This window comes from Zootoca vivipara, chromosome 11 (assembly GCF_965207765.1).
Source record: "Zootoca vivipara chromosome 11, rZooViv2.hap1.1, whole genome shotgun sequence".
NCBI lineage: Eukaryota > Metazoa > Chordata > Lepidosauria > Squamata > Lacertidae > Zootoca > Zootoca vivipara.
Genome location: NC_142594.1, coordinates 23,954,506 through 24,015,453, shown reverse-complemented (window position 1 = coordinate 24,015,453; position 60,948 = coordinate 23,954,506). Strand labels below are relative to the sequence as shown.

The window sequence follows — 60,948 nt, the reverse complement described above, 5'->3', positions numbered from 1 at the left end:
AGCAAGCCCTAGGCTCAGTGGTTTAACCACAGCGCCACCTGGGTCGCCACCTGGGTGAAAGAGGAGAGCGCAAAATATGGTCTGAAGCTCAACATCAAAAAAACCAAGATCATGGCCACTGGTCCCATCACCTCCTGGCAAATGGAAGGGGAAGAAATGGAGGCAGTGAGAGATTTTACTTTCTTGGGCTCCTTGATCACTGCAGATGGTGACAGCAGTCACGAAATTAAAAGACGCCTGCTTCTTGGGAGAAAAGCAATGACAAACCTAGACAGCATCTTAAAAAGCAGAGACATCACCTTGCCTACAAAGGTCCGTATAGTTAAAGCTATGGTTTTCCCAGTAGTGATGTATGGAAGTGAGAGCTGGACCATAAAGAAGGCTGATCGCCGAAGAATTGATGCTTTTGAATTATGGTTCTGGAGGAAACTCTTGAGAGTCCCATGGACTGCAAGAAGATCAAACCTATCCATTCTTAAGGAAATCAGCCCTGAGCGCTCACTGGAAGGACAGATCGTGAAGCTGAGGCTCCAATACTTTGGCCACCTCATGAGAAGAGAAGAATCCTTGGAAAAGACCTTGATGTTGGGAAAGATGGAGGGCACTAGGAGAAGGGGACGACAGAGGACGAGATGATTGGACAGTGTTCTCAAAGCTATGAACATGAGTTTGACCAAACTGCGGGAGGCAGTGGAAGACAGGAGTGCCTGGCGTGCTATGGTCCATGGGGTCACGAAGAGTCGGACACGACTAAACAACAACAACAACAACAACAACAACAACATGGCCCAACCAAGTGTTAGGCTTTGATTATTTCAGAAGCTCTTGTTCAGAGAGAAACTACACAGTCCATGCATACTGGATGGGAAGAAAGGTGGTTTTGCTACTTGCCCTTTCAAGGAAAGCAAGTCACCTTAGGAGGAAAACAGCTTGAAAAGAGCAAGTGAACAGCTTCAAGGCGACCTCCCAGTAAACAGGCACAAGAAAGATCGGGTTCCAAACCCTTAGATTCTGCGAGCGCATAGTTCAACTGCATGTCTCCCTAAAGACGCCATGTACTTTCAGCTTTGATGGTGCGCCCTGTAATCTTTCCACTCACCGTGGGGATCCTTCGCCCCCTTCAGGTGTCAGATATCTGCCAATGCCTGCGGTTTGAGGGGATGGTCGGGCTTAGCAGCTCCTCCCCGGGTCCTCCATTGGACCGCGTTTTATTCCCCCCCCCATCGCGCCCAGCTGCAGATACAAATACCGGTAGGAGCATGTTAGGTTTCAGGCCGACTCACCCTGGGATTTGTTTGAACGACGTGAGTAGCATCGCTGTTTGAAATCAAATATTGAGTCAAGAGGCTTGTCCGCGCCTAACTCCGCATGGGGATCCGGCTCTCAACTAAGACTAAGAAAGTCTAAAAAATGGTTTCTGAATTAGCACGCTTAGGAATTCAACATTTATTGCACCAGCGATGCCCCCCCCCCCCCGGAAACGTCAGTGTTATTTATTCAAGTTATATATACCGCCTTCCATTCTTGGCTCCCAGGGCGGTTCACAACATAAAATAAAGTCACTTTAAGTGCCTAGGATCGCAGCTAGATCATACACATATTTGTTTCTCCAAAGTCTCTGCGTTCAATACTGCTCCTCCTTTCCTTGCGCAAACTTAAACCTGGGGGTGTAAGTCCCATTGAAACCAGCGGGGTTCAATGCCGTCCAGCAGCACCGTCGAGCGCCCCTGAGACTTTTAAATTATTACTATTACCGGTATTTCTTTTGCGTCTCAACGTGCCTATGCGTCAACAGGAGGCGCAGCGGGGCCTATTAAAGCGCGCAAGTCCTACGAAGTCCGCGCGGGTCCATCCTCCCAATCACCGTCGGCCGCCGCGTGCAAGTCTGCGCTTGCTGGTGGGCGCGCTTGCTGGTGTCTTGTGTGTGTGTCTTTCCGCGACTTTTCCGCCGACTCCGCTTCCACCTCAAGGTTCTGTGCCATTCATAAGGGTTGGCGCGTCCCTGGACGGACAGAGGGAGGGAAAGGACGGAGGAGGCGGCGGCTGAGGACGACGCGTAAGTGGCGTCGACCCTTAGCAAAATGGCGCGGCGTCTTCTTCTAAGGGCCAGGTTGTGGAAAGGCTTCCTCTGAGGGAAAAACAGGCCTGTTATCGTGTGTTTCTGCTTTCCTTTGAATCTTAAGTGTGTGTGCGCGTGCGTTGAGGCAGGTGGACGGCACAGGTTTTTTATTGCATTTATATAGCGCTTTATATAACTCCCCCCCCCAAGTACTTATCTCTGCAAACCTGAGGGCTCTCCTGAAAGAGAGGCCAGCCAACATCCTCGGGTTTCAGGGGCGGAGGAGGCTAAAAGCCTTCTGTAGTGTATTCACACACATGTGGTAAAACCTCGGTGTGGCGACCACCCTGCTAACTCACATTTTTACACACACTGTCCTTGCTGTATGTTGTAGGCTTAGGAATAGATTTAGGACATAGAAATTAGGTAATAAAATTCTAGGATTATTATTTGGGGTGGGAAGGGAGAAATATAAGATGCAAAGGAATTATTGGGTAGCCGGGCAAAGTAAAGGCCATTAAGGGAAGAATAGGGAGCCATTAAGGGTCATTAACAAGACAAGGGCCCTAGGTATGACCAGAAACTGGTGATTTGGAAGGTTGCCCTGGTAACTGCTCTGGGGGACGGCAAGGGGTTTCTGGGAAGAAGAAGGGTGGGTGGGAAGGCTGGGATACGTCTTTGAGGGAAGCTGCCTCTGGAAATGTGGATGCTGAAGGTGCAAATAGGTGAACAAACCCTATCTAGGGTTGCCATATTTCAGAAAGTGAAAATCCAGACCACAAAAGTTGTTGAGTTGCTTTATTGCCCCGGGGGGGGGGGAGGCGGTGACAAAGTTGAGCTCAATCAGGAAAGAGATATTTGGTTCATGGTAGATAATCCATTGAAAGTGTCAATGCAGTCTGCTGGCAGCTGCAAAGAATACAAATTCCATGCTAGGGATTATTGGGAAATTCCATGTTATTCGCTGAAAATAGAACTGGCTGCATTGAAATGCCCTATATATGTCTGTCTCTGGAATATTGTGTACAGTTGCCATATACTGAAAGGATATTGTAAGGCTGGAAAATGGCAACCAAATTTATAGTGGGATTGGAACACCTTGCCTATGAGGAGGAATAATAATAATAATAATAATAATAATAATAATAATAATAATAATATTATTTATACCCCGCCCATCTGGCTGGGCCTCCCCAGCCACTCTGGGCGGCTTCCAGAAGGATATTAAAATACAATACTCTATTAAACATTAAAAGCTCCCCTAAACAGGGCTGCCTTTAGATGTCTTCTAAAAGTCTGGTAGTTGTTTTTTTCTTTGACATCTGGTGGGAGGGTGTTCCACAGGGCGGGTGCCACTACTGAGAAGGCCCTCTGCCTGGTTCCCTGTAACTTGGCTTCTCGCAGCGAGGGAACCACCAGAATGCCTCGGCACTGGACCTCAGTGTCCGGGCAGAATGATGGGGGAGGAAATGCTCCTTCAGGTACACTGGACCGAGGCCGTTTAGGAAAGGCCAAAGCAGTTGGCACTTTTTAGTTCAGAAGGTAAGGTGGGTCATGATGTGAGGCTTGTAACGTTTAAGTACGGTGTGGAAAAAGTTGGTAGAACATAAGAACCTTGTTGGATCAGGCCGAAGGCTCATTTAGTCCAGCATCCTGTCTCACAGTGACTGACCAGATGCCTATGGGAAGCCTTGCAGGCAGGACTTGAGTGTAATGCTTTATTTATGTAGTCACAGTGGTTAGTAGCCATTGGTAGCCTTATTTAATATTCTAGATTTATGTTATTATGTAAGATGTGCATTTTTAAGGCTCTGGAAATGTGCTGAAGTTGGCTTGTGGTTCCACTTGGTTGCCGCTGCATGGTGATGTGCAAGTCCGCACTCCTTGAAGCCAAGAAGGCGAGGCACACTGACAGTTACTCATTCTATGAGCTGGTTTGTCAGTAATGCATGAACTAGGCTTGTGCACTACTCTTCCTCCTCTCAACCTCTTTCAGCTGTGGGGAGGGCTTTACTAGCATTTGTTACACACGAACCAAAGATTGTGGCTTAAAACAAACTCTAGACAGTTAAACAGTTCAGCTTCATAACCAGTGATTCAAAGTGGGTTTGTTTAGAAAATGCATTGAGCCTTGTTTAAACCACATACAGTATTTGATTTGCATGCAACAACAAGCCAGAATTCTTAGAAACCAAAAGTAAGCATTGAGAAAGGCCTCCCTACCACACAGAAAGAGAAGGAAGGGGGCAGGTATGAGGCTGAGGCTTTGCTTGGGCTCCCCTGCAGCTTGTGCACTTAGTACTAAACCATGGTGTTATGTACTGAGCTGAATCCTAGAACAATAGGATTCAGAATCAGCGGGAGCTACCCAATCCACATGGTTTAGTATTAAATGCAAACTTCCCTTTTCCTCCTATGCAGTTTATGGTTTTTCCACCTGCAGTAGTGGTGCAAAAATGTTCTTTTCATATAATCACACTTAGCACTGGTCTTCTTGACATCTGGCTGCTATACTGGACTTCTTTCATTTTTAGGTTAAGGCCTAATTTGCTTTGTAGTGCAAGAGCTACCAACAAATTAAATTATTTAGCAGCAGGAGGAGAAGGGGGTATTGCTGGTGCTTAAAAATACCAGATGCTTAGGATTTTGAGAAATCTTGTGAAAACACTAAATCTCCCTGCAGTTCTGATTGCACTGCTCTTACAATGTTCTGTGTATATGTGATTCTACCCAGCTGATATATCTTGTAGCACCATGAGAGAGACTAATTTATATTAACATTGAACCTGCAGAAGTTCAGACTAATGGATCCAATATATTGTCAAGAATGCCAAATAAGACTTTGGGTGTTGGTTGTTTATAAAGAATTTACATGAGGCATCCCCAAACTTTGCTCTCCAGATGTTTTGTACAATTCCCATCATCCCTGGCCACTGGTCCTGTTACCTAGGGATGATTGAAGTTGTAGTCCCAAAACATCTGGAGGGCCAAGTTTGAGGATGCCTCATATTATAAATCACTAGCACTCACTCATTAAAGAGATATCTTTTGATACAACTATAGTGTGTTAAAACCATTTCAGCTTTTTATTTTATTTTAAAGGTAGTATTGTAAACATAGTTATGACTTGTTTTAAGGTGACTGGTCATAGCAGTTTGAGCCTTTAAAGGAGTAGTGTGTTGTGTATTATTATTATATATATATAGGCTTTGTTTTTACTTGGATCTGCTCAAACGAGAGGGTTTGTTTGTTTTAGTAAGCCTAGTGTTGTGTACATGTGGAAATCCTTCTTTTCTGCTTGGCAACAGACCTTCAAGATAGGTTGCTAGTAAAAGAAAATCAATACAGAATGTTAAGTTTCTTTAAAAGAAACAAAAAGGGTAATGGGGATTGCTGAAAGTAGTGGGAGGAAGAGAAGGATGTAAAAACTTCACCCTATAGTCTTTATAAGTTACTTCCAGCTGCTCTCTATAGGTTCTGCCATGGCCATGGGGAAACCTGCCCCCCAACAGGTCAGGCCAGGTAGCACCAGAATCTCTTCATCCCCAGGTAGGCAGTTGGACTGTGTGGCACCTAGATCTTCCTGGAGGCAATCGTATGGTATCTGATGAAGGTCCTGGGAAAGAAGGAGACGGAACAGTGATGTAAAATTTACACTTCAGAGTCTATAAGGGTTACTAAGCTGTGTATCTCATGTTTAATCAACATGACACTCCGCTTTTGACTATCGTTACATAAACATTTTTCTCATGGCTCATGCTTTGTTTTAGGTTCTGCTGATATGGAAGAGGATTCAGGATATAATAAAGGTACACATACTAATATTGTTTTACTTCTTTAATGCTGAAATCATGAGCTGACTTCTAATTCTTTCTGTCCACAGTTGTTAGCTGCCATGTTGAAGATGCTATAACATTTTGGGCACAGGTAAGGTTAAGATGGTGGGAAGTGATGAATGACTAACTGAATAAAGTGGGATCAGGGCAACTAACTAATTATTCAATTTGGCAAAAGCAAGTCTTTGCCCATATTTTTATGAGCACACCTTAAAACTGTACCCCTTTATGTTAGTAGTGTAGAAGGCCTTTCATATAAATGTTGACTTCGAGTTTATTTGTGCTGTTCAGGATATTCATAGACATAGCGACATATTGAAGACTAGCCGTTCTCTAGCTGAAATCTGTCCTCTAGCCAGCCCAGTCTTTGGCAATCCTGATCTCACCAGGGTAAGTTGTACATATTGTTTCTTGGTTCCTGTAAGAACATCTAGTAGGCATCCTGTGTATGCAAATTTGAAAAGTTCAGTTGTGTTTTTTGACATAGCTGCCAAGTTATCCCTTTTTTAAAGGAATTTTCCCTTATGCTGAATAGGCTTCCTCGTGAGAAAAGGGAAAACTTGGCAGCTATGGTTTTTTGACTTGGGAAGTGGGCTTAGAGTGGTAAAGATGAATTCTATCAGCTATTCAGTTGCTCATTTGGTAAACTTGGCATTTTTGGTTGAATTTGCAGGTTTTAGTTGTGATTGTTATCTTTATTACAATGGTAACACTTTTGGAATGCAGAGTTAAATTTTCTACTGTGTGTAAGCTTGGTTGACAGTATATTTAAGTGACTTCCTTAAGAACTAGTGTTATACTGCATACTTCTGCATAAGTGGTTGTGTTTGAACGTTTAAGCATCTTCAAAAGGCAGCTATATATCTGTATTCATGAGAAGGTTGACTGCCACCTAAACACTACCACTGAATTAAAAACATCTGAAGAAAACAGATTACAAGTACATGGAGGCTTATTATGAAGTGACCTGGTGTTTTTTTTAAAATTTGCAGATCTATGGAGGATGCTTTTCTGAAGATAAATGTTGGTACAGATGCAAAGTACTGAAGGTTATTAGTATTGAAAAGGCAAGGAATTCCTACTCAGATTGATTTCAGAAATACAGTCTGAGATCTTTTAAGTTCAAATCTTAGTTGATAATGATTTCAGGAAGACGGTATCCAAGCTATTGAGTCCAAATCTTACTTGATAGTGCTATTTCATGTTGATGGTTTCAAGCCTAATAATGAGCCCTTCTTGATCAGGCCTAGCTAATCCAACATCTTTCTGCCTAGCTTCTGTACTAAACTTTAAGGAACTGCTAACTTGGATTTTAATTAACAGGGCAGAAACTTCTCAAATAACATAAGATTACTGTCATTACTTTGGGCTTTTTAATTCTATTTTTAGTAGCTAGATGTGTGCAGAAACACTTCCTATAACTAAATTTCTGTAAGTGCTTAACCTTATTTAGTAGTGGTTGCCCTGGAGCAGATTCCTAACTATTTCTTTAGTTAAAGTTGTGTGCATGTAGGAATGCAAAGACAACTGGGGAGTGAGTCCCCGTGAACTCAGTGGAGCTTACTTCCAGGTAGACATAATGTACTGTGAACTCCATAAGCTATAACTCCAATAGGCAATTGGTTCTTATTTGTTTTACTGGTTTTTGTTTTATTACAGTGCCAGGTATTATATATTGACTATGGAAACTCTGAGGTTCTCAATCGATCAGAAATTGTTGAGATTCCAGAAAACTTGCAGTTTCCTAGTGTGGCAAAAAAGTACAGGCTGTGGGGATTACAGATTTCAGCTAATCAAGATTTAAATCACTTTGACCAGGTGAGACAGACTTTTCACATGTGTATGAACAGTTCAGCAATTCGGAATGTAAAAAGGCAGTTTGATTTCTATTTTAACCTGTTGTATTACAATCAGTGCTCTTTCCATTCTGCTGTGGTTCAGTTTCCACCAAATGCTATGTTGTCCCATCTTGCTGTCTCCTACTTAATTTATGTAACTACTAGCTGGCCCTGCCACGCGTTGCTGTGGCTCAGTCTGTTAAATGGAGGCTCAGAGTCCCCCTTCAAATTCCCCTCACCTTCAGAGTCCCCCTGTTTTACGTGTGTTATGTTTACACAGGCGCATCCCTGTGTCTCCCCCCCACCCTGTTCCGACCTATTACCTATCCCAGCCCCTCCTCCCTGTGATTGGGCCCACCCTGTCCCGACCCATGACCTATTCAGCCATCCCCCATCCCCCACCCAGGCAAGCCCCTACCTCCACTCGGCCTAGTATGGAAAGCGGCCTAGTCTGCAAAGGTGAGCCAGGATACTGTGGAGAGGGAAGCTTTCCTAGGTGCAGTACCAGTGCAGCCATCGCTAGAGTGCGCTGTGTTGCAATCTCTCCTGTACTCCCAGCATGCACTTTCGTATGATTTGTGAGTTCTGAAACACGGGGTTTTGGGGTTTCACCTGCCGGAGGTGTGACATCTGTCTATGCAACCCGTATAGGAACCTCCGCACAGTGGAACGGAACATTGTGTCCAAATTTGAGCGGAATCGGTCAAGCGGTTTCTGAGAAAGGTGCTGTGTCACCTACATGCACCATTTACATTTATATTGTATATATAGAGAGATTTACATAGGTTTAACATACTGGTAATTATTTCACTCAATCCATTTCAGTGTAGAGGAAATGTCCAAACAGTGTTTAGAAAAGAAGTAATTATGTATCTGTTGCATCTTAAAAACAAACAAACCCAAAGAAGATTACAAACAAATACCAATCATAGTCCCTGAGTTGGATTGATTTCTGTTCTGAATTTCAGGCAGAATTGCAAACAGCAGCTATTTCTGTTCCCAGTGGAATTCTCAAAACATACCTTAGTGGTCAAGCAATTTCCATTGGAGTAGAGAGACTCAAATACAGCTCATTTGAAACCAGGAAGAAAAACACCTGCTTGATTTCTTCATAGTTGCCAAAGATTTCAGTTTACCTGGGTTTTGTGTTCTTCTAGAAATCTTGCAATAAGCTGACACTTGCCTTTTCACTGTAGAATTTAGGTTTATAGATGTAATATTATGTTATGTTCCCTTTTTTGATTATGAGGTTTGTCATGTCAAACTAGGCGGGCCCCATTCACATGTCCTGTTAAGCCATGCTTTATGGTGGTGTGTCCAAGCTGCAGTGCACCTTGGGTGTGTGTGCTCCATTTTAGTCATCCTGTATGACCAAGAGGAAGATTTTGGAGCATTGCTTCTGTTTTTACATAACCACAGTTTTCTGTATCGTCTGAACTGAGAGCTGTTGTTAATACTTACCACGATGAATTCCAACAAGCCAACTTTGTAACCCATGTGTTGAAGTTGGCTTTTTGGAATTGAACTTTGTTTACTGTTACCAAAGTTTGTTGTGCCAAACCATACAACAAATTGCAATTAAGGGAAAGTTATAGCAGAAGTCTTTGAGTTCCTTCTCACAGCCATGCAGGATAGGGGAGTGTGTGAGGCCAAGGCTCTCTGAAGCTCATTTATGTCACAATACACCATTTTCTTGCTATCTGGATTATTATTGCATTTGGGTTATTATTTTTCATTAAGTGTGGTCAGCCAGTTTTGGTAAGTGGACAACACAAGTGTCAGATTAATGCCTGAGCTGATTATAAGAGTGGCTTTGTTTATTCTTTATTCAAGTTATAAAAATGCTTGCCACACCTTTGTGTACCTAACTTTGCTTCTGCTAACCCTGAGTTAGGGACCGAAAGCAATGCAGATTGGTAAAGCCACAGTCCTGGATCTTGAAAGGCTTCTGAGATTTTAACTGGGCACAGCCCATACATTTCCCAAGTTTCTCTGAAGCCGTAAACTTGATTTCCAAAAATCGAAAATTAGATCTATCTGCGCCTGTCAGATAAATTTGCACAATTGCAGATGCTGCATGTACACGATAGCCTTGATTGTACAACTTACACAATGAACTATTTCATAAACTTTTCTGAACTTTCCCCCCCTTTTCTTTTTTGCAGGCCAGGAGATTTCTGCATAGCTTGATTTTTGAAAAAGAAATAAAGACGAGAATCAAAGCCACGTATCAGGATGGTACCATTGTGGCTGAAGCAGAGTGTGGGCTACTGGATGTTGGGGAAGAAATGGCCAAAAAAGGATTTGCTGAAAGATGCAAGTCTCCTGTAAATAGTAATTCCTGTGATACAAAAATGGATTCCTCTCTCTGCCAACCCAGGAATGCAAATTCTCCAGCTCCAGTGTGGTCCAGCAGAGCCTGCTCTCCATTAAGCAACAGAGCAGGCGTGGGCTTTGGTGACAATCCACCGCTGAATGGAAGGAATGAGAAAAACGGTGCAAACCATGTGCCTTTTATTAAGTAAGTCACAGTGGGAAAACTGTTTTCTGATGTAAGAAGTGGTTTGAGATGGAGTAAGAGACAGTCCAATACAACAGATGTTTTTGAAGGATGCTGGGGGTTCCTGGCCTTGAGACCATGGCCTTTTAACTGGAAGCTCTTGCTTTAAAATCCCTGATTGTGTTGGGCTGGTGCCTGTAGTAGTGAGAGACATTCCACACATGTCCAGAGGCACTTTTTAATTCAAGTGATCCAGTGCTTAAACCTCTGAGGCTGCAGATTGGTTCTGAATTTTTGTTACATTCCGGTTCCTTGCTCTGTGTGCAGGAGGAATCCAGATAACCATTGGTCAGCTGCTCCCAATATCTCGGACTGGCAGGGACATGTGACCAAATTTTGTGCTAACTAGCCAGCTCCTGAGTCACTCCTCCCAAGTCATTTTGATGTCCCCTGCAGAAATACAGTACTTGTTCAGCTCTCTGCTTCACCACTCTTAGCTGTGTTGTTCTTTGCTCTCTTTTATGCTACTCTTTATTTTTCTCACCACCTGTGTATTTGTCAGTTCCTTTGCTCTTTCCCTCCAAACATTTTTCTTGTGGGTTTTTTTTTTTTGTTCTCTCTCCCTCGCTCTCCCCTGCCCCTTTTCTCTGGCCATAGCATTGTTGGGAAAGAAATGTCTGGCCCTGCAGGAAGATAGGTGAATTAAATGTGATGTGGTCTAAAGCAGACACGGCTAAATAAATACATGGGTGCCACAAGCAAGAGTGGTGGGAGACATTGCTGGGACCCTCCATGCTGCTGCTGCCTTCAGGGGTTGGTTGGAGTTGAGAAATAGATAGATGTAATTCTGGCTGCAGAGGCAGTTTGTGATTCCAACCGGGTTTGGGGTTGACATTTCCTGCTTCTGATTTAGTACGCCAATCTAGTGTGGCACCATCTTGGAATGAAGAATTCATGGCAGTGCCCTCATCTGGCAACAGAAGACCTCCATGCCTAGGCTTAGAGACATCATGAAATGACAACTAATTTGCATCTTTTCTGCCACTGCCACCTCTTCAGTAGTGTCTGTTTTGCCCTTGGGAAATCCGGTAGTTATCTGTGGCTGCAGAAGGCTTCCATTTCCCTGGTATATTGAGAGTGCCCTTTAAGGATAGCATTAGGGGAGCATGTGCAACAAATGTGGTCTTTACAACGACCAATTAAGCCACCTTTCACCACTCTCGTGCTCTCCAGATATTTTGAACCTACCATTCCCATAATCACCAGTCAGCATGGCTATGTTGGCTGGAGGTGATGAGTCCAAATCATTTGGAGGGCACCAGGTTGGGGAAGGCTGCTCTAAGCTACATTTTCCACTTATGGTTAACTGTGGTCTGCTTGTGGAGTCTTGAGGACTTGGAATCTCTTGAGTGCTCTCCTGAAGTTAAGTATCAACTTTGTATTTATTTTTCAATAGGGAGAAAATGGTGACTTGCGACTTTAGAAGGGTCTCAAACATTAGCTTGGAAAAAATAAAGCAAGACCAGAAAATGATAGAGGAGAATGAAAAGTTAAAAGCGGAGAAAGAGGCTTTCAGGGTGCAAAACGAGGATCTTCTTCATCAGTGTGAAGAACTGGAGTCAACGGTTAAGAAGCTTACTTGCGATCTGGAGGTACAGCCAACAGATTGATTCTGCATCCCAGAGATACTTAACTGTAGAGCCGGCTCGCCCGTGAGGCGGGGTGAAGCACCCACCTTAGGCAGTGGAAGCACAAGAGGCAGAGCTCCGCCCGCCATACCGCTTCTGCCACCATCAGAATGTTGTGCTCTCCACAGTGAGATGGAGGCATTCTGGTGTGTTTCTGCTCCTCTTTCCTGCCCCCAGGGCAGAGAAACCGAGCAGCAACGCCATGCGGAACACCTTGGCCCCTGCTGAGTTCCTGATTGCCGTTTCTGTGTGCAACGTTGCGACTAAGGTGGTGAAATGGTCCGAGCTGCCCCTATTTAACTGGTAGCCTCACAATAGTGATCTGGGTTCTCCTGTTGATGATATAACTGATATACAGAAGATTTAATTGAAGAGGAAGTACTTAGTTAAAGAATGGTTCTCCTACCCACCCTTTTATGGTTCACATTTCCCATGCCTCCCATCACAGTTGCCACCTTGTTTTCCTTCAACAGACAGGAAGGCTGGCCAAACCCAATGGCTGGTAAATGTGGGTGCCCGATTGCAATCCCTTACATGCCTAGTTACAAGTAAGCCCCACTGAATTCAGTGAACTTCCTCCTTGAAAAGTTTGTATAATATTATAGCCTAAGGCAGCAGAATTCAAGTAACTTTCCAGGTTAATTGGAAATTCCTCTGCAGGACCAAAACTGCCCTCTGGGTCTTTGGTTGGTTCAGGGTATGATGGCTGTTGTGCCACTCAACTACTTTCCAATTTGCTTCCTGTTACGCCAGACAAGTGACTGAAACCAAAAGCTGTGTATGTGCCACAAACACAAAAACACACTGCACAGTGCAAAAGTTCTTCAATAAAAGCCTGGTCATCTGGCAATACATTGCATGTAATACTGAGCACGTTGGAGGAAGGCTATTTATACAAATGGAGCGTAAGTTAGCATAATTCTGCGTTTAATAGTAACTGAAAGCCAAATCTACTGCCCTTACATTCTCTTAGCTCCATGTTTGCATGTGGATATTTTGATGATTTTTAAAATAATCTGTTTTGGTGCTTGGCAGAAATGGTGTAAAACTAATGCTCTAATTCTTTTCTTCTTCTCCATTGCCAAAGGAGAAGAAAAGATACAAGGAAACTCTTGAGGTGTTGGAAAACACTCTATCTACATATATAGGCGCTACAGTGAGAAACCTGGCTGACAAGTTCGAGAAATTGAAAGAAGCTAGGTATAGTGTACATTTCCCCCCTCAACTAAAACATTTCCCCCAGCGATGGGTTTCTGTTGTCACATTTTATAAAGGTTCTTCTCAAAAAACAAACCTTGATCTAGCATTGTTTTGGAGAAGAGCCTCAATCATTTTGTCGTTTAAAAATGTTTTTTTTTAAAAATTGTCATTTTAATTCAGTAGAACAGTGTTTGGTTGCCAGTAATGGTCAGAGAGTTCAGATTTTAGCTGAGTTTCAATGACATATTCCCTGCCTTTTGAAGTTTAGTCACTGGCTGGAGGTTTTCTTCTCTGAAAAGTGCATACAACTCAAGGAGGAAGTGAGGAAGAGCATCACTCTTCCAACATCCTCCTCGGACAGCTGATGGTTGTCCAGAACTCTTTGTACTTCTGAAATGTTTATCTTCACTGGCATAAAGTTTAGGTGTTAAGTGCACATTGCATCCACAGGTAGCAGTAAAGCTGAGTAGAGGGGAAGGAATGATGCAGGAGAAAAGCCAGGCCACAGCTTTACAGGGTATAGCATACAAGCAGTAAGGCAGAGGTGGGGGGAGTTTCAGGCAAGGATCCTATTTCTTACACCCCATGTGCTGTCAGAAATGTATTGCTCAACCTTCCTGCTAGGTAGATGTTAGGAGCTGGGAAGCTACCTCCTAACAGCTTGACCTGTTCCAGTGACTGCTGCCCAAACAGCCAGGAGCATAGCAATGACACCAGGCCATGAAGTGGACCGGCTGGTGTGCACTGACCTCCCTTTAAGTGAGGGAGCGGAGCACCCACCCCTCTCACCTCTTTGCCCAGGGATCTTGCCTGATGTCCCAGCACCAGATGTAGAATAGAGCTTCAGTTGCATCATAGAAATAAAGCTCCTTGAAGTTCCTTGTTTTGGATAAGTGAAGATAGACAGAGGAAAATGATAGACAGGAGAAGAAGGGCCTTGCATGAGAGGCAGGGTAGAGAGGATCTCCCAGGGTAGGAGGCTGGGGGAAGAGGGGGAAGCTCCCAGTTGAGAGCTGGGAGGGTTTACTTTTTGTGTGTGTGGAATAAGGGGTATGATACAATTGTGATAGAGGGATTTGTATTTATTCTTTTTCTTTTCTTTGCTGCTCTTTTCCTTCTCATTCTTGTTTTTTAATTTTCTCTTTAGATTAGCTCGGCTTTTATTGTATTTTATGTGGAAAACTTTCAGTAAAAATTGACTCTTTAAAAAAGAAAAGAAATAAAGCCCCCAGAAAGAAAAGGAAAGAGAAAGTAGTCAGATAATTATGATAGGAAAGGCAAAAAGCCACAGGTCCGCTGAAACCCATTGTGATCTCGGGCAAAATTGCTTCCTAGCCCCATCAACTGGTGGCTAATGCTAAATCGATAGCAATGTGCAGCATGGGATAATGCGGTAAAGAAACACAGTGAGTGAGTGGTCAGGCTGGGAATGCAGTGATCTGGTCCCTAGAGAGAGGCCCTACTTTTAATAGGCAGTGAGCCAATGAGAGGGAGAAGTTGCCTCTGGTCTCCTTGGATCAGGCATTGCTGCTCCCTCAAACCACCATCTGATTGACTGAAGTAATTCAAAGCTGGCTCCCTCTGCGCTGCCTTCATCTTGATGTGGGGCAGAAAGTTTATCCCAGTGTAAATGGGGATCCAGGATGTAATGAAGCTTCAGTGTACCATGGGCTAAAGACAAAAGAAGGGACCCTTTCTGATTGGTAAAAGTTATACCTGCACTTATCCCCTATGTCAGTGATTTCCCCATAAAATAATAGTTCCAAGCAGATAGTTATTTGGTCGCATACCAAATGGCAGCATTCTGATAGGTAACAGGCTGCCATATATCAAAATTTTGTGTTTTCTTCTTTACAAGGGTGTAAAATCAGACAGTCCAGTCTAACCAGACAGAAAGCATAAGTTATTACCATTTTAATTAAGCTGCATTTTCCATGGTTTTCTGTGCTTCTTTTCCTGATAGTTACACACACACACACACACACACACACACACACGAGAGAGAGAGAGAGAGAGAGAGAGAGAGAGAGAGAGAGAGAGAGAGAGAGAGAGATATATATATTCTATTACATATAAAAATGAGAGTACAACTGTTGACAGGACAGCTTAAATGCTCTATTCATTTTCAAATCTCTTTCACCCAGACAAGTCAGTCTGAATGCTCGTTTTGGAGAAGACCTTTCAGAAGCTATTAAAGTGGTTACCGAAGGATGCCTTGCTGCTCCCCTGTCCTTGGAAAAACTGGAGAAAATTTGGATCGACTATAACTCTTTTCAAGAGGAAATATGTGCATGCAAATGTGTGGTATGTAGAATAGCTTGTGCCCTTTTTTGCTGAGGCATAAACTGTAATGATCTTCCATTTCAGGGTTTTTTGTTTATAGGGTTTTTTTTTTAAAGGACATTTCTGGAATTAACTTGAAATGTGACATGTTGAAATGTGACTGATGGGGGATATAATTATTCTAAATCTGGGTTTGCTGAGAGAAGGGGATGCATGGTCTATTATTATAAGAAGGAATCACATCTTTTCCCATCCCACACAACCCATTGGGCACAGGGCAGCCAACCAGGGCTTTTGAGTGCTGGAAATACAGGAGAAAACGGCTGAAAGTCAACTAACAGCTCAGGGCGCTCTTTCCTCTCTTTCTGTGTGTTCGTGTATGTGTGTGTCATTCCTTGCTTGTAGTACACCTCACACTTTCTCTCCAAAATCCCTAGCCCATAATGTGTTTTTTGTCTGAGAAGGTAATAGAACGTGGCTTGGAAAGGGCCAGATGGCTGAGTTAGAAGTGTTTTTATGAAAGTTTTAAGTAACATAACAAGTTCCAAACATGCATGCACACTCAAATTAGCCAGGCAGCATGCAGCCAAGCAAAAAAGGCCACTTAAAGCTTGGAGACTCTGAGAACTCAGATAAAGCAATCAGACATCCCAAAAGAATGCTAGCTGTTTGTCAACTAGAATACCTTGCACTCACATTACTTCCTGCTTCAGTGTGACCTGTGCTAGCCTGTATTGCGGGCAGGTAAAAGATCGCAGCACTTGTAGTTCCAGTGATATTGGATTGATGCCAGTACTCTCTTAGTGTGTCTATGAATGCATTTGCAGATCGGGACTTGCTGGAGAGTTTTTCCTCTTGCAGCTGAAGCCCTTCTTTACATTTGGTAGACACACATGCACCAGTAAATGTTTGTGGTGATTCAGTAGTCTTTTCCTTACACACCCTCTGTAAACAAACCTTTGGACCAGCCAGAGGCTAGTCTCACAAACAGTAGTTTGTGTGAATTGTTTTCTCACTTAACTGGAAGAGTTGCAGGTACACTTTCCCATTAATATAATATACTGTATTCACCTCACCACCTGAAGCAAAGGACAAGAACATTGGATTGTAAAAATAATTTCTTTTCTCCCAGCTGTCACAGAGCTTGTTTCTTATGAGTGTGTATTTGTAGCAATCCAGGTGGTAGTAGTTCTATAGCCCAGGTGTTCTTGCCATACAAGTAGTAGGTCAGTATGCAGCAAAATGTTTGAGAGCATCAACCAGGACAGTAATCTGAAGCTGCTGTCTTTGCTCTTCATCTGTAGTTAGCAAAGGAAGAGCTCCACTTAAGTCCTTGAGAAACTGTCGGCTTGCTTAAGCATACAGTACACTGAAGCCTGACTGCATCTGAGCCTAGTGATTTTTCTAGCTGCCTTCTGTGTCAGTAGCTCTGTAATTGCAGACAGCAACCAGAAAGATGGCTCAGCGCTCCATTTGCATTCTGGGCTTGGTTTAGTTAGGTGGAGGTAAATTAGAGCATTCTCAGATGGATCCCTCTCTAGAAAACTGAGCTACACAGAAAACACAGTTTCAAAGGTACTGTAAAGACTACCTCTTAACCATTGAAAAGAACCATTTGCCTTACCTGTGAAAGGGATACCGTAAGAAGCCACAATGATGGCAGATTACAGTGGTACCTCTGATTAAGAACTTAATTCGTTCCGGAGGTCCGTTCTTAACCTGAAACTGTTCTTAACCTGAAGCACCACTTTAGCTAATGGGGCCTCCTGCTGCCGCCAAAGCACAATTTCTGTTCTCATCCTGAAGCAAAGTTCTTAACCTGAGGTACTATTTATGGGTTAGCGGAGTCTGTAACCTGAAGTGTTTGTAACCCGAAGTACCACTGTATTGGATGGGATTGGATTGTTTACTACTCCATAACCTAGCTCCCATAGTTCTTCATTTTTAAAAAATCCTCTCCCAGGATGCAAATGGCAGCCTCCGGAGGCTAGATGGCATGCAGTTAATTGTGCTTTCTTCTCTGGGTGGCTACTACTAGGATAGTTTGTTCTCTCATGGCTTTTACATACATACACCAGTATCAGTTTTGAAAACATAATAACTGCTTTCATGGGACAAGGAAGGATAGGGATGTAATTTGTTTCTAGCAAATTCACATTGGGGACAGCCAGCTTTGGTTGTTGATTTCACAGATGTAGTTTCCCCTAAGTTCAGTCTGGGAAAGATCGTGCACCTGAACAAAATGCAGCAAGTGTGCTTCCAGAAAGAGGCCACTGCTCTTAGATGTTTACTGTGTACTTTACCGTTCAAATGCAAGATTGTGTGAAAGTTAAGTTTAATTTTTGCATGATACTTTTTTCATATTTGGCTCACCACATACTCGGTAGTCTTATTGTCTTGTGAGTGAATTAAGAGAGTTTCGGGGGTTCTTTCCTGACCTTGCTTTTCCCTTCTACACAGGATGAAGTGCAGAGTTTGATTCAACGTAGAAACGAAGTGCAGCAGAGGTTGTACTCTACGGTGGAAGAATATATTATGGAAGTGGATGGTTTACCCCTTTCAGAGCGCTTGGAAACATTGCAGGTTGGAAACAGAGCTGCATGCATGTTCTATCTGTGCACCATTTTGTTTTGTTTTTAAAGTCAGCCTCCTTGTGTCTAAAACAGTGTTATGCTGGTAATGTCCTGTACATGGTAACATGATAGGACATCATAACATTTCCTTGATTCTGAAGGTATATTGATATCACATTCTGCTGTATCAGGGGTGCTCCTGGAGAGTGGTGGAAGCAGAGGGTGTTACTTACTCCACTTCCCCAACGCTTAGTCCACAAAGGCTAGAAAAGTATACATAGAGTAGAACTTCATGTAAAATGTTTCGTGCTTATAACCAGTCTAGGCGCTCTTTGAAATAAATGTTTAGGATGAGACATGAACCAATTGCATGCTTTGTGCCTATCTATAAAATAGGTAGTGTCTTTTACTCAGTATATTGTAGTCTTTTAAAACATTTCTGTGTCCATTTGAGTTGCACAAAGGTGACTGCGTCTGGCATAGCCTATGAGGGAATTTTTCTCTAGTCTAGCGTACAGCAAATGTTAAGTTAATCTATGCCCACGAGGTGGCAGCCTGCAAACATTTTGCTGAGATCTGCAGCAAACAGACATTTTACTGCATGTCTGGCAAGACTTCATAAAATTCAGTGACAGAATTTTATTCTATGATAAATCAATGATTTATCAGGTCTTGCGTTCATGACAGTTTGAACCCCAAGACATAGCGGGCAGTTTGCAGCACTCTCAGCAACAAACCCCCACCCTCTGCCAAAAAACCCTGTTGCATCAACTCTTGAAAATGGGCATTTGAAATCACTTTTATGTTGCAGGATGTATAGAAACATACTTCAGGACAGCAATTTTCACTATTTTTTTCCTTCCTAGGATGAGCCCAAATTTCTCTCCCTTCTGCTTTGTAAAATATGTATTTACCACAGTTCCAAAATTACTCATTTATTTTTTAAATTTTTTAGCAGGGGTCCTTCACTGTTGTCAAGGGTGTGTGTTCAAAGGAAGCATGGGGCCTATGGGCATCAGATTAGGGATCAGAGATTTGGGCTGTTAGAAATGTTCCATCTCCATCCTTCTTCTCTCGTGGCCATTTTGCTTAGATAGTTTGACATGTTTTCACATCTTGGAGACTTGTTCCAGCCTCTTGATTTAAGGACCGTGTTGCATTACACGTGAACCCAGTTTTTCTTCAGGTCGCTTGGTACACTTGGAAGTCCAGGGACAGTTGGGGGGAGAGTGTAGACTAAGCTGGTTCCCTCCTCCCCAAGAACCATTAGAAAAATGTTCATATAACAAGGTCCCCAAGGCCCAATGTGTCTTTGTTTCATTTTATAGTATATACGGTAGCTTTCTTTATTCAATATAGTCTTCTCCTACTTTCCGTCTCCCCTCCCCAACCCTGTTGTTCTTCACTTGTATATTCCACAGAAATTGCAGGATTCCTTGGAAGTCGTATATGGTCAGGTTTATGAAGTAGAGAGTTCTGAAGGAGCTTTTGAGAAGTTTGCCGAGTGGAAAAACATTAAGTTGGAGGAATTCAGTTGTGTCAGAAATGCCACAGATGCTTCTCTGCAAAATTTGGTGACCTGTTTCAGCAGGATAATCCAGGTAAAGACAATGTTACTTTGACTTAAGACAGGCCTTGATTTCACATGGGTGGAAAAAGAGAGAAACGCTTTTTGGCTCCTTCCTTATCAACCCTATACAGTCCCTGACAGATTACCTTGAGAGAACATGACCCTTGGGCAGAAAAACAGCTGCCCACCCTTGTAGTGGGTATAATGCCAGACTAGGATCTAGGAGACCAGGATTCTAATTCCCACTCAACCATGAAACTCACCGGGTGATCTTGGGCCAGCCACCATCTGTCAGCCTAAACTACCTCACAGGGCTATTGAAGGGAAGGTGGGGTAGAAATAATGAAAAAGCAAAGTTCAGATCATGATTTTGGTCCAAACTGCATGTTATGTTGCTGGAAGGTGTGACGACCCTGGTCCCACTCTGCCTTACTATCACTGCGACACAGGAATCCAGAGGGGAAAACACCCACCCTCTGGTCCTGCCGCCTCAAAAATAAACCCCTTTTACTAATGGGTTTCTAAGTAAGGAGAGCCTTCCAGCCTGCGTGACCTGGTACCTTAAGAAACTCTAGGCTGTCCCCCAGGAATAACCTCTTGCCTCCTGTAAAGGGTCTCCCTCAGTTGGATTCCCCCACTGTAGAAGTTTGCCCTAGGCACTCTGGCAACTTCTTGGCACCTCAGGTTACCCTTCTAAGCCTCCTCCGTGTAACTTCAGGACACAAACCACCACCTCCCTGCCTGAGGTGAGTTTGGCCCTCTCTTGAGTCACCACGGCTGTGAGTCCTGGTACCTCGCTGGAAAAATACAAACGGACCTCTTGTTGGCAAAAACAGAGATGAAGTTTTATTGTGTTAAAAACATAAGTGATTCTTTAACGTGTCATTTATTAATTAGCTTTGTTCCAGTTGTACAAAATAAACTCAGTCAAACATTTAACTAAAGTTTTCCTAGCCTCTTCACTGTCTTCATACTAGCCACCTCATAACATCACACCACACCTTCCTCCCTCTCCCTCCTAACTCACCAAAACCGACACTCCCTCCTTTCAAACCGGGCACAGTCCCGCCCCCATCAGAGTTCTATGCCAGTCAGGCTGGAGGTGGGTTAACTCTTTGCCAGCCGGGCAGAAATAAACATTTTAAAAGCGCTTCAATTTGTCACATATCTCCCCCACCACAAAGACATTGCGTCGGCTTGCTCTTAACTAACTAGAGCAATGCCAAAGCAATGGGCTTGGGGTTAAAAATACTTCAATGCATTCTATAACATTCATATTACAAAGTCAACTAAATTAACATCTCATAAACTTGTACACAGATAAACCATGTTTGGCATGTGTCAGATTATAACGCCTAAGCACAAATGTTTTGCTAGGGTTACCACCGTTTCATATAATAATTTGCACCATCGTATACCTCTCAAAAATACCTGGATAAGGCGTCCGCTATGATGTTTTCCTTCCCACTTATGTGCTTACCCTGTGTCTATTACATGAGTTGCTAGGTTGGTCCTCCCTGGGATGTTTGAGAAGATCTGGGCAAACTGAGCAAGGACTATTTTTAACTGCTCCTTTTGCTCTGGGGTCAGACTTTCATCGAATGACACCTCTGCTAGAGTTGTGCCCTTACTTAGCTCTCCCCATCCAGTTAAATGAATTCCTTGGGTCACCTTCCCCTTTACTTGCAACACCAACTTATTTCTGTCAAAATAAGGCTTAAGTAAATTTACATGAAAATTCTTACATCGGTTCCCTTCCCCATCTAACTCTACCAAATAGTTCACCGCAGATATCCTCTCGACCACTCTGAAGGGACCGTCCCACGACATCTCCAACTTCTTTCGACGTCTTGTTCTTAACACGAGCACACTGTCACCAGGCTGGAAAGTTCTGTCTCTTGCGTGTGCATCATACCACTGCTTCTGTCGACGCTGTGCCTGCTGCAAGTTGTGAGCAGCTTGCTCCCGTAGCTCTTGAAGGTCGCTCTGCAGCTCCTGTAGATACGTCACAACATCAGGGCTGTCGATCTGCTCCTCCCCTGACCACGCTGCTTTCATCAAGTCTAGGGGTCCTCGTGGCTGTCGTCCAAATAGGAGTTCAAAAGGACTGGACCCTGTGCTCTCCTGCGGCACTTCGCGATAACCAAATAGGAAGTGTTGCAGCCTCTCATCCCAGTCGTTAGGATGATTGATGGAATAGGTTTTTAACATCCGGCTCAGGGTCGAATTAAATTTCTCCGTCAAGCCATTCGACTGTGGATGATAAGCCGTAGTTTTAACATGCTTAATCCCACAAAGAGTTAAAAGCTCTTCCATGGTCTTGGACGTGAAGGATGTCCCTAAATCTGTTATAATTTCCTTGGGGAATCCCAGCCTTAAGAATACCGACATGAGGGCTTTTGCTACAGTCTTGGAATCAATGTCCTTTAGAGGTATTGCTTCTGGATAGCGCGTAGCATAATCCACGAGGCATAAAATAAATTTATTCCCCCTTTTTGTAACTCTGGAGATAGGCCCGAGGATGTCCACTCCTACTCTGGAAAAGGGCTCAGTAATTACGGGAATAGACTGTAACAAGCCTCGCGTTTTGTCCGCTCTTTTGCCTGCTTTTTGGCAGATCACACAGGACTTGCAATACTCTTTGATGTCTTTGCCCATCCCAGGCCAGTAAAATCTTGCTTGGATTCTATCACTAGTCTTTCTAATGCCTAGATGCGCTGCTGAGGGTGCGTCGTGTGCCATTTGTAGCACTTGCAACCGGTAAGCTCTTGGCAACACTAACTGTTTCTTCCTTTCCCAAACCGCAGCAGTTTTCCTCCTCCTAGAAATTCTATACAGTCTTCCCTCAATGGTGGTAAATAAGCAGGGGTTCTCCACAGTTACTTCTGCAGTAGGACTTTGTGCTTTACCCCACAGCTCTTTTATAGTTTCATCCTCTTTTTGATCACTCAAGAATTGGGCACCGTGCTCCTGGACCACGGGCACGCTAATCAGCCCTTCATCCTCACCAGGCTCTATGGGTGACTCTATAACTGCAGGAGGATTACTCTCAGTGACTTGAGACTGTGACCTAGTTATCACTTGAATACGGTGTTTCTGACTAGCTAGGTCATTCCCTATTAAAAAGGGCACCTCCAATTCATTTAGGATTCCTACTCTCCATTTGCCACAAAATCCTTTGTAGGTAATATCAACTTCAGCTAATGGTACTTCAAAATGTGGGCCCCATATGCCTTTTAAACTGTAGGACTGACCCTTGAGGTACTGCTCCTTTGGAACAAATTGTGATTTGACAAGTGAGACTTCTGCTCCTGTGTCCCTCAAACCTAAACAAGACTGACCATTTAATTCAATTGGCTCCATGTAATCTTGGTTGCACTCCTGCTCAGCCCTCCAGACCTGTAAGACCTTAGAAGTAGTCTCAGCTGGACTGTCTGATTTCTCTGAGCCTTCTGTCTGAGGCGAGCTATTTTCCTGTGACTGCATTACCAGTTTTACTTGTTTAGCTGCAGTAGGTGTAGTTTGCGACTTAACCAGCAGGGGGCACCTGGCACGTACATGGCCCTCACGATTACAGAAAAAACAAGTGATTTTCTTAGACCCTGTCTTGTCAGTAACTGATTCCCTGACAGGAAAATTTTCTTGCCTGTCTTTATTTTCTCTGTTTCTCCATGGATTACCCTTCTGTGAGTGTTTTGGGAATGCTATTTCATTGAAATCTCCTTGTAGTTCGTCTAAGACCTCAGCAACCTGTGCCACAGTTTTCAGTTTTTTATCCCTCAAGAACCAACGTAAATTGCTAGGGATTTGCTTAAAAAATTGTTCTAAACAAATTAATTGTTTTAACTCATCAAAGTCCTTCACTCCACTCCCTTGAATCCATCTGTCAAGTAATTTATCTAAGCGGCTAGCTAGTTGGGCATAAGTCTCTTTATGTTCCTTTTTTGCCTCACGAAAAGCCTTTCTGCTTTGTTCAGCCGTGAGTCCACATCGAACCCTGACCCTTTGCTTAAATACTTGGTAACTTGACAGCTCTTCTTCCCTCAGGTCAGCATAAATTTCACTTAGTATCCCACAAATTTGAGGTCTTAAATAAAGCATCCAGTTCTCCTCAGGTATTTGAAATTCCACACAAACGCGTTCGAAGGTAAATAGAAACGATTCGACATTATCGTCTTTTCCAAATTTGGGGAACCTTTTTAAATTAATTGCGATACTATCATTATTAACTGGGCTACTAGTTAATTCTGATCGCAGACGTATCTCTTCAAGCTTCATTCTGTCCTGTTCTAATTGAACCCTTAACCTCTCGGACTGCATTCTCTCCTCAGCTTCAATTCTAGCTTTTTCCCTCTCACTATCAATTCTAGCTTTTTCCCTCTCACTTTCAGATGCTATCTTTTCCCTCTCAGCTTCAATTCTGGCTTTTTCTCTCTCACTTTCAATTCTGGCTTTTTCCCTCTCACTTTCAGCTGCTATCTTTTCCCTCTCAGCTTCAATTCGGGCCATCTCAATTCGTAGTTTCATCAGTTCTACCTCAGAACCTGGGCTTCCCTCAGCCCCTTCCGTTCTTTCATCTCCTTTTGCCTCTCTGGGTTTTCTTACGTGAGTCATTTTCCTCACAGGAAAATCCTGACAGACTCAAACCAAACTAGGCGCGTGAGCTTTTAATTTCGATCACGACGCTGCCACCAAAAATGTGACGACCCTGGTCCCACTCTGCCTTACTATCACTGCGACACAGGAATCCAGAGGGGAAAACACCCACCCTCTGGTCCTGCCGCCTCAAAAATAAACCCCTTTTACTAATGGGTTTCTAAGTAAGGAGAGCCTTCCAGCCTGCGTGACCTGGTACCTTAAGAAACTCTAGGCTGTCCCCCAGGAATAACCTCTTGCCTCCTGTAAAGGGTCTCCCTCAGTTGGATTCCCCCACTGTAGAAGTTTGCCCTAGGCACTCTGGCAACTTCTTGGCACCTCAGGTTACCCTTCTAAGCCTCCTCCGTGTAACTTCAGGACACAAACCACCACCTCCCTGCCTGAGGTGAGTTTGGCCCTCTCTTGAGTCACCACGGCTGTGAGTCCTGGTACCTCGCTGGAAAAATACAAACGGACCTCTTGTTGGCAAAAACAGAGATGAAGTTTTATTGTGTTAAAAACATAAGTGATTCTTTAACGTGTCATTTATTAATTAGCTTTGTTCCAGTTGTACAAAATAAACTCAGTCAAACATTTAACTAAAGTTTTCCTAGCCTCTTCACTGTCTTCATACTAGCCACCTCATAACACCACACCACAACGTCCTCCCTCTCCCTCCTAACTGACCAAACCGACTCTCCCTCCTTTTTTAAAACCGGGCACAGTCCCGCCCCCATCAGAGTTCTATGCCAGTCAGGCTGGAGGTGGGTTAACTCTTTGCCAGCCGGGCAGAAATAAACATTTTAAAAGTGCTTCAATTTGTCACAGAAGGTCTCCATGTATTACTTTATTTTGCAAAAGCCGTGGCTGAGTGACTGCATTTAGCTACAGAGGGGGACAGTTTGTGACCCTGCAAGTTTTCCCTTCTATGGTTAATGATATCTCTTGGACAGGGATCTGGATCAAGCCTATGTGGTAGGGTGGGGAAGAATATTGGGCTCTTCCTACACTGTGAATTTAACCCTTTTGTTATTGCTTTTTTGGGGGGGGATCACATTGGGAGGTTCAAATGTGGAGCTCCAACATAATGTGTAACTTGGCCCTTTGACATTAGCTATCTGAATTGAGATTTGCTGGCCAATTATTATGGTTTTTTTTGGTAATGGAACATGGGAAGGACCTGTTCCATCTTAGTGCAAAGGGTCACTCTGACGAATGGGTACTTTAACTTGGCCATTTCCCTTTCTGCTATTGTTTTGGCTCTTTGGGCAGATTTTTTGTGTTAAAACATGAAACGGAACCGTGTTTATCATTAAGTGGATACACTGTTGGGTTATACTTGGGAAGCTTTCTAGGAACTTGAAAGGTGAAGTGGGAACATAGCATTCGTGTGATGTAGCATACGCATTGGAGCAGCTGATAGAACATTCTTTCACCACTCTGAATTTGATGACCAGGGAAGCTCCTATTACAGTCTTTGCTCTGTAACCTTTGACTGGGTGATCCACTTTTATATAATCATCCTTCCAAAACCATCCTTCAGTGATTAATGATCACTTCTAAGCACATATAAGTTCTTTATAGACCTTTAAAAAAATCCTATACAGTTACTGCCTGCCTGCTTACAATTTAGACATGAGGCAAAAGGAAATATAAATGTGGAGGGTAGAGGAAAACAAACATTGGAGCAGAATATTCTCTTTGGCAGGAAGGGGAGAGAGGCAAGCCTCCTGCAACTGCTGCTTCTCTGGGCGATGAATGGGGTCAGACTGACCTTCCTTTTTCCATTACTTTCTTCCTGGGAGGCAGCTATCCCATTCATCTTTTGTTCCCTGGCTGGTGACAGAGGTCAGAGTGTGCTTTCCTTCTGTTCTGCAGCATCAGGACAATTTACAACAAAATCACCAAATATAATACCGTTCATGCACCTTCTACAATCTCATGTTCTTTAACACTAAGCAGCAGTACAATGTCTGTGTTTCTGTGACTGGATGACACACACATTATTAAAATTCACAAATAAAAGTGGTGTTGACTTGAAGTTTTTAGTAAAGAAGCAGGAAATGTATGACTGCCTAAAGCTTTAAAGGGAAAGCATCTGACACACCTATAGGGAAGGCGTTCCACATTTTGGGGGCCATTACCATGTTTCCCTGAAAATAAGACACTGTCTTATTCCCCCCCCTCGAGAAGACACACTGTGGCTTATTTTCGTGTGTGTGTGTGTCTTATTCCAGTGGGAAGGGCTCTGGGCGTGGCATTGCGTCCATGTCTTATTTTTGGGATATGGCTTATATTGCGGAAATGCTTAGAAATCCTGCTATGGCTTATTTTATGGGTATATCTTATTTTCGTGGAAACAGGGTATTTACTTTGCCGACACTGTTAATATTTGTATAGATAACTCCCTTTTTCTCTTAACTGTTTACCTTCCAAGTTCTTTGACATGTCGTCAGGCATATTTTTGAAATCTGAGGATGTAGGTGACAACATAGATGAAGTTCTCAAGAATGCCGAGTTGAACATTTCTCAAGAATTGAACATTTTTCTAACTGTAAGTTAGCTTTCTTCTGTTACAGTACTTTTGTACTGGCTTCATGTCTTTTGGGTAAAAGTCATGTCTGAAATTTCCAGTGGAATGTTAGAAGCAGGATTTCCTGCAACAAAATTCCTCAGCCCTAGTCAGATACTGAAAGACCAGTCATAAATCTACGAGCTAATTTAACATGGTGGCCTGTAAGCTAAAATCTCACTTTGAGATGGGGTGGGAGTTGCGAGTTGCCATCTTTCCTGTGTTTAGTTAACTAGTTTGTCCCTGAATTGAAGCCAGCAGCTTTCTACTCCCCTTCAGCTTCGGGCCTAAATGGATGGGGGGTGGAATTGAATTTGATAGTCACAAACTTCTCCAGGCCCATTTTCTCCCTTGTCTCTTGGCTCCCTTGCGGCTGAAGAAGTAGCAAAGTCTTTCTCTCCTTCTGCCCCGAAGCCACCATGAGGGTTTGAGTAACTTGCTTCAGGGTATGAATGCACCCTTGCTGTGCTCATTTTCTGAGCCTGGCAGGTGAGGCTGTGACTAACCCCCATTGTGGGGATGTACTGAGGCAGCAATTTCTGCCCTGCCTGGGTTCATCGCAACCATTGCCGTTTCTGTTTGGCTGCAGTTCTGCTTCCACTGAAATGTATGTTGTTCATCTTGCAATCCGCTATGGCAAAAACTAAACTGTTTAATTACATAACCAATTTCGGCGCATTTCAGTGGAGAGGGGAAGCATAAGAACCAATGCAGAAAGTAACAATAATTTACATGTTTGCAGACTAAGAAAATAATTATAGTGAGTGCTGTGACATTCTCAGACATCCCTACCCCAGAGTAAGCTGCATAGCGCCCCATTATCTCCAGGAGCCAAGTGCCTTGATCCAGCTAGGGAAGACCACTTAATGCAAGTAGGCTTCCATGCTGTTGTTGCTTGCTGGATCAGCAATTGCAGAAATTAATTGGATTCACATCCTAATACACATCAGAGCTCAGTTGCCATCTATCTGAATAGTGTTGCTTTATATGGAACGTGCATTTGAAAAGCTGCATAACTTTGCTTAGCCTTATTTCTTCCTTCTCTGAAAATATTTTTCATGGCTCCATATATAATTTCAAATCAAAAGGTGGCTGGACTTAAAAGTGACTGCTGAGGGGCCCGAGAGCATAATATACCCAAAGACTGTAGTAAAATACACAAACTGTGAATGTTTTTGACATGTACTCTACACTTGGTTTTTAATACATTGTTAACTGTTCCAGGTAGAAGAAGCCAAGATAAAAAGCAGAAAACCTCTGATATACAGTTCAGCTAATGGTTCAATTTGCAGTTCAACTTGTGGTCCTTTTACTGCAGTCTGTTGCAAAACAGGAGTCCAGAATTATTCCTGATTGAATCATTTGACAAACTCACCACACCAGAGCTACTGAACATTGGGGTGGAGGTTGTGTCCCATGGAAATGTCAAACTATATTAATTTAAACTGCTTGGTAGCCTCTACTTATTTTACAAATAAAAACTGATAAGCTTTCCCATTAAGAATATCCTCCATGCCTATAGGTGTTGAAATCCTCAACCTTCATCTAGGTGCAAGTACGTTATCTGTCTGTGTCTGATTCCATTTAGGAGCTAGATGAAGCAGATAAAAAAATAATCTTGAACGTGTACAGTGAAGTTATGCAGAAGATCAACCAAGAAAACAATCTGTTAAGCACTATATATCACAAGTATCGGGACAGCATCGAGGTCAGTTTGTCATACTTGGGGTTTTTTTTTTGTATTCTTAGAATTAAAGCAGACCACATCTTGAAACTTTAGGAAAGCTTTTTGGTGATACTGTTTTGTCCATGAATTTCCCTTCAGCAACTTCAAAAGAAAAATTGGCGTGTAATTATAAAATGATCCAATAATCGATTCCTCTAAACTAGATATTGTGTTATCGCTGCCTAAGACTCAGTTGCTATTTAAGACATAAAGATGAGTCTAATGTGTGCAAATAGCAATCTTCATCGAAACTAATTTGAGCATTGAAAACGTCGCTCTTTCACTTCCATGGTTTCTTTGTGTTTTTTGTTTTACCCTTTAGTTCAAAATGCAGATTGTGGAGTGGCTGGAGACAAGTCCTAATGTTGACGTTTTGCTACTCATTAAGAAGAGAGTGAAAAAGCTGAAGGCTCAGCTGAGGTGGAAGGTGGCTGAAAAAAACAACTTGGAAGAAGTATGGAAATAAGTGCTGTTTTTTAAAAGGCTTTTATGAAATATAGAACTAGCTGACAAGGGAGAGCATTCTGCCCCTACTGTCCGTGAGGAGAAAAATGGATTGAGTGTGTGGGAAAAGCTGGTACTATCTGGTATTTGACAAATCTCATTTTTTAACAAAGACGTAATTTATTCATGTAAAACTTGAGGCAAATAAAATCTGAAGGAAAATTAGATTAAAGCTGTATGTAGATCAGACAGTGTTTCTCAGATTGCCAAGTGGGTGGGATGTCAGCAGTGAGCTTGTGCAATAATGGGCCTATAAAACTATGGGATACCAGATTTTCTTTCTGTGTGTGCGTGCGTATGCACGCTATACTGATATGCTCTCCTCAGGATATCAATGGCTGCTAGTGGTGATGGAGCACATACTGCTTCCATGACCAGAGGCACTATGCCTTTCAATGTTTGGAAGGCTGCCTGCATCCCTTCCGAGCTTCTTGGGTGTTATGATCTGCAGAGGGCACCCTCTTGGGAGTTTTCAGGGAATGGCTTTCTGGGTGAGGGGTTTCTCTGTGGCAATGCCTGCATTGCAGAGCTCTCCCCCCACAGAACTGTCTCCAGATTCTTTATTGTACAGCTTTTGCTGTATGCTGAAGATGCAAGTCTTTACACTGGCCTTTGACAGTTAAGGTGTTTTGTTTGTGGGAGGGACCCACCTCTTTCACAGAGTTTATAAATTTGTCTAGTCCTTTTTAAATCTAGAGGTAAATCTAGAGAATCCAGTGGAAGGGAAGCAGTTCCTCAAATTTAAGAAATGCAAGCTCGGAACAACAAATGCACATTTAACAGTTTTCCGTTCTCTAATGAGTTCACATTGAAAAGTAGTCTTTGTCTCATCTCAGTTGCAGCAGTACAGTCATACCTCGGGTTGCAATCGCTGCGGGTTGCGTGTTTTCGGGTTATGGAAGCACTGAACCCAGAAGTACCAGAACAGGTTACTTCCGGGTTTCGGCGCTCGCTCATGCGCAAAAGCGCTAAATCCCGCTTTGTGCATGTGCAGAAGCGCCGAATCGCATCACATGCTGCGCTGCTGGTTGCGAACACTGCGGGTTGCGAATGTTCCTCCCGTATGGATCATGTTTGCAACCCAAGGTTCCACTGTATAGGCATCTAAGGCCTCTTTCTGGTGTCGTTCTTATATTGAGTTTCCCCATATACTCTATTGAGTATATTATAACAAGAAGTTGACACTATTCATCTTCTTCTATCCTGTCCTTGTGTGTGTGGCGTTGTGTTGCATGTTGTGTGTGTGTGTGTGTGTTGGGCACCGACACAGAAGTTGCAGCTTACTTTGTTAGGGACAAGTAGCCTTTCAATTAAACAGCAGCAGTAATCCAAACCCAGAACAGCTTTCTGGGGTGTTTTATATCAGGGTGGCCAACTCATTCTGAGAAGTCAGATTCTCCCTCCCCACCTTTCAGCAACTTGGCTCCCAAGCTGAACTTAGTGAGCTGCTTCCCTCCTGACCAACTGAAGAAATAGCTGATAGTTTTGTGAATTAGCCCAGGCATATGAAAACATTTATTAATCCTCATAAATAAGTTGTTTTTTCTGAGAAGAAGACATTGGTGACTGTTTGGCCATAGAATTGAGTCCTGGTGCCCTTTCCAACTGTGGCATTTTAATTTTGTCTCCACACCACTTTCAAGGAGTAAGAAAGGGTATTAACCTAACAGATGGAAAGCAGGAAAGTACATCCAGTAAATCTGGTGACTCTGGCCCAGGGGTCCCCAGACTTTCTGCGCGGCGGGCCGGTGCCCGCCGCGCCGACCGCGCGGTGGGCCGGGGGGAAGGGGAGTGCGCGCGCAGCGGGCCGGAGGGCGGGGGAGTGCGCGCCCGTGCGCATGCGCACACGCACACGGGCGGGAAAAAATCGCCAAAAATCGCTTGTGCGCATGCGTATGGGCCTCCCCCGACCCGGAAGTGCACCAGAAATGACCTCTTCCGGGTCGGGAGAGGCCCATACGCATGCGCACAAAGGATTTTCGGCGATTTTTTGCCGATTTTTTAGATCGTCGCTGCGCCGCGCGCCGTGAGAGCGGGCGGCGGCAGCGGGCGGCGGGAGTCGTCGCGGGCCGGATTGGAAGGCCGATTGGGCCGCATCCGGCCCGGGGGCCGTAGTTTGGGGACCCCTGCTCTGGCCTATAATGTGTTATTGAAAATCAGTAGTTATTCTCAATGTATAATAAGATGGTTACCTGATACAATAATACCTTAATCGTCTGAGGTGTTGATTTTACATTTCTACCTTTTAGTCTGATGATGACAGCGAGCCCAAAATGGCAAAAATAAAAGAAGAAATAACTGGATTAAGAAATAATGTATTTGAGGAAATATACAAGGAACAAGAAGAATACGTAAGTGTTCAATTGCATAAGCACCATTGAAACAAGTAATTACAATGAATAAATTTTCGATTTTTCAGAATGAATTGCATACATTCTTATTGAGTAGGATGAAGAGGATTAGCATTTCTGAATCTATTGAAGGCATGCTTACACACGCAACTTGTAAATTAAAAAACTATCACGAGTGGAGAAATGGTTATAAACTTCTCTTATCAAAAAGCAAGAATATGTCCCTGTTATGGCTTACTCTGGCTTCAATGCGTTCTCATCCCTGTTCTTTGAATCCATGTACACATGACGTTACCTACAATCCACAGGTTATCTTGTAGTTTCTACTAAAATGCTATGTTTTGATATGGTTTTCTCTGGGCCAGCTTTACTCCCTTGTGACTATGCAATGCATGGCAAATCCCAAGTGTATACAATCCTACCTTGGAAGTCGAACGGAATCCATTCTGGAAGTCCGTTGGACTTCCAAAGCGTTTGGAAACCAAAGTGTGGCTTCTGATTGGCTTCAGGAAGCTCCTGCATCCAATTTGAAGCTGCACTGGATGTTTGTGTTCTAAAGAATGTTCACAAACCGGAACACTCACTTCCGGGTTTGTGGCGTTCAGGAGCCAAAACGTTTGAGTACCAAGGTGTTCGGGATCCAAGGTTTGCTGGGGTGGAGGGTGGGGCGGGAGATGTGTTGTACAGGAGAAACAAAAAAACTGAAATATCTCCAGGCAGCGGCTGAGGTGGATAAAGGGTGCAGAGTGCTGCAAAGAGGCAAAGAACCAAGAAGTGCAAAGATTGTCCCAACAATTCAGAGCCCATAATGCACAAGCACCCCAAGTTGCCTCTCACCGGGGGGGGGGATGGGGATTGCTGACTTTTAAAAAAGGTGGCTGGAAGCAGGGTAGAGGGGTGGGGAAAACTGTGTATGTAAATTGCAGAGCTAGAAATGCCAACTCTGGTGTGTTCACTTGGACTTTTAGTCTATTAAAGGTAAAGGTACCCCTAACTGTTATGTCCAGTCGCTGACGACTCTGGGGTTGCGTACTCATCTCGCTCTATAAGCTAAGGGAGCTGGCATTTGTCTGCAGACAGCTTCCGGGTCATGTGGCCAGCATGACTAAGCCGCTACTGCCGAACCAGAGCAGTGCACAGAAATGCCGTTTACCTTCCCACCGGAGCGGTACCTATTTATCTACTTGCCAGTCCCATAGCTGCAAATGACAAGCACAGGAAGATGATGGGGGGGGGCACAGACGTGGGATAACACCTTCACCAGTAGGAGTGAGTGGAGGCCTTTACTTTGTGTTCAGTGGAGTAGCTGTGTCTTCTGTATCATAAAGTGTATGAGTTCTGCATTGGGAAATGTGTATAAATCCAGCAGTACCATGTGAAGAGGAATCTAATTACGTACTGATGCTTATCTGTGAATCACTTCTTCATTTGCAAATTTGCTACTTGCGTGCCACAGGTTAATCTAGTTCCCAACATATCGTGTTCTGTTTTCATGCTGAGATGGGTATTGCAAAAATTTGTCTCTTAATTTAGGAGAAGCTCAATCACTTGGTACAGAAATGGTTCCCTGAGCTACCACTTCTTCATCCTGAAGCAGGAATTCTACAATATATGGTAAGAAAGATATGTTAAGGGTTGTTTTGTTTTGTTTTGGTAGGGATGTCTGGTCTCTAAAAACGAGGGAGAAATGTAGTTGAGGGATAGAAATGGAGAGGTGGATGTGTTGCTGTTTATATGTGAAGCATATGAGACATCTGAGCACAAAAGAGAGTGCAGTGTGGCCCACCTCATTATTATTATTATTATTATTTATTTATTTATTTATTATTTTGCTACTGGGAAATGCCTCCTGCTATTGACTGTAACAGCATCGTTTGGGTGTGTGCGGGGTATAACTATTATGTGATCTCTGCAATCATGGCCAGTAGGACATAGCTTACTTGCCATGCTAAATATTGAGGGTGGAGGCCAAGAGAGGAAACAGCAATGGTTTTACTCCCCCTCAATCTGCATTAGGTCATGTCCCTCATGGCAGCCATTTTGTTACAAATTTGAGGCACAGAAAGTGTCTGCTGGTTCAAAAAAGGTTGTTGACTCCTGTTCTAGGTTATGATTGTTAAGTTCTGCATTATTTTTATATATTAGCCATCTGCCAGCCTGCTATTACTTGTGACCAGGTCGTTCTCAGGGTGCTTCTTATCCTTTATCCATTAGTTCTTCTCAAAAATCTGCCTTATGGTTCTGTTGCTGTTCATGGTCAACTTCTTTTGCTGGCAGTAGAGCCAATAACGTGATTTCCTGCTAGACCAAAAGGGTAAAATGACAGGTCTTGTTTATCCTGTTTTAAGATCACAACAGGTTCTGGGTGGAAGAGAAAGGGTACCATTGTGCTAAGATCCTCACATCTTGTTTATTAAAAATAACAAAATTGGGATGGGGGGATACTTAGACGTGCTGCCAACTTGGCAGCGAAATGCACCATCCCAAAATAGGAGGTGCTTTCTGCACATTCATGGGAGCATTAGTTTGTAAATGAAAAGACAAACAGCCTCCAACCCCCCCCCCCTGCCTTTGCCACCGTTGCATGGCAAGGACCTAGGTTCATTTGTTTTCAAGACCAGTGGAATGATGGCGTTAGTTGACAGGAAAGAAAAGGAGGGCATTGGCCTGTTTTGACCAAGAACAGCTTATAGTATACGGTGGGTACCCATTTAGTGTACCCAACAGGACTGAGGGGAGTGCCACCCTCCATGAGGTCTAAAGCTCACTTCTATTTGGAGAAACTTCTTTTCTCCTCTCCAGAAACCTTCCCTCTTGCTTCAAACCTGAGCCCTTTATAGCACAACAAGGAAAGTTTCAGGAGGGTTGGGAAATAAAGAGATATGGCTACCTTTCCCCCTAAACAATGCTGCAAGATTCCTGCTCCAAGCTGGTTGGGGAGCCTTGTGCAGGAGTGCTCCGGTTACAGCCCGAGGATACAGGTCCTTGTTTATTACCTATAGATAATGTGACTCTATTCTGTGATCTACACATATTTATATTTTTTGCAGTCTTGGGATTTATAAGGTGATTGACAAATCCTGTTTGTTCAGAACTCAGGAGGACTTCTGACAGTCAGTTTGGAGCGTGATCTTCTAGATGCTGAACCAATGAGAGAACTGAGCACAAAACGTCCTCTGGTTTGCTCAGAGGTTCAAGGGCAGAAGGTTCTCTTAAAGGTATACTTTCAAGTTCACTTTTTAAAAAGCTAGTAATAAGAGGCAAGTCATTGACTAAACTGGAAAGCGTTCAGTTTTTGAGATATCATTATTAAACATCTGGGTGCTTGTTGGTCCTCTGCTAAGCTGAATAAACACATTTCGGGTCTCTAGAATATGATTTTGTGCCTGAGCAGCTAAGCACTTGGGGACTTTGGGAGCCTTGATCTTTGAGTTTGAAGAAATCAGCCATTTAAGTCTAGTTTATGGGGAGTTAGGCTTACTTTAAACCAACCTATAAGAAAGCTCATTTTCATACAGCTTAGGGACTTTGGGGGGTTGGGGAGGAAAGTCTCTGTCCTTAGTTGCTTATACAGGTGAAACTTGGAAAATTAGAATATCGTCAAAAAGTGCATTTATTTCAGTAATGCAACTTAAAAAATGAAACCAATATATGAGATAGATGCATGACATGCAAAGCAAGATATGTCAAGCCTTTATTTGTTGTAATTGTAATTATTTGTTGTTAGGCGGGTCAATTATAAGTGGAATGTAATTAATGAAATGTAATAGCGATGTTTATTTTTGTATTATTGTAGCTATTTGTTTTATTATTGTGGAATTTCCAAAAGAAAGCATTTGTAAAAATTAAAATAAATAATAATAATACTAAGTTGCGTTACTGAAATAAATGCACTTTTCGACGATATTCTAATTTCCCGAGTTTCACAAGCTATTCATATAGTTGTCTGAATTACAGCGAGTCCTTCTGGACAGATAAAAATCCTTTCCAGTCCTATTATTTTAACTGGTTCCTAGGTTTACCATGACTGTGAAATGGGATGAACACAACACTAATCTCAGTTGGTATTTGTCTTGGATTTGAATGGATTTTATGTATGTGCCATTATTGTTTTAAACTGTTTGTATATTTGTACTTGTTTTTATATATGCAATGGTTTCAATTGTGTTTATTTTATATACATTAAACTTTCATATATGTTATATTGTAATTTGTTTTGTGATGTCTCTTGGGAAGTGATGAAAGAACTAAGTAAAATAAATCACAAAGCAGAATACAATAGACGCCACAAGGAAATTGTAGCCGTCTTGATATTTTATAGCCCCACAGCTTTTAACGTTCACAAAGTAAAAAGTAGGTATATGCATTGTATCTCAAATGTAGTGTACAAGTTATTTGTACACTTTTAAAGGGTCTTTTTAAAATGAGAAAAATATCATTTCAAAGTATACCTATCCAATTCATAGCCAACTTTTTTTTAACCTTCTTAGGGATATGCTGTGGATATGAATACTGAAGCCGAAGTAATAGAAAGAGCAGCAAAGTATCACAGACTCTGGAGAGAACTGAAGGAAGAATCTGGTTTGATGCAGCTGATGTTTCTGTTTTTATGCAAGGCAAGTTTTAAACTGTCCATGCAGTCATTTTTTAAAAAGCAAATGATAAATCTTTTAACCTAATACTTTTAATCAGTAAGCCTTTTTCTATTATGAATAAAGGTACATATATACATTGAGATTTATTGATTGATTGCAGTATGTGTAAAATAATTGTAGAAATGTTGCAGTAATTTGACATATGATACACACATACATACTTTTTGTGTCCATTAAGTCTGATCCTCTGGCATATCTGATGGTCCCATATTATGCTGAAGCAAGCCTGGGCATATTGCAGACTACTGCACCTTTAACTCCAGAAGTAAGTAATGTGATCGGGTGGGAGTGGGGGGGGGGGGAGAGAGAACCCTATTCGTCAAGATGCTGATTAATTTAATTTTTACTATAAACTGTTCCATTGTGGTATGCAGTGAATCCAGCTTTTCAAAAACAGGGCATTTAGTGCTTCATTTTTTGTTCAATGCTCTGTTTGTCCTCCTCCCACCCCAGTTTCTTTCAAAAAACAACATACTTATTTGCCATATTTTAATATACTGTATATTAAGTGATAGTCTGATTCCGGTTGCAGTACAGTTTACCACAGGAGACTCTGGTTAAATAGTCACCTCTTCAATATAATCCGTTAATGAGTTCTACAATGATAACAGACAAATTGGTATCAGAAAAAATGAAATGAATTGGTATAGTCTTGGTATGACAAAGAAGATTTATACAATGGAACCTGGGGTTGCGGACATAATCCGTGATGGAGGCACTTCCGCAACCGCAGCGTTTGTAACCTGCAGTGCTGCGCATGTGCGTGATGCAGTTCGGTGCTTCTGCGCATGCGTGAGCGACGAAACCTTGAAGTAACCCTTTCCGGTACTTCCGGGTTTCCCGCGGTCCGTAACCTGAAAATGCGTAACCTGAAGCGTCTGTAACTCGAGGATCCAAATGCAAAGAGTAAATACAGTATAAAACCCTCTGCATTTTGCCCAAAAGGTTCCATTCAGTGGTCACTAATACCCCCATATACCTATGCTTCATTTTTGTTGTTGTGGGCTTTGCTGCATGCGCTCTGATATTTTTCAGACTATTCTGAATTTAGCAGTTGCTTAAAACAATTGTAGGCAAGACGTTTTCCCTCAATCTGGAGTAACTCATTTATTGAAGATTAATCCTGACTTACAGCCACTTTGCAAGGAGTTTCATAAGTGGCTTTGTACCTTACTTCCAGTGGAGTTTGTGTTTGAAAGACTAATGGGACTCTAGAGGTTCATCTCTTACGATTTTTAACTAGGAAACCTTGAAGGTGATGAAAGGAGTAGCTCGTGGTCTGCATACGCTACACAAAGCTGGTATAATCCACGGATCTCTGCATAAAAACAATGTATTTGCTGTAAACCGAGAGCAAGGAATTGTTGGAGACTTTGACTTCACCAAATCAGAGGTAAAGAAGCTGTCCTTTAAATATAAACAAACGAATGCCTTCCATGTTGCTAATTAACACAGTTCCTCTGCTTTTTGAGCACAGGCAAAATCTATTGGTTTTCCAGTTGGATTTTCTTTTTTTGGTGGGGCAAATCTTAAAACATCAATGTAAACAAAAAATGAGGTGTAAATATATATATATGTGTGTGTGTGTGTGTGTGTGTGTGTGTGTGTGTGTGTGTGTGTGTTGGTGCTGCTGGAGGCAATTGACCCTGTCCTGTCCTCTAGAATTCTGCTACCAGAATCTCCCTCTCTTCTTGCATTCCTAGAAGAGTTACATGTGCAGCTTCTATAACACACTTGTCTGGTCACGTGAGCTGGCCTGAGGGAGATGCACAGGCGTTTCTCATAAAATATTACACAGCAGTTTGCAGACTGACAATGAAAACATCAGTGCTATATAGTTGGTCGGGATAGAAACTCCAGTTCGAAAGGCTTGTCTGAGTAATACAGTTTTTAGAAGGTGTCTAAAAACAAGCAGCGATGACTCCTGCTGAACCCACATTGGCAAGGAGTTCCACAGGGTTAGGGCCAGCCATGCACTCACTAAAGTGCCAGTAGCCCTCCACTTTGCAGAGCTTTGGCTCTCTCTGGTAGAGAATGGAGGAAGGAGGTACTAAACGCATACCATGTTAAACACAGAACACGACTAGACAGTATGCATTATACATACACAATACCCTTTCTCCTGGTGTTATAAAGAGGTTACTGGCTTGTTAACTAATTGAGTGGCATATGTGTGTTCAGTGCCCAAAGTGCCACTGCACTGAGAATGGAAAGGTGGCTATGTAATAGATGCATTGCTGCTTCTCTCAATTCAGGAGGTAGGATGATTTTCATGCCTGTTGCCTAGGCTAGCATAGATCATCTGTTTTATAGGCAACGTTCAATTGTAATTCCAAGCTGTGGGGTTTTAATTTTTAGAGTCAGCGTGCTTCAATGAACTCTGTGCTCCTGAATGGCTTGAACTTAATTTCTCCTGAAGTAAGGCAGGGACAACCACCTTCTCCCGCTTCAGATATGTATGCTTTCGGTTGCCTCCTTTACTGGGTATGTAGCTCTTCATTTATAAATGCAACGGCTTAGTAATGTTAATGCAGGCTGAATTATTGTTTTCCCTAAAGTTGCAAGCGAAGCTGTGAGCGGAATTGCCATAACTGCTCAGGTGTGAAAGTAGATCTACATTTATTAGTCTTTGTTTTGTCCCTTTGATCATCTACAGATTTTAGCCAGGGGCTCTCATTTTCCCCCATTTTGCTTTCTTAAAGAGGTTGTCAGATTGCTCTCTCTGAATTTGGGAGTGGATATGAATATGAAGTGTGGTCAGCTTTACGTGTGCAACAGAATGAAATGGTAGAGTAGACTGTGCCTTTTCAGACAGTAGGGGATGAATCAAGGCCCCATCTACACTAAACATTTAAAGCAGTATTACATACCATTTTAATCAGTCATGGCTTCCACCTTTGAGTTCACCATTAGTATACATTATAGGGACTCACTAAGAAATCTAGACTTTGTGTGAAATATAATTGATGTACAGTGGACCCTCCAGATACAAACTTAATTCATTTCGGGGGTCCGTACATACCCCAAAAAGTCCGCATCTAGAGGTGCCGCTTCTGCATACGTGTGCAGCGTGCTTTTGCGCATGCGCATGGTGAAACCCGGAAGTATACACTTCCGGGGTTGCTGCATTTGTAAACTGAGGGTCCACTGTATATCTGGTTTTGTACAGCAATTATTTTTGTCAAGGAAGCATAAATTTTAGTTCAGCGTGTGTGTGTGTGTGTGTGTGTGTGTGTGTGTGTGTAAATACACAGTGAACTGTGCTTTGCTTACCTTTTTTGTCCCTCTTTAAACTGGAAGTGACTGTCAGAATAGAATGGGCTAACATCATTTGGTTTTCTAGAATTGCTGTTTGAGCTAATTTTGTCATCTTTTAAAATTTATAGCTGGTTATTGGAAAAGAGGAGTTTAAAATAAAGATAGATGGAACTCCTGAAGTGGATGGCCACTATATGGTATGTTTGTTTTCTTTCTTAACTACACAAACTATTTCAAATAATAGTGCAGAACTGCCTAAATCATTTTGTTTAGTTAGTACTCAACTCACTAAGGGAGGGCATTCCACAAATAGGAAACCACCACTGAAAAGGCCCTGCCATGGGTCACTGTCAACTGGGCAACCCTCAGTGTAATTATAGTAGTAATCTCTGCTGCTGTTTTGAAGGTGGTAAGGATTGCTAAGCACTTCACTTTCTAACAGTGCATATGGGTGATAGTTCCATAAGTGTGTCTGCTAGCAGTGATCACACCCATCCTCCTGGCATAAACCCAGCTTGTAGGTAAGAAGCTACCCATCTCTTCCTTGGTGGAGAAAGAAAGGGGACAGGTAACTTCTCTCTTCCAATCCAGGCTCATGGAAGAAAGGGGTGGTTGCTTCTGCATCTTGGGTGCCTTACAAAGTGTTGCATGGATTGCTGATTTTGCTACTTTTTCCTGAATTCTGGGATTCTTATGTTAATGTTCTTTCCACTGGACCACAGTTTTATATACTGTTTCTGGGTATATGCTATTTGATATTTTTATTATTGTAAGCCACCTGGAGGTTTTTTTAAAGGCAGAATATAAGTATTTTAAAAATAAATATGAATTATCTGCGCACGTCACAGGACGGGCGGGTTGGTGGAGACCACAAATAATAATTAATACTTCTTTCTTTCTTTCTTTCTTTCTCTCTTAGGACGATAAAGTTAAATCTCTGCTCACAAAACTCCTCTGCTTTAACAATCGAATGACCTCAGAGGAGGTGCTGAATGACGACTGTTTCCTGTTGCATGAAGTGATTCCTGTTTCAGTGGAAAGTGAGCCAACTGAACCTGGAAATGGAGAGGCAACAACAGAAAATGAAGTTGTCCTGCCTGCCATCAAAAATTATGTGACAGAACCCTTTTCAGATAATACAGAGCCTAACAGTGATGCCTGTGTTTAAAATGCAAAGCCAAACTAGATTAATATAATTTGGGTCAAAGAGGTAGAGTTTTCTAGACTTGTAACTTTATGGCAGAACAACAAGATCTTGAATATCCTCCTTTAGTGCATATATTTATTTTAATAAATTTGATGTGCATCTAGGATAGTTGCTAAGCAGGTCCAAGTTTCAGTTTTGCAAACGCCTAATTTCCCCATCACATACCTTTTCCTTCCAGGGTTACAGGTATTCCTTTCCTCAATACAAGAAACTTCCCAAGTTGTTTTAGGGAACTGTTTGCTTAAGTCTCTGAGTAGAAGGGGCTGCTTTTCAGGGAGAAGGTAGAGCTTGGCTCCAGTGATCTGGCACATTATCCCCATTAAAGAACTTGCTGGCATTAGCAATCCTGAAAGAGTAGAGTCTACCACTTGGTTAGTCAACCTAAAATTAGGTTCTTTAAAACAAGCATTGAAAAGAGCCGTCACAGAAGATAAATACATCAAAACCTGAAAATAATACGTTGTGCCATATTCATTGATGAGCAGTGATTGCTTGGATTTGTTGTTTGTTCACATTTTGTTCACCAAGCATGTTGGTGAAATGCTTGTGTATAGAACATTCAGTTTATTTCCTTCTATTTCTCCACCTCCTGATCTGTTTTGGGAAAGAGCATTTTTGAGAAATGAGACTTATTTGAATAAACCTTTGAAGCGAGCCTACAGTTTACACTTTTGGTATTCTTGGTAAATGTCTTACAAACTTTTAAGAGGCTGGATATGAAAGTACTGACCTCCTCTCTCCCTCCCACTTTCTTTTTCAGTGTTGTATCACAGGGTTGCGTCTGGCCACTAGGTGCTGCTCTTTACTTGGTGCTTTTGAGCAGGATAGCTGCCAGGAACAAGTGTGTGGTGCAAACAGTAGGGAACAGCTCGTGACAGGGTCAGGCTGGTCATATAAAATACATATATATTGCACGATGCAGCTTTAAACAATGTACAATGCAGCTTTTTAATATCGAGAAGAGAAGCCATTTCTAAACATTTGTGAAGCTAATAAAAAAATGGGACTGGCAAAATGCTTGTGGTACCATTTTTTTTCAAAGTAATTTGTCTTTTGATCAGTATATATGAATAATAAGCAGCTTCATTAAAAGGCAAATGACATAAAAACACTCCTAAAATGTAAAGCTACTTCATTCCAGTTGATAAAAATTGTGGAATATGGATGAAATCCATTAATCATACTTGGAGTAGACTTCAGTGGGTTCACTCAGACTAAGTTGGATATTTACAGTTAAGGAGGTGTCAGATATGCTATGCAACACTAAGAAAACCAACCTAATATTTGATGCCCTGCAAGGCCAATTATTAATTTGCATTGAGTTGGGTGTCTTCTTGTTTTGGTTAGCAGAGGCAGAACATCACTTCCTGCTTATACCAGTGAGGGGTTCCTTCATTTGGTTTTGCTCTGTAGACCAGCGGTAAGCAAGGTTTATGTTGCCTGGGCCGGATCGCATGCATGCTCCTATGATTTTTGGCATCTGCACAGATGCGATTTTCGGCGTGTCTGTGCAGACATGATTTTCGGTGCCTGTGCATGCACAGACGTGTTTTTGGGTGCCGCAGAAGCGAGTCCCCGCTCCACCAGTAGCTTGGTTCAGAGCAGGCTCGGGGGCCAGTCAAATGACCTCTGTGAACCACTTCCGACCCATGGGCCTTAGGTTGATAACCCCTCCTGTAGAGGCTAGAAATGTTGGCGAATTTAGTTTGATGTGCCCTTTTAAGCAAATAAACACAATTTGTACTTCCCAGACTGTTATGTGGATTTCGACTGCACACTTCTGAATTTTGAGAAGCATTTGGGGGGGGATGCAGAAAACATGACAGAATAGACTTAGGATTGAACAAATGCAAAAGTGACACTGACTAAAAATAAATGGAACTATTCATCCCCAGTAGAGGCTGCCTATCAACAAACCAGTCTAAAAAGTCTATTTTTTTAAAAAAAGTAAAAAACAAGGCAACAAAAATTAAAACCAAAAAGTTCCTTAAAACAAAATTTACCTCCTTGATTTAAAACACCTGAGTGAATGAAAAGGTCCTCATGTGTCATCAAAAACAATGTAAAGATAGGGTTCTCAGCCTATCTGAATCAGTATTTCTTTATCTCTCCTATTGATTGTGCCACATCCTTCTTGCCGTTCAATTCAGTAATATGTTTAAAATGTCTCCATTGATAATGAAAGCCACCAGAGTATTCTGAAGGAGTGAGGTGTACTGTATATATTATGGGTGGGTGGTACCACCTTCTGATTTAATATTTGCAGGGCTTTAGTAAAGATGAGCCAATGATGCTAGGGAATACTGTCCCCAAGTGAGCATGGCGATATCTGTTGCCTGTGATGGGGAAGGAAACCTGGGAGACCCATCACTTATTTCTCATGCAAGGTTCTGTAGTATGCATGGGAAGGGAGGGTCACTTGGAAATGTAATTAAGTGTGCAAGTATATCACTTTAAACGCTTCATCTGAGCTGTATTTGATACTTTCCAAAAGGTTGAGCAAATGCGTTTTATTGCAGCTACATTAACTACGGTACATGTAGTACACGGTACTTCTTCTATCTGAAGAAGTGTGCATGCACACGAAAGCTCATACCAAAATAAAAACTTAGTTGGTCTTTAAGATGCTACTGAAGGAATTTTTAAATTTTGTTTCGACTCGGACCAACACGGCTACCTACCTGTAACTACGGTACATGTAGTTAAAGGGACAGATCCAGTTTGTTTCTGATCTCTCCTTTGCACTTGTGTTCATAAGTCCCTTTTGTTCTATTTTCTGGTCCGACTGCACTGGCCACCAATTAGTTTTTGGGCCCAATTCAAAGTGCTGGTTTTGACCTATAAAGCCTTAAACGGCTCAGGACTGCAATACCTCAAGGACCTCTTTCCATATGAACCTAGTCGGACCCTGAGATCATCTTCTGAGGCCCTCCTTTGTGTGCCTCTGAGAGGTCCAGAGGGTGGCAACACGAGAACGGGCCTTATCTGCAGTGGCTCCCCAACTATGGAATGCTCTCCCCAGGAAGGTTCGCCTGGAGCCTTCATTATACATTTTTAGGTGCCAGGGAAAAATGTTCATTTTTAACCAGGCCTTCAGTTGATTTGATTGACATTCTATGCCCTTTTAAAATGTTTTTTTTGGGGGGGGTTATTGGGTTGTTTATATTTTGATTATATATTTTGTGGTTTTGTATTTTGATTTTGTTCTGTGAACTGCCCTGAGGCCTCTGTGTATAGAGCGGAATATAAATTCAGTTAATAGTAATAATAAAAAATTCCACATTAATCTCTGATTTAAAAAAATCCACATGAAAATAAATATATACATATTTGATCACAAAGTACACATTTATCTCCATGTACACATTTCTAAACATAATTTGATCCTAAAATATGCACTGACACATTTTGGTACATTTCTTTTTGAGCTGAGAGCTCCATCACAAATTTGGATACAGTTGAAATGTGTCTTTCAATCCACATAACGTTGGCTGGGAAGTGCAGATTAGGTCAGTTCACAGAAATCAAATCCATCAAGCATCCCTGCTACAGAGGACAACCGGTGGCTAAACATGTTTAACTGAAGAGCACTTTAACTGTTCTGTGTTACTTTAATACCTTGACATTTTTCAAAATCATATTGAGCTATGACTTCTTTGGGTATGTGTGCTTTAGTATAGTTCACAATAGAGCTCCATTTGTGCCTGTTGTCCACTAGTGGCAACTGCAAATTATAATCACAGCAGTGGAATACATAAAATATGTAAATAGTATCATTTAGAAGAAAAATCTTGGTAGACTGAGTCACCAGTTCCATCATTCTCTGCAGTGTCATTTTTTATGATTCATAAGTTCTGCTCCTTACTATTTCTGCAGGTCAGCCAAAAGGATTGCAAGTAGCTTCCAAGGCTTTTTAACAATACATCTAAAGCAGGGCGGCTCAGCTTTTTCATACCAAGTACTTCAACGTGGAACCTGCAGTCTACACACTGTCTTGTCGTACAGGGTGTGGGGAAAGCGAGGCCAAAATTTGATACCCACACCCACAACCTGTCCTCGTGTTATCTTTCGAAAGCCAGTGAAGCAAGGTGCTGGGCTTTGGGAAGGAGGTACAAGGGCTCCGGCAGGGTCCTAGAGCCCTCCTCTTCCCCAAAGCTGGGAAAGCGCTAACTAGGCTTTGGGAAAGAAGCGGGAGGACTCTAGGACCCTGTCAATAGTTCTCACACCTCCTTCCTAAAGCCCAGTACCTCACTCAGCTATGGGAAGGCAGTGCAAACACTGGTGGGAGGGGGCATAAAATGTTGCCAAGGGCCGCCAGAAAGGGCCTTGAGGGCCGTATGAGGACCTCGGGGCACGCATTGGACCACCTTGGTCTAAAGGGCTTTTAATAGAATCCTGAGTATCCGATTGAATTGTTTTTAACTGCAGCGAGTGGCTTAATAATAAAGTTTGCTTCAGTTTATGAACGCTTCAATTTATGAACAGACTTCCGGAACCAATTGTGTTCATAAACCGAGGTACCACTGTATAGCATCAAAAAGGCAAGCGTTTCAGTGTTCCTGATTTTCAAATCTATTTCTTGTATAAAGGAACAGTTTGCAGCTAGTGTTACAGTAAATTGAGGGGAGGTGGTTACAGAGTTTTCCCTTGCATGAATTCTATTCCCATGGCCACATGTCTCCCCCCACCCCCCACTAGATCAGCTCCCCCAACCTGGGGTCCCCATAAATTTTTGGATTAAACCCCCACCTCAATCACCCCTAGCTTGTGTGGCCCATTGGTCAGGCATGATGGGGGCCCTTCAAAAGATCTCAGGGTGGTTCACAAGATAAAATACAAGATAAAAGCAAAGAAACAACAAAACAATAACCCACCCTCCAACACACATTTAAAAGGCTGTAGAATATTAATCAGCCTGTTGCTTGAAAAACTATAATGAAGGTTCCAGACAAAACTCCCTGGGGAGAGAATTCCACAGATGGGTAGCAACTCCAGAAAAGGCCCATTCTTGTGTTGCCATCCTCCAGACCTTGAGGCACTGCAATCCTTAGCCATTTAAGGCCTTATAGGTCAAAACCAGCACTTTGAATGGGGCCCGGAAGCTAATAGGCAGCCAGCGCAGTTGGGCTAGGATTAGTGAAATATGTTCAGACTGCCTTGCCCGGTTAACAACCTGGCCACCGAAGTCTGCAGCAGCTGAAGTCTCCGAACCATCCTCTGAGGCAGCCCCACATATAACGTGCTCTACCTGGAACACAGTCAAATCCAGGAACCGAGCTGGGAACATGAGAAGCTGTCTTGTGCTACATCCGACCATTGATCCATCTAGCTCATTATTGTCTACACTGACTGGCAGCAGCTCTCCAAGGTTTTAGGCAGGGAACTCTCCCAGGCCTTATGCCAGTGATTGAACCGGGGACCTTCTGCTTGCAAAATAGATGCGCCACCACTGAGCTATGCCCCTTAAAATTTGGGTGCATGAACTGCATATGGAACATTACTTAGTGCTTATGTTTCCGATACAATGTCAGTATATTTTCTCTCTCTCAGTTAAGCTTCCGAGTTTATGCTAATATAAATCTTGTTACATAAGCTTAATTCCCTGGGGGATTAGCTGTAGGCACAGGCAGACATCTTGATAACCAATAGTAGCAGTGTAATCACAGGGTGCCAGGGAAAAAATAAGAGTTACAGTGAAATCTACAACAGGCTTCTGCATCACCAGGGCTTCCCACTGCGTAGCTGGTTGCTTGTTACTTCTGCTCTAATTATGCGGCATGTAACATGGTTATATATACCTGTACATTTTAATGTGTGTTAAATTCATGCTGTGAGCTGTCTATCTGATTAAACTGTCGTTGGAATAGCCTGAGTTGGGAAGATGTTGAAAATCAGAGGCACCGGAATCCAAAATTTTAAGTGCCTTGTATTTTTCTTTTAGCCCTGCTGTGAGTAACTTTGTGCTAGAACTGAAATGTTGAATGATTCCTTCAGCCATCAGGCAAGTAAGTGTTTAAAAAAACACAAAAAACTTTACATTAGGATAAATGTGCAGGAAAGTACTGATGAATCTTCACGACTATTTAAAAAGAAGAAAGGAAATTATTCTGATCCGAAAATGTGGAGAATTGAAGATTGGAAAAACGAGAAACTGAGAGAAACCAAAATTGACAGATTCACCTTTCCCTGCTTCAGCAGAAAGTTGCTTTCGTGCTTGCTTAGTCCCCTGTCCTCACCTTCTAAGGAGGATAGGAATTTATTGCTTAATACCATAATTTCATTTTTCTATGCTTGCTGTCGGGAAGAGCCATAGGAACACAGAAAGCTGCCTTATCTCATGTCATAATATTGGTGTATCTAGCTTGGTGTTACCTAACTGACTGGCAGCTGCTCTTCAGGTTTTCTGATAGGGATTGAATCTAGGGTCTGATGGGTGCAAAGGATATGCTTTATTACCAAGCTCTGGACTTCCCCCCTGTAAACTCAGTCCTCTTTTACTCCTAGCAGAAAACAGTTGCTTATTCTGCTTTGCATCAGCCCAGTCATGTTGGATTTCTGAATACAGTGGAACCTCGGTTTATGAACACCTCGGTTTATGAATTTTCGGTTTATGAACACCGCGGACCCATCTGGAACGGATTAATTCATTATTCATTACTTTCAATGGGAAAGTTTGCTTCAGTTTATGAACGCTTCAGTTTATGAACAGACTTCCGGAACCAATTACACCCATGCTTCAGTTTATGAACGCTTCAGTTAAAGTACTCCGCGGACCCATCTGGAACGGATTAATCCACTTTCCATTACTTTCAATGGGAAAGTTCGCTTCAGTTTATGAACGCTTCAGTTTATGAACACCGCGGACCGTCTGGAACGGATTAATTCATTTTCCATTACTTTCAATGGGAAAGTTCGCTTCAGTTTATGAACGCTTCAGTTTATGAACAGACTTCCGGAACCAATTGTGTTCATAAACCGAGGTACCACTGTACTGGGCTCATTTTAGTACATTTGTGAATTGGATTTAGACTCTTGTTCTCTCTGGATCAAGCGAGTGACTGCAAGCAACATTCATATCTCTTCTAGCCAAAATGCCATGTGCATTTGATTAGAGGCTTGTTTTGATACGGCCCTTCCTACTCCTCTCTATTGCCCCATAGAAATCTGCCGTCTTGTCTTGTTTGCTGTGCCAAATCACATCAGTAGGAGGATGGAAAGGGGGTGAAAAGCATTGCACCATTCTGTGGCATGCAGTCATAAGCAAAAGTTGGTGGGGAGGGAGAGCTGAGCTGTCTCTGAGTCACTATCCCAGCAGTAATTATTAGGCGAGAAGGGGAGAAGCTTTTTAAAACAGTCTTATTCCTGCCTGTTTCCCCAATCCTGAAATTTAGAGAACCGGAACTTAGGATGGGGAGAAAATAAATTCATTTTGCATTTAAAGGCGAATCTGCCTTCTTTGTACTTTCTGAAACAATATAAAGGGTGAAGCGCAGTCATCTTTAGTAATTTGCACTTCCCCCAAATTTTGCACTGCAGTTCCCTGGCCAAAAAATATAAACAAAAACATGTACTAGGGTAAAGTGTGCATTAAATGGCATATAGTCATGAAAATAACATGCAAAAAATGCAACATATTAGGAGGGCATTGCTTGCAGAAATGTGTAGATCAGGAGAAAATTGCACTAAAGCACTGATAAATTTTCACAAGGACTTAAAGCTTTGCGAATTGATGTGAAAATATGGAGAACTGAACTTAGGTTTAGAAATTTGCCCATCCCTAATCCAGGTTATATATTTTTGCCCCCTTCTTCCAAATTAGTTCTAAATCCTATTTTCATGCAGCCTGGCTCTTTATTCCCTCTAGTTCAATCTGTTGTTTCCTCACCCAATAAAAAGGTCCATGTTTGTTCTGGTAACCTTTGGAATGGGAAGCTGCAGTTATTTAGTCACTGCTGCCTTCAGATGGAGAGCAAACAGGAACATGAACACCAGGCACCCACAGTCTGGGGCCCAAGTTGGCACCGCTGCTCTATGCCAACTGAAAACTGTTCCTTCCAAAACAGGCATGTCAAACCTGCGGCCCTCCAGATGTTTTGGACTACGATTCCCATCTTCCCCAACCACTGGTCCTGCTAGCTAGGGATCATGGGAGTTGTAGGCCAAAACATCTGGAGGGCCGCAGGTTTGACATGCCTGTTCCAAAACTTAGCAAACCTTTGAAAGTAGACAGTACCATGTAAAAATCAGCACTATGTAAAAATTCTCTGCCACAGCACCTGAGCACCAGGGGGTGGCTGGGCAGGGCAGCCACAGCAAAAAAATTATGGGTGCCCAGGCACCCAGGGCCTCCTGGAGTTGGCATCCCTGGCATAGAGGGTTGCGTTTTGGAAGCAAAGAGTCAAGTTCCATTGCACACATGAGCTGCTAGCCTTTGGGCAGAAGGGGCACTGCATCACAAGCTATTAAATACTTGGGACATGTGCTGCTAATCTCTAGAAACCAGCATGCCATCTTAGGTCTTTAAATTTTGTCTGAGCAAGGGCAGATTTGTTGTGCAAGTTGTAGCATAAGAAGAGCGCAGCTGTGCTTTTAAGGCTCCTGCATGTCTCAGTGAATAGTATTAGGTTAAAATATCAGTTCATGGAGGAAATGTGCAGCCTCATAAAAGCTGGATCTCTGTGCTGAAGTTGTTGGTATATATTTGGTTTTGTTCCTTGCCTGGGGACATGACTCAAGTTTTACTTCCCAGACGGCACTGCTTCTGAGATCTCCTGCTCCTGTAGTGCCGTGCCATTATCTCAGTACGGCTCTGTTTTCCTGTCAAGACAGAATTCCCCACAGGTTTGTGTGTTACTGTCACCAGCCATGGTGACCATGGTTCTTTCTGCCAGCTTTCCTGGAGTTTGGCTGAGTCGAGCGTGGCTTCTCCACCTTGTCAGGACTGTTGCCGAACTTGTTTACTCACCCCCTGAGCTGTTCTGACTCATATGCCTCAGTCCCTTTGTGTTCACAGAGGCTGGTGCTTTTTTTAAAAAAATCAATATATTTAACAACTCAAAGATGAGAGATAGCCAAACCACAAAGCACATCACAACTTGTGAATCATTAAGACCTATGCTTTTAATCTGTGGTGGTTTTTTTTTTTAAAAAAAAATAACTGTTATTAACTACATGAACCTGCAACCATGCTTTCTCGGTTGAAAGTTAATTACTCCAATAGGTCATTCTTGACCTTGCAGTTCCAAAACGAGCAATCGTAGATAAATTAGCAAATTAGTACAAAGTACAATACAACAGAAAGCCATTAACTACATTTGATGCTATAAATGAGAACATCAGAATCATTGGGGGAACATGCTGCTTTATTCTCCTGACAAGTCTATGTTCTTTTTAAAAGGAGGAGTAGGGAGAAGAACCAAATATTGATAAAGGAGTCTGGACCAGTGAATTTTTACCTCATAGGTTAATTAGTGCATAATTAATAGGACTGTTTCCAACAATGTTTTAGTCAGATTAGACCCACTGCAATGAATGGACCTAAGTTAGTCAAGGCCATTACTTCCTGTGGGTCTGCTTTGTGTGTTACTAATGATGGATACAACCCTTAGTTACTTTAGACAATTCTTTATTTGGGGGAGGGTTGAAGCACCCATAGGCAGACTCAACTGTTTGCTTTTTCCTACTGCATCCCACATAGGCTGGATATTGTGAGTAAGACATAGTCCTGGCTCCCTCACGGACTCAATACTCTGACTCTGCTTAGTTATTATTTTTATTATTAAAGGCTTTATTCTGGAATTCGCTACTAACCTAAACAAAGGTCAGGTTTCATGTTGTGCGGTTCAGGAGTCACAGCAGAGCTCTAAGATACATAACTAGGCATAAGCTAAGCCCAGGGGTCAGCAAACTTTTCCAGCAGGGGGCCAGTCCACTGTCCCTCAGACCATCTGGGGGGCCAGACTATGTTTTGAAGAAAAAAGAACAATGAATTCCTATGCCCCACAAATAACCCAGAGATGCATTTTAAATAAAAGCACACATTCTACTCATGTAAAAACACCAGGCAGGCCCCACAAATAACCCAGAGATGCATTTTAAATAAAAGGGCACATTCTACTCATGTAAAAATATGCTGATTCCCGGACCGTTCGCGGGCCGGATTTGGAAGGCGATTGGGCCGGATCTGGGCCCTGGGCCTTAGTTTGCCTACCCATGAGCTAAGGCATTGACCGAACACTTGACAGGTCCCCTGGGCTCCATTTTTGAAGAGTGGAGCAGGCCCAGTCCTTTTCAGGGTCATTTCCCTGAGACACAGGGCTGGCCAAAGATGTGTCTACTCCTTTGAGTAGTCTAGTTCTGGGTGCACTTGCAGCATCACTGCCATGGCCTTGGCAACCAAGGCAGAACTGACATAGTTGTAGTCCATTCTAGTGTCAGGTGCTTCCCCAGAGGCAAGTGAAGTGGTTCTGCCAGAGTGGTCTGGGTATACAGTGTCGCTGAGGTGGGCCTTTCTTCTGATAACTCACTCTGTGTCTCCCAAATACCCTAGGATCCAGCTCTGCACTCTCATCACTTTCCTCCCCCTCTGGCCAGTCCTGCCAAGACATCCCCATGGAGCTCACGATAGACTTTTTGCTCTGTATACTGGAACACGCTACAAGGCGCCATCCAGCTGTCTGAGGGACTCCACTCTGCATTTACTCCTTAGCCTTTTCTTCTCCCGAAGATATCCCACAAGGCAACAGAGGTTTAGGGCCAGAGCATTCTTACATACTGTATCTGTGCTTGGTTTTCCAGCTGCGCAGTCAGGGATAGGAAAGTGCTCCAGAAGGTCATAACCACAGCCCGAAAGATTATCGGTCATCCTCTCCCATCTCTGGAAGAACTACCGTATACAATTCCCGTTGCCTCAAAAAAGCAAATAATATTTTACAGGATTCATGTGTATGTGTGTGTGTGTGGCTGTAACTGTGTTTTGATTTTGTTTTTTATGGGATGGCTTTCAATTTCGTTGTACTATGTACAATGACAATAAAGTATTCTATTCTATTCTATTCTATTCTATTCTATTCTATTCTATTCTATTCTATTCTATTCTATTCTAGAGTTTTCCATTCTTAGATGGGCTACATTCCCAGGTTGGTGAGCCCCACCTGCCCCTCAGGCTTACAATCTTAAAAGACATGATACAAAAGGAAAAAACGATTGGGCAGCAGGAGAAAATAAGCAATCTTGGGTAAAAGCTCCTGCATACAAATTCTTCTATTGATCAGATGGGTTGGAAAAATTCCAAGGAGGGGAGTTACCCAAAGGTTGCTGGTCTCTCAGTTGTGTTGATGTTAATGACAGCTGCCAGGTGATTGTTTACTTATATGTATTAGATGCCTCATAAATTCCCTAGGCAGCATACAGCTTTAAGTATATACAGAACGATTCGAAATATGATGCTGCAATCAAACACCAAACTACTGAAAACCCAGCACAAGAAGAAAACTCAGACACATAATTTTACACATCAGAAGAGCTAATCACCTCAAATACTAAAACCCATCAGCCGACAAAGACTGATAGTCTATCTTTACAATTATCAAATCTGTAAGAACTTAAAGATTCCATTGATGTTAAAGTAAGTATGAAATTGATGTTAAAATTCCTAGGAGAATAAAAGAAATGTTTTTGCCTGGTAATAAGGCAGGCCTCCCTAGAGAGTGTGTTCCACAGTAAGATTGAGGGTGGAATCTGGTGTGTGTGTCCAAAATTGATCATCAGTCTTCCAGTCCTGGAAAGCGGCTCCTAGATTCATTCTAACTAGCTGTTTTGTCCTGCATTGTGCTCCCATTTTTTACATTTCTAACCTTGCATTCATGGGAGTCAGTTCAATCCAGCTGAATCCCCTTTCCCTGTGCACCCACACCTGCTATAAACACAGTTGGAACAGGATGACATGGGGAATTGCATGAGAAATACCCCTCCCCATTTCAATTCATTGGTTTCCCTCCTTTCCTACGAGGAGGTTAAGTTGGCATACTTGGTTTTCCAGCTCCCCACAACAGCCCTGTGAGGTAGGTTGGGCTAACACACTGATTGGCCCAAGGTCACCCAGTGAGCTTAATCGCTGAGTGCAGACTTGAACCCCAGTCTCGCAGGTCTTAGTCCAACACTCTGGAAGCTTCCACTGGAGCAAAGCGCCTTCTGTGAATATGAGGAAGTTCTTAATCGCATTTTATTATGTTTTAATGTGTGCTGCAAGCCACCCAGAGTGGCTGGGGAAACCCAGCGAGATGCGCAGGGTATAAAAAATAAAATTATTAATTTTATTACTAAAGGTAAAGGGAACCCTGACCATTAGGTCCAGTCGTGACCAACTCTGGGGTTGCGGCGCTCATCTCGCATTATTTGCCGAGGGAGCTGGCGTACAGTTTCCAGGCCATGTGGCCAGCATGACAAAGCCGCTTCTGGCGAACCAGAGCAGCACACAGAAACATCGTTTACCTTCCCGCTGTAGTGGTACCTATTTATTTAATTGCACTTTGACGTGCTTTCGAACTGCTAAGTTGGCAGGAGCTGGGACTGAGCAACAGAAGCTCACCCCGTCGTGGGGATTCGAACCGCCAACCTTCTGATCTGTGGTGGAGTCTCCTTCTTTGGAGGTCTTTAAGCAGAGGCTTGACAGGCATATGTCAAGAATGCTTTGATGGTGTTTCCTGCTTGGCAGGGGGTTGGACTGGATGGCCCTTGTGGTCTCTTCCAACTATGATTCTATGATTGTAAGCCCTAGGCTCTGTGGTTTAAGGGGCACAAATGGATGTAGCCCCACATTTCTTTTTTCTGTGGATTTGTATATCTCGTGCTTATAGAGTGTGGTGGATTTCCCCCATTTTTTAAAAAAATCATTGGTGACCAAATTATATTTTGAAATAAAAACTGCACTCTGTACTCTTCCAGTCACCTGAATACTGCCACATAATCTGCCTTGTATATGCCAAATTGTTTGAAACTACTTAGCTGAAGTAGCAAATGGGAAAAGGTTAAAAAAAATAATCAACATTAACACGGTCTTCTGTATTGACTGGTTTTATTTGCTCAAAACACGGCAGTGCACCTGAATTCAAAGAAAATGAAACTCTGCAAGTGTGTCTCATTTGACTTCCCACAGAAATTAAGAGTTTGTTCCTTGATGCGGGAACTGGGCACCAGGGGGTACTTTTGCCAGCAGGAGTGAATTAATATGCCCTTCTGACTCCACACTTGCAGCTGTGAGAGATTATTGCTCAGGAGGAAAAGTCTGAAGCTCTGCCGTCGAAACCTCCACTGCAAAATATAATTTGGGTCACTGATATTATTATTCAGAGGCTATACACCCCTGTAAATTTATTAATGTTTTAAATCCTCATGAAAGTTGTTCAGCATTTTAGTGCCAATTTATCCAAATAAACATTTTTATATGCAGTTTTGATTAATGTGTACATTTCTGCAAGCAAGCTCTTTCAATGTTACTTTCATTAATATTATTTTTTTATGTACACTTTTACCTAATATATGCTTTTCTGTTTGGTTGCAAAATTCAGATAGCCACGTTTGGTTCTCATATTGTTTTGAAAAATGCAAGTTCAATAGATTTGGCTTTAAATACAAACTGCAGTCTCTCTCCCCCCCCCCCCCAGTACGTAGTTGGGTACTAGTAACTAGCTAACTGTCCGAAAACATCCATGTCATCATGTCAACTTTTCTGGTTTCAAATCTCTATATTAGGATATGCACTACGGGAGGAAAATGGAAACTAATTTGTGCAATTATATTAATCTTTTGGCATCAAGGGGAAAGTTGTGTACCTCCTAATGGACCAAGGCAATTTATAAACTCGCTGTGTTCTGGCCTGTTTTTACGAGCCTCCCAAATTGTGGGTGACAATATTTATTTTCTATCTTGTTGCTTCAGGGTTCCGCTCCTGCTTGCTCTGCCTCAGATGCATTGTTGTTTTGGCTCAGTACCTTTCCTCATGCTGTTTGTTGTTCAGGGACTATTTTAGCTGCTGTTTCCCTGAAAATACATAGATGTGACACAGGCCGGCACGCACATCCATATCTGCAGGCGACCAACTTGCCGTCTGATTCAACCTCATTAATTGCCCCTAGCCACGACAGCATCGGGTCTGAACGGCTAATCTCTGCAGAAAGGCACCAGCATTGCTGACACCCAGAATGAGTTGCTTTGTCACTTTTATTGCTACTGAGGCCAATAACTTAACTGCCCGGTGTTTCTTGGCTCCAGATGCTGCCACTGATAGAGTATGAAATATCTTGAGAGCAGCCTCGGAATTAGGGCTGGTTTTTTTTCATGTAATGCCAAAGGGCACGAACAGTCCTTCGGAATAAATCGGTGTATTTCTGTGAGGGAATTTGGAGAAGAGAAGTGTCTTTTGTTTTGTTTTTCCCTTTCAGAGCACTCATAGCCACCTCAGGGGGAAAAAAATCTTACCCATTTCAGGAATGTTATTAGTACCCAAAACTACTCACAGGTATATCTTCAATGTAAACCTACAGTTAAAAACAGGAGGTGGATGCTAGACTGGCCATTTCTTGAGCATGTCTGGCACTATGTACAAGGGGGGAAATGGCGTTATTTTAGTTCCAAGGTCAATTTTACACACAAGAAGAACTCATCGCCTTGAAAACTAAAACCCACCAACTGTCAAGGCTGATAGTCTATCTTTGCAACTATCAAGCAGAGGCGTCTTTCCCATAGGGCTTAGTGGCTTGTTGCGCCAGGGTGCCGGCCTCTCAGGGGCACCCCAGCGAGTGGGGGAGCTGCGCGGCTTTGCCTCCCCTTTCCCTGCATGCCATCAGATGGTTGGTGGGGCACAACGAGCCACTAAGCCCTATGGCTCCTCCCCCTCCCCCTCTCCCTCAGCTGCGGGAATCCCCTCAGCCTCTGCCTGATGAGCCGCTGTTGTCTGAGGGAGCAGCGGTGGCAGGAGCAGCTCCCGAGGGGCCTCGTCTGCATCACCGGTGCCTGCTGCTCCACCACCACCACGCCCCGTGGCACAGATAGCGGCATGGCAACCGCCTCCTCCTCGGGCCGCTGGGCAGCAGCGAGAGCGCCAGCAGCGGGCTGTTGTTGTCAGACAGCGGAGGAGGAGGAGGCGCACCAGAGCCTCGCAAGTGAGCGCGGGCAGGGCCGGCCTTAAGGCAAGGCTGGGTGGCGCAATGCGCCAGGGCGCCGTGCTGCCAGGGTGGCGCCGTGCTGTGCCCGCCAGACAGCCGCACTGGGAAACGGGGCGGGGGGTGCTGGAGGGATCTTTGCACCACGGCGCCAAGGCGCCAGATGTGCTTAAGACGGCCCTGAGCGCGGGGTTCCAGCAGTGGCCACCACATTGGCGGTGACTTCTGTGGGCGGCGGCTCCTGGGGCTACGAGGTGGTCTGCAAGTTGGGCTCCGAGTTCTAAATTTTGGGAAAGGAAGGGGTGCCCCGGAGGGATCTTTGCGTCATGGTGCTGGATGTGCTTAAGACGGCCCTGCTATCAAATCTGTAAGAACTGGCAAATTCTGCTGGTGTTAAGTAAGTATTAGCCTGATGTTTGAAGGCTGAGGGGACGGGATTTGCCTGTCATTAAAAAAAACCCACACCCTAGGTGAGTTCCAGGCAATTTTGGAATTGAGTGGATCAGCGCAGGTTTCGATTTTTGGGATGACAACTCCCACCACATTTGACAATTGGACATGCTGGTAGGGAGTGATGGGAGTTGTCGTCCACATCTCGAGGTCACTAGGTTGGCTATTCCTGCATGGAGCTCGCTTTCTGTGCCCCTACAGAGCTGCCGAAAGCTAAGTTTCCCAGTTTCATCCGTGGACATGGCGAGGCAGAATGGCCCAGCCCTGAGGTTTGCCTCAATAGGAGCTGATTTGGGAATGTGCTTTCTGTGTACACAGGTACGGTATGCAGCGAGTGCTTGAGGAGCACATTATCAGACACAAACGGATTACTCTTTAACAGATTACTCTTTTACAATTCTACGATTCCATGATTAAAACGCAGCGTGTACACACCTCTAGGCTGCTGAAATGGAAAAGACTCATTTATTAGTGTTGGATTTCTTTTCCAAAACCACCACCATCGCCAAGCAGTGGCAGAAGTGTTTACAGGGCAAATGATGGTGAAAAGAACCGAGGAAGATGACGATGAAGGGTCCTGCATGAGAGACAGGCCGGAGAGGTTTCCTCAGGGTGTGAGACTGAAGGAAGAAGGGGAAGCTCCCAGGTGAGAGCTAGGAGGCTTCGCTCTTCTGTGTGTGGAATGGGGATTAATATATAATTGTGATGGAGAGCTTGGTATTATATACACAAATAGTTTCTCCTTCTTCCTTATTTCCTTCTTTATTTTTCTCTTGGTTTGTTTCTTATCTATCTTATCTATGGGCTTGAGGGCATCCTGAGCAAGTTTGCAGATGACACCAAATTGGGAGGGGTGGCTAATACCCCAGAGGACAGGATCACACTTCAAAATGACCTTAACAGATTAGACAACTGGGCCAAAGCAAACAAGATGAATTTTAACAAGGAGAAATGTAAAGTACTACACTTTGCCATTATGTATGCAAAATGAGTAATGGTGGCTCAGATGTCTCAAACTGGATATGACACGTGTGGTATTGTTCTGCCCTACCCAGTGCTATTTTTCTAGGGGGGGGGGGAAAGGTGCTGGAACTCACCATGAAACCTCCATCTTTCTCTTAGAATGGCAATGGTGCCTGCCTGAGAGGTGCTGGAACCGAATTCTGGAGAGTTCCAGTTGAAAAAAGCCCTGGCCCTACCCTTTACCTGCAGTTTACTCTGCTTCCATTCCATAGAAGCTGTCACGCTTCGGGGAATCAACTTCTTCCCCCCCGGCAGTAGATAAGAAGATCAAATGAAAGGAACGTCTTACCAGTTAGAATCTTTAATAACCACAGCAAGAGAACAAAGAACACATCTCCTTGAAATGGCGGTGCTTACAATTAAGGGATACTTCCCCCTTCCATCCCTATTAATCTATGCCACTCCTCTGCGCTTTCTGTTCCGACACTTTCTGAGCTCTATGTGATTTTGGAGATGGGGCGTGAATGCTGTCCAGAGACTGTGAATCTGTTAACTCTCTCTCTCTTCTAGTGTTTCTTCTGCTAGCTGTTCCCCATCCAGTGTTTCCCAGCTTCTGCCTTCTGAACTATGCCCCTCTGCAAACCACTCTTCCAAATCTATGCTGTTCTCTTGCTCCTGGGAAGATTCAGGATCAGGGGGAGGGGGTGGTTCCCACCATTCTTCCTCAATGCAGCCCTCCTCAGCTCGGTCCCTGACATCGGTGCAGAGAGCATAAACCTCCCGCCAAGTCTGAAGGAAAGCTAGCTTCCTAGCCAAGAAATTGTGAGGAACATAGATGGCCTCCTCTCTCAGACTTCTAATGCTTGTTTTTACTTTGTTATTATTATTGTTTTGAACTTTTTATGATTCTACTGTCCAGTTTTATGTCTTTATATTGTTGTAAACCGCTGTGATATATATTTTTAATGACACAGCGGTACATAAATATTTTTGCAAATAAATAGATAAAAATAGTGGCCCGCCTTCTGCTGTCATCATGTGGAAGCCATTTTATTCTTAGCAAATGGCTTTCTTTAGAATCCTGAACTAGAGGAAGATTGACACTTTCCCCCCACCCCCCAAATTACACTGATGTCTAATTAAGAAATACCATGTGTCAAACCAATTTTTAAAAATCTGTATCTGTGGATGAAAAAACAGACAAACTCCTGTCAGTCTAATCAACTGACAAACCGGGAGGCTAATGATGTTAATTGTTACTCTTCCAGGATAGAGGGGGAATTTTTTTTGTAAGCAAGCAGGTATACATGTAATTATGGCATGCTTTTGTTGTAAGAAAAAAATTAATGAAATGACTAATCTTGTCAGATTCTGAAAGTGACAGCTGAAATGAACCTGGTACCCTCATCAACTGTAATCTTTTTATCTTGCCTTGTACCACACTAAATAAGTGATTTTATTTGAAATTACCCACATCAGCCTATTTTCACATGGAAAAATCAGCATGGAACTAAAATTCTATGCATACTTATCTGGTAGTAAGCACCGCTGGGAAAACAACAACAACCTACTTTTCAGTTGACATTTCTGTATTTGTGTTGTTGAGGTGTCTTTTTTGCTTCTCTATTTTTGCATCATAGTTCCCCTGGGGGGGGGGGAATAGGAAGACCCAGAGGCGTAGCAAGCCCAGGTGGTACCCGGTGTGGTTTTTTTTTTTTGGGTCACTCCCCCCCACCGCTTTGCTGGGGTGCTGGCAAAGCTGCACCCTCTTGGGAGTTACGGCTCCCGTCCGTCCCCCTCCCTCCCTGGCTCACTGTAAAGCGGCAAAGCAGGAGCTGCTTACGGCCAGCCGGGGAGGGAGGGAGGGAGGCTGGGAGGGGCAGGATCCGATCCTCTACATGTGGCTGCAGTGGCGCGATGGCTGTTCACGCAGCCGTGGTGGGGTGCCACCTTCTCACCCCCGGAGACATGCCACTGGGAGCACACCGCCCCCGTTGCGATGCCACTGGGGAGACCCAGAAAATGGGTGGGTGAGAGAACCATCGGCACATTTCATTCTTAACAGGAATTTATTTGGGGGGGGGGGGTAGAGGTGGTGGTATTTCATTCAAAGGAAATGAAAGGAATTTCATTCACTCAGACAGAAGATCATATTGTTAGGCTTTCCCTTCTTCTCTGTACAGCAAGAGGTTCTGGGGCACAGCACCTTATTCAAGCTGGCTTTTTTTGGAAGAAGGTCCCTAGAGGTTCATTGGCATTTTTCAACATTAGTGTGTGTTCGTAGATGGTACAAGGTGGGCATAGATGGAGGAACAGCATAAGGGACTCCCAAGAGGTAGCCAAAGTACTCTGCTCTCACATCAGATCTCCAGACAGACACAGACGGCCCCCTCGCAATACTGTTAGACTATAAATGATAGATAGATAGATAGATAGATAGGCAGGCCTCCCCCTCATATAGAGAATCTCCTAATGTTCTGTGGGAGGACTAAGGAGTGAATTCAGATAATGGCCAGTTGCTTTGGTGCTCTCTGCATGCGTTTTAGAAAGATATCTGCTCCCAACCAGTCCCCCAATCCTCTCTCCGCTGTGCTCGACCCTCACAGGGCGCCGCAGCTGCCACTCACGTAGGTTGCTGAGCTACTGCCTCTTCGTTCTCTTGCGGAAGATACTTGCCTTGCCCCAGGCACTGGCAACCCACTCTATGCCACAGCAGGGGTCACCAACCCTTTGGACCCCATCTGCAAACCAGAGAGACCATGGGGAGATGCATGCAATGTGACTACACTGCAACAGTGTGTACACCTCAACCACGCACGTCCTCTCAATTAGGCTTGGGGAAAGCCTTCTATTGGCTGCAATAGAAGACGTCTTTCAAACCAATCCTAATTTCAATGGAAATTGGGAGAGGAAGGCCTCTTTCAGCACCAGAGGGGTACCTAGAGTCCCTTCCGCCCTTGGCAAGGAATTGTATCAGTGCCCCCCCAACCCGCCCCCCAGTTCTCTAGCATTTGATCCATCTATGACACATTTATGTCATGAGCTCCATAATCTCCAGCGGTTTACCATTTACCTTTATGCTTCCTTATCATTTCTCCTACTATTCAGCTCCTAGTTCTTGTCTAAACTTGTGACCTTCATGGAGAGATTTCTGGGGTGATTTTTGCACCATCGCCACCCCCAGCCTGGCTGACCTAGGTAAAGGTAAAGGGACCCCTGACCATTAGGTCCAGTCGCGGAAGACTCTGGGGTTGCGGCACTCATCTCGCTTTACTGGCCGAGGAAGCTGGCGTACAGCTTCCGGGTCATGTGGCCAGCATGACTAAGCAGCTTCTGGAGCGGTACCTATTTATCTACTTGCACTTTGTCGTGTTTTCGAACTGCTAGGTGGGCAGGAGCAGGGACCGAACAACGGGAGCTCACTCCGTTGCGGGGATTCAAACCGCCAACCTTCTGATCGGCAAGCCCTAGGCTCTGTGGTTTAGACCCACAGTGCCACCCACGTCCCATAACCCATGACCCCTACAGCATCCCATATTCAGCACCCTCTCCTTTTAGTTCTGCTTGAAAGCTGCAGTCTATTTCCTTTGTTTCCTTCAGAGACAGGTACATTACACCATCCTTTACTGCAGGTGGCAATGGGTTGCTTTTGCCCCATTCAGAAGACTTAAGGAGGATGATCTAATAATTAGTTCCCATGGAAACACATAGCTGTGATTGGCAATTTTGCCAGGGCCATTAAAAGGAGTCTGGAGCCGTACTTTTGGCTCTATTAACCCTCTCCTGCACAAAACCTTTCCCATCTCACAATATGGAAACTGTCAAGCTCTGTTTAGTTCTAGGGCAGTCTGTAATTACGTTTTGCATGGCTTCCCTTCAAAACCCACGCGTCATACAGTTATGCGTCGCTGAAATTAAT

The 60,948-nt window shown here is 43.2% G+C and overlaps 1 protein-coding gene across 2 annotated transcripts; it reads left to right on the top strand.

Moving 5' to 3' along the window:
- The first annotated feature begins 1,926 nt into the window (after positions 1-1,926).
- STK31 (serine/threonine kinase 31) lies at positions 1,927-41,109 on the top strand. Of its 2 annotated transcripts, XM_035129453.3 has the most exons (24): positions 1,927-2,056; positions 5,830-5,868; positions 5,943-5,986; positions 6,187-6,285; positions 6,888-6,962; positions 7,555-7,713; positions 9,899-10,254; positions 11,690-11,885; positions 13,009-13,121; positions 15,266-15,425; positions 17,865-17,987; positions 19,399-19,578; positions 26,620-26,736; positions 28,343-28,462; positions 28,803-28,934; positions 31,234-31,335; positions 32,869-32,949; positions 34,428-34,553; positions 35,826-35,951; positions 36,169-36,255; positions 37,234-37,383; positions 38,349-38,474; positions 39,377-39,445; positions 40,168-41,109. In XM_035129453.3, exons 2-24 carry the CDS (start codon positions 5,841-5,843, stop codon positions 40,414-40,416), a joined length of 3,018 nt encoding a protein of 1,005 aa, XP_034985344.3. In that variant the 5' UTR covers positions 1,927-2,056; positions 5,830-5,840; the 3' UTR covers positions 40,417-41,109. The 2 variants fall into 2 exon arrangements, with proteins under 2 accessions (XP_034985344.3, XP_088509879.1); XM_088653753.1 differs by lacking the exon at positions 6,187-6,285 and having other exon boundaries at positions 1,933-2,056.
- Positions 41,110-60,948: the final 19,839 nt, after the last annotated feature.

Excerpts from the sequence above, each read along its gene's own strand:
- STK31 (XM_035129453.3), top strand. The coding sequence starts at position 5,841 with ATGGAAGAGGATTCAGGATATAATAAAG. Across the intron at positions 5,869-5,942 it reads GGATTCAGGATATAATAAAG|TTGTTAGCTGCCATGTTGAA; the intron begins GTACACATACTA and ends TTCTGTCCACAG. Across the intron at positions 32,950-34,427 it reads CAGGAATTCTACAATATATG|AACTCAGGAGGACTTCTGAC; the intron begins GTAAGAAAGATA and ends CTGTTTGTTCAG.